Raw genomic sequence first — 72089 nt, 5'->3', positions numbered from 1 at the left:
ATTAGAGCTCTTTTTAGATTTTTAAAATTGTATATATTGAACAATCGCAGAGTGCAACATGAACATCTCTTAATGATGGTATAAAAAATATATATTACATTGTTTGATAGAAAAGTTCAAGATCTAAGCTAGACAAAAAATAATAATATTTAATGAATTGAAAAACAATTATCAATTTGAAAGACTAAATGTTGCTTTGTGCCACAAATTTACCAAGATAAAAACAAAAGCAAAAGGGAAAAATGGAATATCACATTCAACGTTGCCCATAGTAATTAAGACACCACAGACTTGGAATGATAGCAAGTAGGAAAGGAAGAGGAAGATGGTAGCTAGGATAAAAGGATAGTAGGGTAAATTACATGTCAAAGTCAGGAAACTTTTAACTAAATATTTTGAACAAAAAGAAATAGTGCAGATGTAACACCCCAAACCCGGCCCAAACGTTATGACCAAATCTGGCGTGTCACATCAGAAGCATCGTTCAAAAACTAAGTTTGTCGTTAAAAGTTTATTTCTATGTTTAACTAATTTTGCTCGAGTTTAGCAAATCATCTCGTCAAAAACGTTTACTTAGTGTCTGGCATTGACACTTTAGGCTATTCCAATCGCAGAAGCTACTAAAGTTTGAAATGTAAAAACGTCTGTTTTTAAGTTTTTTTGGAAAATAGTTGTTAATTTTGAAAATTCTTGTCTAGTAGTTTTAAATAAGGAAATCTAAAGCCCTTTTATAAAAAATTTAATCCTCAAAGGCCTTATAACAGAATTTAAACCCAAAATATAAAATTCAAATAAAAAGTCTACAGCAGAGCGTCAGCGGTCGTGTGGCCACCTCCGAGTCAGAGTATAGATATGTGGACTTTAAAAATGGTACTTCTATAATTTTGAAAGTGCAGGGAGTCAGATTATAGATTAGGTACCGGTACTTTAGCCCGAATATCGATACTCAGGGTAAGTTTATCGATACCTTGCTAAAGGTACTGATAGTTTTCCATGTTTTAGAAATTAGACGAAAAACAGTATGAAAGATTGGTATCAGTTTTTCATGTGGTATCAATACAAATTAAAGGAAATATTGAACCCCTGAGATAGTATTGATACCTACGTAACTTTTTTTGGAAATTTTACAAATTGTTCCCAAGGCTTGATTTATCTCTATTTTGCGTTTGTTTGTCATATGTTAGCATGATGAATCATTAGTTTGAGTTTGTACGACTTAATATTCACATGAATGCTACGGTAACAAAAGAGAAATAAAGGATGCATGTATGCTATACATGACTATTACAGAGTTTATTTAGTATCCTAAAATACAGAGTTGTTTTATGAGCTTGTGGAAAAAGCCAAGGCTATGGAAGAGACTTTGTTTGAGCCAGTTCGTTCTGTAGTGGTTGAGACTAGTAAGAGGGTTTCTAATGGTGCATCTGGACGCCTTTCCATGATAGGGCATGATAATTACAACTCTGGTAGGGGTGCGAGACATAGGTCTTGACTGAGTCTGTCTAAACAGCAAAGTAATGTTGTGACTAGTGTTGGTGGTTCGACTTGTGGTTTTGGATGGCCGCTTTGTGATTATTGTGATTGTAGGCATCATGGAAAGTGTCATAAGTTGACAGGTGGATGTTATAAGTGTGGTTCTGAAGAACATTTTCTTAGGGACTATCCGAATAGAATAGAGGTATCACAGACTCAAAGTTCGGCACCTACTACTGTGCCTACTAGAGGTCATGGTAGTGGTAGAGGTAATGGGAAACCGATTAGGCAGCAGATTTTTGCTCATACAATAGCCTCACAGGTTGAGTCTGGAGGTCCAACTCAGGTTTATGTTGTTAGAGAACTAGAGGATCAAGATCCGACTGATGTTATTATAGGTACTTTCACTTTGTAATCTATTCTATTGTTTTCTTTGGTTGATTATGGTTCTACACTTTCATATATTCTGAGTGAATTAGCTTGTAAGTTAGGGATTCCTATAGAGACTATTGATTTGGGTATGACTGTAATTAATTCCTGTAGAGATAGTCTTGTTGTGAATAAGGTTTATCGTAGGTGTCTTCTTATGATACAAGGGTACGTTTTCTCTGTTGATCTCATGGAACTACCATTTTATGGATTTGATGTTATTTCAGGCATGGACCAGTTAACTGAGCATAAGGCTAAGGTAGATTTTGAGACTAAATGAATTATTTTGAGAAGTAGTGATGGGTTGGAAATTGTTGTTGTTGGCAATATACTGGGTTTTATGTCTAATATGGTTTCGGCTATGAAGGCTGAAAAGTTGATGGGTAAATGTTGTGAAACTTATTTGGCTTATGTGATGAATTCGGTTAGTAAGGAGTTGAGAGTTCAGGATATTTGAACCATTAGGGATTTTCCTGACATGTTTCCTAAAGAGTTGTCTGGCTTGTCTCTGGAAAGAGAAGTGCATTTTGGAATTGAGCTTTATCCTGGTACTGTATTGGTGTCCATTGCACCCTATCGCATGGCACCAAAAGAGCTCAATGAATTAATGATGCAGTTGTAAGAGTTGTTGGATAGAGAGTTTATTCGATCGAGTGTATCTCCGTGGGGTGCAGCGATTATATTTGTTAAAATAAAGGATGGTAAGATACGGATTTGTATTGACTATAGACAGTTGAATAAGTTGACTATTAAGAATAAGTATCCTATTAAGAATAAGAGAAAATCCTTCTAAAAGGATTGCTATGGATTTTGTTTCAGGTTTGCCGTTGACGCCATCGAAGAAGGATTTGGTTTGGGTTATACTAGATCAATTTTTGAAGAGTGTGCATTTCTTAGCGGAGCGTACTAATGATTTGTTGCAGAAGTTGATTGAGTTATACATTATGGAGATCGTACATCTTCATGGTGTTCTGATTTCTATTATCTCTGATAGAGATCTTGCTTTACTTCTAGATTTTCAAAGAGTTTGCAAGAGGCTTTGGGGTCGAAAATTACTTTTAGTATGGCTTATTACCCCCAAAAAGATGGTCAATCTGATAGGGTTATTCAAGTGTTAGAAGATATGTTGTGAAGTTGTGTGATTGAGTTCAATGGTAGTTGGGAGCGATATGTACCTTTAGCAAAGTTTGCTTACAACAATAGTTTCCAAGTGGTAGGAAGTGTAGAACTCTTTTTTGTTGGACAAAGTTGGATGAAAAGCGTGCTGTTGGACCAGAATTAGTTTGTGAGACAAAAAATAAAGTAAAATTGATATGTGAAAGCCTGAAAGCAGCAACAGATACGCAGAAAACTTATGCAGATTTGAGGCGTCGAGATATTGAGCTTCAAGTTGGCGATAAGGTGTTTTTGAAGGTTTCCCCATTGAAAAAGGTTTTAAGATTTGGAAGAAAGGATAAATTAAGTCTAAGTTATGTTGGACCTTAATAAGTTGTTGAGAGGATTAGACCGATAGCTTATCGATTCAAGTTGTCGCTAGAAGTTGAGTGAATTCATGATGTTTTCCATGTATCTATGCTACGAAAGTATTGCTCGAATATGTTGCATGTTGTGTTAGTTGAGGAGATTGAGGTTCGACCTGTTCTTACTTTTTGGGAAGAACCAACTGAGATTCTAGCTAGTGAAGAGAAGGTTTTGCAAAACAAGGAAATTCTGTTAGTTAAAGTTTTGTAACGCAACCACAAAACAAAATAGGCTACTTGGGAAACCAAGGAAGCGATGAGGCGTTGATATCCTTGTTTAGCTTAGGTAAATTTCGAGGACGAAATTATTTTTGGAGGGGGAGAATTGTAACACCCCAAAATAGGGCCAAGGAGTTTTAAGGGTATTTTAGAAATTTTAGCTTATATGTGCTCAAAATTTCTTAAGTTTGGTATTCAATCATTTTTTCAACAATGGATATTAGGGAATTAAATCAATTTTTAGAAATGAGTTTTAAATACCTTTAATTTTAAGAAAAGGACTTATTTGTAAAATAGTTAAAAATGAAAGTCTTTATGAAGCAATTAGACCAAATTTTTAAAATGAACCTAATAAACCCCCATTCTCCAGTTTCTTTCACGATAGCCAATTCCTTTTCTTGCTTGTGTTGTTCCTTTCCCTCTCCCATCTCTCCCAATCGATTTTCACTTTCAATCCCTGATTTTTTTTAATTCCAACATCCCTTGCACTATAAATCTAAAATGAAACCAAGAAAACACCCAAAAACTTCATTAATTTCATCATCATCATCTTCTTCTTCTTCAAGAGTGGATTTTTTGGGTTTCTCAAAAATCTTCAGTTTTTCTTGCATTAAATGTAACCAATCATCTTCCTAATAGTTTAAAATGTTATCTTGACTTTTAAACCGAATTTCTAGCCATTAAAAAGCATATTTTAGATAAAAGTCAAAATTTTAGTCATTAATGGTGAATTTCGGGTTTGTGGATTAAAACTTGGCTTTAAAGTGTTTTTCAACTCTTTTTAACTTGATTTGAAGGTTTATAAAGTTACTTTAAAGTTTCGTTAAGAAATTCTCGAGTTTTAATGAATTTTCGTTGTTATGGCTAAAACTTGTCGAAAAATTTTGATACCTTGAAACATGTAGTTTTATGCAGTTTAAACATTGAGAATTTTTGTAGATGAATATGAAAATGAATGAAACTCGTTTTGTAGGAAAAGATAAAGTGTAGATCAAGTTATTCTAAAGGGTTTGTAGTTTGTCATGCTAAAGGGTTTAGTTACATGAGATTGTAGTTTAGGCTTGTATTTCAGTTGGTTTAAGTGAGTTTTTGGTTGTTACTTGATTGTGTTTTTCGTGTGATTGTTGTGTGTGAAGTCTTGGATTCATTACAGCCTACTATGAGTTAAAGGAAGAGCTAGTTCAAGCTCTCAATTTTCGGCAAAAGTTGATAATCAATGTGTGTTTTGGAATCCTACTCGTAGCTGATTCATTGTGTAATTGGGAATTTAGAGGTAGCCTAAACCCCTACAATAAATTTCGAGAGTAAGTGTCTCATGTCTGTGATATATGTATGCTTGTAAAATTGTGAAATTGTGAAATTATGAACATATATGAGATGCTATGACATATGCTATAAGCTTATGATGACTGATGTGAAAGTAAATATGTGGGTATGTTATTCATGCCATGTGATAGTGTTTGTAATGTGCTAATGATGTGAATATATGCGAAAAGTCAGTTTAACCTTTGCAGAGTATTCACGTTCCTAGTGTGAGCGGTGTGGCCTTCGAGGAAGTGATCCAAGCCATTCTTTTAGTTGCTATAGTAGGTTTATTCAGTTTATTTGTTATATGGGACTTTAAGGCAATATGGTAGATTTTATATTCGTGTGTTGGAGAGTGTTAGTTATATGCTTTACTTTTGGGACATGTTTGACTCTTTGAGTCATTATAGTGTGTTGGAGATCCGCGTATCCAATGTGTGGTGATAAAGTCCACTTTATGTTTCATAATCTCAAGAGCCAAATTATCATAAAAAGTGACTGAATGTGTTTAAATGTTATTTATATATGGCTGGAATATATGCTTAAGTACTCATGTGACTACTGTGTGAATGAAGTCTATTAAGATGATTAATGTGTAAAATATGTCATAAGAGTAAAATATGATATAAGTATGATGTATGTATGCATGTTTCATGATGCATGATGGCTTATTTACGTAGTGGTTATTTTGAGCATTCACTAAGCTTGTTAAGCTCACTCACTTCGTCTTTGTAGAGTAGTCGTGTTCCCGGTGTAAGCGGTGTGGCCTTCGAGGAAGTGATCCAAACCATTCTTTTAGTTGCTATAGTAGGTGTATTCAATTTATTTGTTATATGGGACTTTAAGGCAATGTGGTATATTTTATATCAATTTTCTTAGTTATTTTTGGAACTATTTGTATTCCATTTATGTTTGGAGGTTTATGGACCTGAATGTGATGTTTGGACTTCTATTTTGGATACTTTGATGTTTATTCATCTTGGTAAATGAAGCATGTTACTTAGGATTGAATCTAAATGGTTTTATTGCTGTTATATGCTGAAATTCGGTAGTCTAGAGCAGAGGTGTTGATATGTGGACTTTAAAAACGATACCTCTGTAATTTCGAAAGTGCAGGAAGTCATATTATAGATTAGGTATCGGTACTTTGGCCCAAGTATCGATACTCATGGTAAGTTTATCGATACCTTGTGAAAGGTACCAAAAATTTTCTATGTTTTGGAAATTGGACGAGAAACAGAATGCAAGATTGGTATCGATTTTCCATGTGGTATCGATACCACTTAAAGGAAATATCGATACCCTTGACACAGTATTGATACCTACGTAACATTTTTGGGAAATTTTTCTAAGTGGTCTAAGGCTTGATTTATGTCCATTTTGTGTTTTTTTGTCATATGTTAGCATGATGAATCGTTAGTTTGAGTTTGTACGACTTAATATTCGCATGAATGCTATGGTATCAAAAGAGAAATAAATGATGCATATATGCTATACACAACTATTACGATGAAATCAATGTGAGACGGTGGTGTAGCATATTAGAACTCGGGCTCGGCGACTGGGCCGAGTGTAGGGTGTTACAAAAAATCTAAGAGAAACTATCCTAAAACTTGTGTCTAAGTGGTTCTCTCTCTCCAACCAATATCTTGGCCTTTTGTAGCTAGCATCAGCCCAATTTTCTTGACCAAATTTCCCTTAAGCGTGTGTCTTTTATTAGGGTACATTTTGGGGAAGGACTACCCTTCTGATAATTTTTTGTCTCCTTTCGGCTGTGATATCATGATACCCAAGGCTTGGTATCACGATATCCTTGGCAATCTTGAAATGGGGGAGTCCTTTGGAGCTAGATATTGCGATACTTAGAGATGGTATCACGATATCACTAAGGAAGACCTTGATCCCCTTCAATTCAGCACCGTCAGGGGTATCACGACTTCCAATTTTTCATATCGCGATACCTCTCTTTCTAGGTGATGGTTTCACTCACGTTTGGGCCTCCAATGACCCCCTACGACACTAAATCAACCATTAGGTCAATAATGGCATGATTGGCCATTTCAGGTCTCAAAAGTGATAAAAGTGTGCTGATACACTTATTAAAGATAATAACAAAAATTAAGTAAAAACATAACAAAAAAGCCTAATTTGCTCGGCAATAAACTGGTTAAGTGTCATGGGGGTCCTAATTTGACATATGAAATTATGACAGATCATGACTACAAGTGTACAGGTCAAAATTGTAATAATATTTTTATTCCAATGAAAAACTGGAAGTATTCCAAGGATCGTACCCAAGGGAGGTTTGTTTAAACTAGATTGTTAACTTGAGTTACACACTAACAGGTCTAAATATTACTAGCATCAAGTCATAGTACGGTAGAGTAGAAATAAGTGGATTGAACAATAAAATAGCATAAACAAAATACCAAAATCATAAATCAATTAAGCAAGTAGAAGGGTGAATCATGTAACACCCCTAACCCAAATCTGTCGCCGAAACAGGGTTACGGAGTATTACCAAAGTTTACGATTTAAACGGAAAGAAATACAAACCTTTCATAACATATAGCATTCATGTCAGAAACCAATCATAATCATGCATATTGTCCCTAATACGAGCCCTCGAGGCCTAAAATACACATTAGAAACAATTCAGGACTAAATCAAAAATTCAGAGAATTTTTTAGAAACTTATAAAATTTTAAAAAATGCAGGGGTCACACGACCATGTGGCCAGGTTCTGTGACACACACGGCCAAGAGAAACGCTCGTGTCTTAGGCCGTGTGGGTATTCGAAATAGGGACACACGGCCGTGTCCTAGCCCATGTCCGTGCCTATGTAACTCACTTACTTGGGTCACACGGCCGAGCCACACGCCCGTGTGCCAGGCTGTATGAGCATACTGAGTTGCATTCTTTAAAAGATACAAGGGACACACGACCGTGTCACCTGGCCATGTGTCACACACAGCTGAGACACACGTCCGTGTCTCTACCCGTGTGGACGAAAATAGGCCATTTTCCAAGCCACATTTCTCACCCAATTTGGTACCAACCTAAACACAACAATTTGCATATAACCAAGTCAAAAATAGGCATTCAAAACCAGCCAAAATCAACCTTAAAATATGTAATATCATCACATACAACCAATGTGCCCTTAGGCACCTCAAATGACAACTTATAATATGAATATTCATGTATTCAATATATCCAAGTATAACTCACTTATATGCATATTTGCATCCAAAGTTTATTAAGCAAATTTACATATTTTCTTACCAAATTACTTACCTTCCAAAACATATCATTTGATGCCAAAATTTATTTCACATACTAACATATTTAACTTATATACCTTACATATCTAGACACCAATTCATGATCAATTCTCACATTCCAAAACACATATATGAAATGCACATTAGCCTACCTTTTTACCACTCTTCATTCAATCATGAACCAAACCACACATCAATCATAATAAGCAAAATATGCACATATCCAAAATTCCATAACACAAACCGAACAAATGGCTAATCTCAACAAAACACATAAAAGCCAACATTTTCCAAATTAACATATACATGCCATTATAAGCGAAATTGAACAACCGAATGTACCAAAAGAGCCAATGGATAGTATGATATAGCTCCGACAAGCTTCCAACCCAAACGAGCTTTTGAATCACTAAAAAAATAAAAAAAATAACACAGGGTAAGCATTTAAGCTTAGAAAGTTCGTATAACATAGAATTTAACTTACCATTTAATTACATTTAAGGTAAGCATACAAAGCATATCCAAACTCAATTTGGACAAAAGCCTAAACACATATCCTCATCAACCATGTTAGTCATGTAATTCATATAAATATCAAGAAACATTTATGAACTCAACAATAATCAAACTTCCACGTGCATATAATTTCCACATCATGTATCTACAAATCATTTTCATAAATCTCATGTAAATACCTGTAGTAGTTCGTATTGAACTCATGTAATCTCGTAACAGAATAGTGTCCGTTGAACCATTTAGAATATTGTTGGATACGTGAGTAGTACACACGAGGTGTACTAAACTGTAACCTATCAATTCATGTACATGTATTCTCATACGAGCTTTAAACGGTAAGCTCCTCCGAGCTGAAATCGGTAACCCTAATGACATGTCATTTGTATCTTACGAATTTCTAAGGTTCAAATGGAGCTCGGTAATCATCGTATGCTGTCAGATATGCAATCAATATTCATATATGATGATAATGAAAATAACATACATCTGATTCAATCAAAGCATATATTTACACAATTTAATTACATGAACTTACCTCAACGAGTGTACATAGATACGAAGGCGACTAAGCCGATATTTTTCCTTTGCCCCTATCTAACTCCGTACGAGGTCTAACCGGATCTATACGAATAAATTTAACTCAATTCAATATAATTCATATTCAATTTTGTCCAACACAGATTTTTGGCAAAATTATCATTTTCCCCTATCTTTTAATTCTTTGTAATTTAGTCCCTAGGCTCAGAAAATGAAATTCATTCAATTTTATCCCTACCCAAGCCTAGTAGAATTATAAACATATTTATAGCATCCCACATATTTCACAAATTCATAATTTTACCACACAATTTATCACATTTTTCAATTTAATCCCTAATTGATAATTTCATCAAAAATTCTTTTACAAAAGTTGTTTATCTAACAACAACCATTTATTTTCTACCATCAAACTTCAAAACCCTAACATTTTCATCAATGGTAAAACTCAAATACTTTAACAGATTCACAAATTAGTCCCCGGGCTAGCTAGATTAAGCTACAACGATCTTAAAAACATAGAAATTATCAACAACAAGATAAAACACATACCTAATTGAAGGAAACAAGCTTGCCGAACCCTAAAGAGAAAAAATGGCTTCTTTTTCTTGGCTATTGGGTTCAAGAAAGAACATAAAAGATGATACTTGGATTTATTTTAGTAAATTTTGTCTTTATTTACTCAATTACTTTTTTAACCTTTAACATTATTTCAATTTACAAGTTTACCAAGCCATGAAATTCCACTAACACATTTATGGGTTATTTAACTTTACTTTAAAGTTCTATATCTATATAATACCTTTAGCTATTAAAACTCAACTTTTGCACTTTACGCGATTTAGTCCTTTTTATCAAATTGAACATGTAAACGGTAAAATTTCTTAACGAAATTTTTATACGGTAATACTATCATGATATAGACCTTAAAATAATAATAAAATAAATTTCTTGACTTCGGATTTGATGTCCCAAAACCACTGTTCTGATTTCACTGAAAACAGACTGTTACAACTCTCCCCCTAAAGAGATTTTCATCACCGAAATTCTTATTAGAAAAAGGTTTGAATATTGCTTTCTCATAGCTTCCTCGGGTTCCCAAGTAACTTCTTCTATTCTATGTCACTGCCAGAGAACTTTTACTAAAGCTATGTTTTTATTTCTTATCTTTCACCTCTCGTGCCAGAATTATGATCGGTTCTTCACTGTTTGTCATATTAGCCTAAATCTCTACATTCGTCGGGAAGATAACATGTGAAGGGTCAGATCAATACCGTCGTAACATAGCATCTTTCTTTCTCAGAGATAGGGGTAAATCCGATACGAAATCCATAATAGCTTTATCCTATTTCCATTCTGGTATCATCATTGCTTGTAACAGTCCTAAAGGTACCTGATGATCAACTTTAACTTGCTGACATATCAAACATCTAGATACAAAATCAGAAATCTCACTTTTCATTCCTGGCCACCAATACATTTGTCTCAAATCGTTGTACATTTTATTGCTCCCCGGATGAAAAGGCAAGCTACCACTGTGAGCTTTGTATAAGATTTTTTGTATAAGCTCTGAATTCTTCGGTGCACAAACTCTATCTCTGAATAACAAACAATCATGGTCCCTATTCGAAAATCTGAATCAGACGTCGACTCACACTGAACTCATTTAGCTCGCAACTCATTATGACATTTCTAAGCTTCGTAGATGTGCTGTAGAAACATCGGTTTAGCTTTTAACTCAGCTAAGATCGAGCCATCATCAGATAATGTCAATTGTGTATTCATCACTTGCAAAGCAAATAAAGACTTTTTGTTCAGAGCATCTGCAACTACGTTTGCTTTTCCCGGATGATAATCAATAACTAACTCATAATCTTTCAATAGTTCGAGCCATCTACGTTGTTTCAGGTTCAGATCATTCTGCAACACCAAATACTTTAAACTCTTATGATCGGTAAATATGTGACATTTTTCATCGAACAAATGGTGTCGTCGAATTCTCAATGCAAACACAATAGCTGCCAACTCTAAGTCATGTGTCGGATAGTTTTTCTTGTGTGGCTTTAACTGTCTGGAGGCATAAGCTATTACTTTTCCTTCCTGCATCAAAACACAGCCTAAACCGTTCAATGATGCATTGCTGAAAATCACAAATTCTTTACCCGATTCAGGCTAAACCAGAATTGGTGCTTCGATCAACAGTGTTTTTAACTGGTTAAAACTTTACTGACATTTATCAGACCATTCAAACTTCACATCTTTCTGCAATAGACATGTCATTAGTGTAGCTATCATCGAGAAACCTTTTATAAATTTCTAGTAATAACCAGGTAATCCCAGAAAACTTCTGACTTCAGATATGTTTCTTGGTGGTTTCCAATCAAGAACCGTTGAAATTTTACTCGGATCAACTCTGATTCCTTCAACCGATACTATGTGTCCTTGAAAACCAACTTCTCAGAGCCAAAACTCACATTTGCTAAATTTAGTAAATAGTTGTTTATATCGCAAAGTTTGCAAAACAATTCTCAGATCCATAAATATTGTAGGCGCGTTAGTTAAACCAAACGGCATCACAAGAAATTCATAGTGTCTGTCTCTGGTTCTAAATGCAGTTTTTGGTACATCTGAATCTTTCACTCGTAGCTGATAATAGCCAAAATGAAGATCAGTCTTCGAGAACACTGTGGCACCTTTCAACTGGTCAAACAAATCGTCAATGCTAGGTAATGGATATTTGTTCTTGATTGTAACTTTGTTGAGCTGACGGTAGTCATTGCATAATCTCATTGATCCATCTTTTTTCTTAACGAGTAGAACTGGTGCACCTTAAGGTGAAAAATTGGGTTGAACAAAACCTCTGTCTGTCAATTCATGCAACTGCTTTCAACTCTTTTAACTCTGTAGGAGCCATTTTTTAAGGTGCTATCAATATCGGTGATGTTCCTGGTACAAGTTCTATAGCAAACTTGACCTCTCTGATTGGTGGTAATCCAAGTAACTCCTCTAGAAACACATAGGGATACTCACAAACCACTAGTACTGATTCAAGCTTCGACTCAGACACTTTAGTTTCCAATACATAAACAAGGTAAACATTACAACCTTTTCTCACATATTTCTATGTTGACATAGTTGATATCACAATGGGCAACCCGCTCGAATTATCAAATTCAATACGAAGCATCTCACCATTTTGACATTTCAATACTATAAGCTTTCGTCTACAATTTACCACAGCATCATGCAGAGTTAGCCAATCTATGCCTAAATTCACATCGAATTCATCAAACGGTAATAGCATCAAATCAACCGAAAAGCTATAACCCTGAGTCATCAAAAGACAGTTCTTGCAAACCTTATCAACTAGCACATACTGGCCTAGCTTCAAATTCAGTGTGTCTTTTCTCTTTGCTCAACTATTCAGCTTTACGTGCCTGATCAACTAGTACAAAAAACTCTTTCAACTTAAAGATACCGACTAAAAGCTTTATATCCTCATTTAATCCATCTTCAAACTACTTACACATTGTAGTCTCAGTTGGAATACACTCTTGACCATATTTTCTCAATCGAACTAATTCCCATTCATATTCAGACACTATCATATGACCCTGTTTCAGCTCTAGAAATTCTTTACGTTTCTAATCGAGAAACCTCTGACTAATATATTTCTTTCAAAATTCAGTTTGAAAGAATGCTCAAGTTACCCAATCTCTCGACACAACAGAAATCAACGTATTCCACCACTGATAAGCCAAATCTTTTAATAGAGCTACTGCACACTTAAGCATTCAACCGGTGAACAAGATAATTCATCAAGAACTTTGATTGTATTCTCTAACCAGAACTCATCTCTCTCGAGATCATCCTCAGCTGTAGCTCAGAATTCTTTAGCCCTGTACATACGGATCTTATCAACAGGAGGCTTTTTAACTCGGATAGGTTCCATACCTTGAGGAAAAACGGGAACGAATTGGGGAACAGGAGGGGTGGAGGTTGTCGAGCGGCCACATTCGTTCGTACGAACTCGGTGAACCAATCATTCATCATCTGGGAGAAGGCTTCCTTAGCCTCTCCTCTTCAGCCCTCAGAAACGGGCCTCGTCCCTCTTGAAGCTACTCCGTGAGCGGAGGCTTGAGCGTTACTCCCTACTTCATCAGAATAAGCTCGGTTGGATGTCATTGCTATATGAAAATATGTTTTAAAACGGTCAGGATATATCACACTATCACAGGTTATATAATGGCATGTATGGCTAGACTCATAAACGCTATGTTAGTCCGAGAATCGCTTAAACCATAGCTCTAATACCAATAAATGTAACACCCCTAACAAGAATCTGTCATTAAAACAGGGTTACAGAGTATTACCAAAGATTACAATTTAAATGGACAGAAGATTCAAACCTTTCATAACATATAGCATTCATGTTAGAAACCAATCATAATCATGCATATTGTCCCTAATACGAGCCCCCAAAGCCCAAAATACACCTTAAAAACATTTCAGGACTAAATCAAAAATTCAGAGAATTTTTTAGAAGATTATAAAATTTTCAAAATTGTAGGGGTCACACGGCCGCGTGGCTAGTCATACGGCCAAGATACACGCCCATGTCTTAGGCCGTATGGGTATTCAAAATAGAGACACACGGCCGTGTGCCAGCCCATGTCTGTGCCCGTGTAACTCACTGACTTGGGTCACACGGCCAAGCCACACGCCTGTGTGCCAGGTCGTGTGAGCACACAAACTTGCATTCTTTCAAAGATACAGGAGACACACGGCCGTGTCACCTAGCTGTGTGTCACACACGACTAAGCCACACACCCGTGTCTCTGCCCATGTGGACGAAATATGCCATTTCCAAGCCACATTTCTCACCCAATTTGGTACCAACCTAAACAAAACAATTTGCATATAACCAAGTCATAAATAGGCATTCAAAACCAGCCAAAATCAACCTTAAAATATGTAATATCATCACATACAAACAATATGCCCTTAGGCACCTTAAATGACAACTTATAATATGAATATTCATGTATTCAATATATCCAAATGAATAAGTCACTTATATGCATATTTGCATCCAAATTTTATTAAGCAAATTTACATCTTTTCTTACCAAATTACTTACCTTCCAAAGCATATCATTTGATGCCAAAATTTATTTCACATACTAACATATTTAACTTATATACCTTACATATCCAAACACCAATTCATGATCAATTCTTCACATTCCAAAACACATATATGAAATGCACATTAGCCTACCTTTTTACCACTCTTCATTCAATCATGAACCAAACCACACATCAACCATAATAAGCAAAATATGCACATATCCAAAATTCAATAACACAAACCAAACAAATTGCTAATCTCAACAAAACACATATAAGCCAACATTGGCCAAATTAACCTATACATGTCACTATAGCAGAAATTAAACAATCGAATGTACCAAAAGAGTCGATAGATAGTGTGATATAGCTTTGAAAGCTTCCAACCCAAACGATCTTTTGAATCACTAAAAAACAAAAAAATTAAGACAGAGTAATCATTTAAGCTTAGAAAGTTCGTATAATATAGAATTCGACTTACCATTTAGTTACTTTTAAGGTAAGTATACAAAGCATATCCAAACTCAATTTGGAAAAAAAGCCTAAACACATATCCTCATCAACCATGTTAGTCATGTAATTCATATAAATATCAAGAAACATGTATGAGCTCAACAATAATCAAACTTCCATGTTCATATAATTTCCACATCATGTACCTATATATCATGTACAAATCATTTTCATATATCTTATGTAAATACCTGTAGTAGTTCATATTGAACTCATGTAATCTCGTAATAGAACAGTGCTCGTTGAACCATTTAGAATATCGTTGGATACGCGTGTAGTACACACGAGATGTACTAAACTATATTCTGTCAATTCATGCACATGAATGCCCATACAAGCTTTAAACGATGAGCTCCTCCGAGCTGAATAATAGTAAGCTCATACAAGCTGAGTCTCGTTAGACTCATAATAGCTGAAATTAGTAACCCTAATGACTTGTCAATTGTATCCTACGAATTCTTAAGGTTCAAACACGTCTTGGTAATTGTTGTATGTCGTCGGATATATGATCAGTATTCATATATGATGATAATGCAAATAGCATACACATCTAATTCAATAAAATCATATAATTATACAATTTAATTACACGAACTTACCTCAACGAGTGTACGTAGATACGAATGCGACTAATCTGATATTTTTCCTTTGCCCCTATCTAACTCCGTACGAGGTCTAACCGGATCTATATGAATGAATTTAACACAATTCAATATAATTAATATTCAATTTAGTCCAACACATATTTTGGAAAAATTACCATTTTGCCCCTATACTTCTAATTCTTTGTAATTTAGTCCCTAAGCTCAAAAAATGAAAGTCATTCAATTTCATCCTTACCAAGCCTATAAGAATTATAAACATATTTATAGCAGCCCATATATTTCACAAATTCACAATTTATCACATTTTTCAATTTAATCCCTAATTGATAATTTCATCAAAAATTCCTTTACAAAAGTTGTTTATATAACAACAATCATTTATTTTCTACCATTAAAATTCAAAACCCTAACATTTTCGTCAATAGAAAAACTCAAATACTTTAATAGTTTCACAGATTAGCCCCCGAGATACCTAGATTAAGCTACAATGATCCCGGAAACATAGAAATTATCAAAAATGGGACAAAACACATACCTAATTGATGGAAAAAGATTTTTGAACCCTAAAGAGCAAAAATGGATTCTTTTTCTTGGTTGTTCGATTGAAGAAAGAACATAAAAGATGATACTTGGCTTTATTTTACTAAATTTTGTCTTTATTTACTTAATTACTTATTTAACCTTTAACATTATTTCAATTTACAAGTTTACCAAGCCATGACATTCCACTAACACATTTATGGGTTATTTACCTCTACTTTAAATTTCTATAGCTATTTGATACCTTTAGCTATTAGAACTCAACTTTTGCACTTTACGCGATTTAGTTATTTTTATCAAATTGACATGTAAACGAAAAAATTTATTAACGAATTTTTTATAAGATAATACTATCATGTTTTAGACCATAAAATAAAAATAAAATAAATTTCTCGTCTTCAAATTTGTGGTCTCAAAACCACTGTTCTGATTTCACTGAAAACGGGTTGTTACAAATCACTTTCATGTTCATGATTAACCTGAGTCGAGGGTTTTCATTAATTAGATAACAGTTAACCTAATTAATACGTTTTGGCCTATAACTAGATTAATTGATCGACTTATTCTACTTATCTTTCGACCTAATAAACTAAATTAGGTTAGATTAAGTTGATTCCCAGTAGTCTATCCTTTTGGCCTTATCTACCTAAGTAACTTCCTAGAGTCGTCAATTTTAGGGTTTATTCCACTTAATGTATTCCAACTAACAAAATGAAAAACCCTAATTCCTAAGTTAACCAATCCCACTTCAGTTCATTATCCCTTCCTAGGGTTTTAGTTACGACTCATTCTAAATGCAAGGTTCCCTAAAAGTTTCTCAAACATTAAGAAAATATAAAATAAAGAGTAGAAAAGAGATTATTAGAATTTGCAAATGTTGTCGTGTTCTTGATTCTTTAAACCCTTGAATGATTTGCCGATTGATGAAATTGGCAAAGTAAAGATTGATAAAAATGAAGTAGAAAAGAAAGTAAAACTGATACTAAAATTGAAATTAAAATTGAATAAGTATTTACAACCGAACAGAAATTAAGAACAAGATCTAAACCCAAAGAATAAAAAAATAAAATTAAACCCAAAACCTAAAATCTAACTTCCCAAATTAAGTCCAAAGAGCTAACATTCATAGTGTTTAGGTTAGATGACAAAATTAGGTCAATTACAAGGTGCTAAACATGTTAATTATCATTCTGCAGATGAAAAACATCGTTGGCTGATAAATGGGCATCGTCGGACCGATGTCGCAACATCCTATGGCTGTTGTCGCAACACCCTTGGTTCAAAGTTGGATATTGTTACATTGATTGGTTGCTGACACGATGTTGACGGTTGAATGTTCCCCTTTTAGGTTCGAAGTTGGGTGTTGGGACACTACCTCTAAATGTTACGACATCTGGGGCAATCCACTGACTCATAGGCCTAAAATGTTGCCCTGCACACTTAATCAACATGATAGTTTCCTTCTTAGGCTCAAATTGGTCGAACAGGTCATAAAACACACTAAAAAGTTCATTTTATTGAATTCAAATGCAAAACTACTAAGGCTATAAACTAAATAAAAATATATCAAATTGCTCAAATACAAGCTCATTAAGTGTTGGAAAGAGCTTCATACTAATGGTTAGTTTAGAAACATAAAAATTAGGAAGGCTTGCTAAAACATGCAATTTTAACATGATATATAAAATATTTACAATTTTTAATTTCAGACATGAGAATTCTTTAAATTACAAAGTTAATAGTTACAAAGATAACTAACAATATGATCCCATCAAAATAAACTACACAGTTATGGCATTTATGTCAGAAGAACATAAATAATCAATATTTCATACTTAACCTGACTTTCATCCATAAATAGAGTTACCTAAGTCACATAGGGCATTTTGGCTTGTAACGTTTTAAGGCTTAAGGTCGGTTTGGAATTCAAGAACTGGGAGCTTTAAAATGGTTCAAGCACGAAAGTAGGTTGGCACATATGGAACTGCAGAATTATACGACAACCATGGAGGTACATTTAAAGTTAATGGTCAACGTCTCAAGCACCATTGGGATGCTGAAGTTGAGCTAATTAAAGCCTCGTTCAAATTATTAGACCCTTAAATTTTCATTGTTTTACTTTTTAATAAAAATTTAGAAATCATTTTCTTAAATTAGTACATTTTATTAATTCTGTCTAAGGAGATTGGAACTTAAGCGGGACCATTGTAACCCTTCCAACCTTTCCTGGGAATTAATTTAATGTAACCTTTTGAAAAGAAATTTTCTAATTAATATTGAAATTTTTATTTTTGTTCTTAATTTTAGTTTTAATTGTTTATGTTTAGTAAGGGGGTCAAATTGGCCCAAGTACTCATCAATTTATTTTCTTTTAAGTAGTTTAATTTGTAAATATAGTTTGGGCTCAAGGCCTGAAACAACAAAAAGGAGAAAATTAACCCATATTGTCGTCCATAGGGTTCCCTAAAAACTCTAATTTTGCCATCACTTTTTCCCTTCATCTATACTTGCCGCCCAAGTCACTTAAGTAGCTAAAATTTTTCTACAAGATTGCCCTAATTCACCACTATATATGCCCCTCTCTACCACCATAATCCTCACAACCCTTCAAGCAATTAAAACCCTAACCACTCACTCTTTTTCCTTTCAACCATCTGCCTAAAACCCAAAAATTCTCCCCAAATTTCTTTCTTTGTTGCAAAACCCTAGCTTACTACTGTCGCAAGTCTTTTACCGAATCAACCATATCGTCGTCACATTCCTATCGCCGCCAAACCATATCGCTGTCACACGCCTATCATCGCTGCAAATTAAATGTTGTCGCAAGCCTATCGCCGTCGCAAACTCTTTGTCCCATCCATTGTCGACTTCTTCTTCCCTTCTTTTACGGAAATTTTACCTATTTTTGGGAAAAATCACCATGTCTTGCAAAAGAACTAGATCTTCTAAGACCTCTGTCGAAAATCTCATTGTGATTCGAGACGAGGAAGTGAAAGAAAGGTTTGATTCCATCTTCAAAAATTAAACTATGATTCCAGAAAAATGCTTCAACTTGGAAAGCAATAATAAGATGGTTGTGCCTTTGTCAATTCGAAAGACGATTGATGCCCTCAATTGGAATTATTTTTGCGATGCACGATCATTACGCGATAAGGAGTTACTTCGAGTGTTCTATACCAATTTGACTAAGCCAGATGCTACTGAAGTTCTTGTTCGCAAGAAGAAGGTACCCCTAACTTCTAAGTCCATTAATGATTTGTTTAACCTACCTGATGTTAAAAAAGATGAGTACTTTGCCATGATCACAAACATAAATTGCGATTTTCTTAAACAAGTGCTTAATGTTGTGAAAAATCTGGGATCCCAATAGATTATAAGAAAGTATGGTAGTCATTCTTGTTGAAGGGAACATCTAAAATTATTGGCTAAGGTATGGTTCTACTTTGTTCGATATAGTTTCATGCTTATCTCACACAATTCCACCATCTTGATAGAGTGAAAACTTTTGTTGTATGCAATTATGACAGAAAGCTCTATCAATTTTGAAAAGATTATCCTCAAAGAAATCCATGATTATGCTAGAAAGAAGATCGAAAGTGCTTACTTTCCATCATTGATAACTTCACTTTGCTTAAGGGCTCAAGTTAAAACAAAAGTAAACTTGAAGGGCCCGTATGTTCAAGGTTGCATCACAGCTAATGATCTTGAAAGGTTAGTTAACTGAACCGACTAAACCAAGTGAACTGGCAGAACCAGAAATTGATGAGTCATCAAACAAATCCAAAACTGAGGCTAACTTAGTTATTGAGACAAAAGAAGCAGAATTTGAAGAAGAACTGAACAATTAAGAACTGATAACGGAACCAAAAATATCTGACCCAATAGAAGAGGCAAATGCTAATGAGCCAGTTGAACCAAGTGTTCATCCTGAATTGACTATTCCTATGCCCACTTCTTCAAACACTATGAAAAAATCAGAATTGTCAATTATGATGGATATGATGAAATTTATGCATAACCAACAACAAGCTTATTGGAAATATGTAAAGATTAGAGATGATTCTATAAGAAATACCTTTAAAAATATCTCTAACAATTTTTTTCCTGAGTTCCCAGATTATATCTTTGAGTCATGGAAGGAAGATGAAAATATAAGCGAGGATAAAACATCAAAGGAGGAAGGCGAGGAGGATAATTCAAATAAATAAAAGGGGGAATTTCTTGTCTTTATTTTTTATTTCTTTTTATCTATTTATTTTTATTTCCTAGTTAGAATTTTTGCTTTCGCATAATAAAATAGCAAGCATGAATAAATAAGCTCAATACCTCTTCAATAGGAAAAGCGAAGTGATGTGGTAATAGGAATGAACATGTCTAGGATTGGATTGTTGAGAAGGACTTGGTACTTAAGTAGTCTCTATGACTCACCTCTCTTTTCTTGCAATCCTACCTTGTGTTCAGTTTTCATTCATTACTTTTTTTCGCAATAAGAACATTTCTTCATTTGAAAGGGCGTAAGGCATTTCGCATGATTTTTAAAGTATGTTTCAATCTTTTTACTTAAGTATGCTGAAATAAATTAATGTTCAGAGAGAATTTTTGTTCATAAGTGTGTTCAAAAGTAAGCATGATTTCTGATTTTATCTAAGTTATTCTTATGTTATCTTGAGTGATGGAATGCTTGTATGTTCTTTAGACTTACGTAGTATTTTCCATGAAATTTTGATTTCTTTAAAAATAAACATGCATGAAGGATTAAGTCTTTAGAATTGAGTTAGTAACTTTCTTAAGGTGAAACCCAAGGAGGTAAAAGAATCTAATATGATATAGGCACATTTTCTTTCGATCGTTTGGGCCTTTCAAGCCTACCTTATTAATTTAACCCTTGAAACTTAATTTTTGAGCTTAATGGCCTATTTATTGCAAATTACCTACATCATAAGCCGTATTATTATCTTTTTTAATTTTATCATGTTCTTTTCCACCTATCTTAACTGAATTTGTCTTGGTGATCAAAGTTTGAGGAAAAATACAAAAGATGTACATGCTCTTCACATAATATATAAAAAAAAAGAATGAAAGAACAAAGGTAAGTTTGTTCAAAAGAATAAAAAGCAAAGAAAAGTTTGCCCAAAGTCTAAAAAGTAAAGGTTGAGCATGAGCTCGAAATAAGTTTGGGGGTGTTCCAAAGACCCAATTGTATGAAGTTGTGACATAGAAGGATCGAATACAAGTTAGGGTTAAAATGATTGAACCTAAAAATTCACTTCTCTTTATCCCTACCCTTAGCCTAGCCCCATTACAACTTAGTAAAATACCTATTGATTGGATGATTATATCGACTACATTAGTGGAGAGGAATTACTAAGATCAACTTATGAAGACCACTAATGAAACATTGGGATTGTTATGTTTAGTTGATAAGGAAAGCATATTGATTGGTGAATGTTATGTGTGACTTCGAAAATGCATGCAAACTATGATTTATATTGACGTTATGATGTAGTTAGTATAAAGTTTGGAAATAATATTTTCATTTGAGCTACTTATCAATAAAAAGTATTTTTGAGCATGATTTTGTTAATGCATGATTATGTGCGAAGATTGATGCTGCTTTATCATTTTGTAAAATTGCCTTAGCGAAGTTGTGTTGTACATAAACATTACTCGGGACGAGCAATTTTTTAAGTTTGGGGGTGTGTAAACTCGAAATTGTATAGGGTTCTTATATATATTTTTACCAGCTTTTTACTTAATAAATATGTTAATCTTCAGTAATTGTTATTAAAATAAGTTAATTTTACTTAATTAGTAATATTGGGCATGAATTTATAAATTATGTGAAATTGAACTTAATTACATGATTTTTGTACATATTTTATATTATTTCATGTTAATTTATTACTATGTGATTTTTCACTATGTAGGAAGACCATTGAAGATGTGATTAATATGAATGAAATATGGACTTGCACAAATCAATTCATGTGGACAGAAAGACCATGCAAATTGGGTCATGAGGTTGATAATTTGACCCAGTAAAAGACGTGCTAAATGATAGACATGTCTGCTAAATTATTGGACTGAGAAATCATCCAACAAAGGAGAATTAAAGCCCAGTTTCGGCACAAGTTGGTGGCTGCCTAAAAGCAAGCTTTGCGGTATTTAATTGAAGGTCCTTATAGTTGGAAAATAATCAAAAATCAACCCAACAACTTTGCTGTTGAAACTGTCCACCCTGTGGCTATTAATAGCCTTCGTTTGAATTCAAAATGAGGAGAGTAAGTCATCCCCTTTCCATGAATTGTGGCCAGCCATGTGTGATAGAAAAGGAAGGAATTTAAATTCTATTTTTAGCAAACTCTATCCCTTACCTTCACCTATAAATACCACACACCTTTCCACTTCTCAAATCATCTCTCATAACTCATTTCTCTTTTCTCATTAGCATTTTCTCTACATTCTATTTCCCTTTTCCTTCCTCTTTCATAGCCGCCCATTTCCTTTCCCATCATTTAGCCAACATAAGCTTTGTTAAAAGTATTCTTTGGCCGGCCACTTTAGGAAACTCTTAGCAAAGAAGCATCGATCAGAACAGAGGAGCGCATCAGTCAAAATAAATCCAAAAGGTTGTTGAACTGAGTAGAGTTTACTCATTCCTCATGTTATTTATTTTAATTATGTTTTCCTTGAGTTTATTATTTTTTACATCAACTATGTTATTTTAAATCCTATTTGCTAGGATTATTATTTTAATTCAATAAGATTTATTTTCTTCATGTTTAATATGTTTGGGGCTCAGTCGATCATGTTTTCAATTAATATCATAATGCATTTTATTTATACATGATTGGGTGCACTCAGATTAGCTGAGCAATCCTAACCAGATGACGGCTAGCAGACACATAATTGAAAACTGCAATGCTTAATTTATGTCAGTAAACCTGACTAAGTTGAGGTTCATAATATCTTTAGTTAGGTTTATTATCTTCCAAAGTTTTTAGGTTTATGCGATTAAACTGTTGTAAACGTAAATGTCCTTTTGACATCGCATAAATACTAAGAAACCCTTAGTTAATATGATCAGTAAAATGCATATTTAACTAAGTAAAAGACTCTGAAAGGACTTAATTTGGTTTGGAAACTCATGAAAGATCGAGTTGCCATGGAAGTATTTTCGAACATTGTTAAGCATGAAAAAGTAAATTGAATTGATTAATATAATTATCCTAGCCCATTTAATGTTGATTGTTTTTCTTGCTAAAGTCATTCATTCATACATTAAGGTAAATTGCATCTAGATTAAAATTGCATTAGGGATCACTCTTTGCATTTATTTAATTTAATCATCACTATCCAAAATTATTGAGTTTTTACATCAAATTGTTATTTATAATTTTGTAATTAATCAGTTAAGCTTATACAATCCCTGTGGAGATGATAACTCATTCTTACTTACTTATTACTTGATTGACTGTGTACACTTGCGCATAAACCATGTTACAATTATCACTGGTTTGCAAGGTTGATCGAGGACTTTAAAGAGGGACCAAGCCAGACGATGTCGAGATCAGGAATCCCAGGCAGTTGGAGTCATGCGCATAGAAAAAGGGGTACCATTGGAGGCTTCACCTCAGGATCAATAACAATGAAGCCAAATAACCTCCCTAGAATCTAGATTTTTAGGATATATAGTCCTTAGTAAGTTTTAAGAGTTGTATTTAAAACAAATAGATTCATTAGAGATAGGAATCCGTGAAATTAAGTATCCAGTGGCTTAAGGCCTTAGTTGTAAGAATTATTATATCATTATAGGATAGCTTTATCTGCAGACTATTTACTGAGAGCTAAGTTAGTAAGGGGTTAATTAAGTATAGGTCCATTTGCGATGCTCCATACCTAGACCCGGCAGACAGGTCAGGCATGGGGTGTTACAGGAATTTTAAAGAAAATATAAAATATCGGCATAAACATATTGTAAATATTACCATATCTAAAGGCTGGAGACTAACTCATTTTAGTGTTTAAGTTAACTCCTATTTTGGGTTTTATCCAATCAGCTAGTCATTAACATAGCAGGGCCTCTCGGCCTTCCACTAACCTAATAAGTCAACAAGCACTACTTATCTCTCGATGTCATAGGTCAGACCGAGTCAGGGTAAGGTTTTCATGGTAGACCATACCGAGTTCAGGTTTATATCTTCTTATATAACTTCCTAGGTTCGTCAAGCCTAAGGTTTAAGTTCTTCCTTTCCCAACCAACTGATCTACTAAGAAACCCTACATAGTCTTCAATTAATCCCACATCTACTTGTTAATCTTCCTAAAGGATTAGTTACTCATGGATCTAACAAACATCATAGATTTTAATTGAAACATAATCATTCGCAAAATCAAATAAAGAGATTAGAAATATCCTAAATATATATTGAAACTTGTAGCGCAATCCTTGATAAAGTCTGATGAATCCACAATCTGAATCTCTCGAAGAACAAAGCAAGAACAAAAATAAAAACTAAAACCTAAAACTAAGAATGAAAGTCAAAATAAAATGGAGGCAAAAGTCCTTTAAACAGTTTTGAACAATAGTATTTATAGGCCTAGGTCAACAGCCTCTTGTTGACCTAAAACGGCTGACAAACCTTCATTAAAGTATGTTGTATGGACGAAAACACTCTTGCTTCATTAAGTTTCCATGTCGCGTTAGTATCGCAACACCCTCAAGTTTATGTCGCAACACTTATGGCAAATTGCTTCTTTAGGCGTGTCTTCAAGGTTGTGTCGTGACACCCAATGGTCTATGTCGCGAAATCCTTGGAAGATTGCTCTTTGTGTATTTGGTTTGTTTTGTTGTGACATTCTAGCTCCGTGTTGCAATATTGGGAGTACTCCACTCTCTTTCTGCCCTAAAGTGATGTCTTGCACACTCACCTAACATGTTAGTCTACCTTTAGGCCTACTTCGACCCACAAGGTCACATAAAATACCTAAATTGCTCATTTTATTACTTAAGTGTTAAAAATGAAAATTAAGTAAAAACATAACTAAATTGCTTTCTAACAAGCTCATTGAGTACAAAAAGAGGTTTAATCTACTGCAATGTATTGCAGTAGATCAAATAGAAAACAAGTATTGGGTTGGATTAAATTATAAAGAGTTGGGTCAAAAGCCCATGAAGCGCATATAATTGAACTCAATATATGAGAGGCCCAATCTACCTCACATAGCATGTGAGGGATGGTAACCCTAAAGAAAATTAAGAGGGTGTGTTACCTCCTCTCTCTTAATTAGACTAGATGAGTGTTTTTTGTATTAACAATATTATTTTACAATGACTTGTCTAACGTGGTTTGTGCCAGTATACACAGTCGTTCAAGTAATAAGTAAGTAAAATGAGTTATCGTCCCTGCAGGGACTGTGTATGTTAATCGATTATTTGTAAAATTATAAATCTATAATTTGATATAAAAACACAATAATTTGAATGGTGGTGATTAAATTAACTAGATACAAAAAGTGATCCCTAATGCAATTTTAAACTAAGTATGCAAATTATCTAAATGTATGAATGAATGGTTTTAGCAACAAAAACAATCAACATAAAATAAGCTAGGATAATCATTTTAATCAACTCAATTCATTTTCATCATGCTTAATATTTTTGGAAAATATTTCATGGCAACTAGATCTTTCACGAGTTTAGAAACCAAATTAAGTCCACCGAAATCTTTTACTTAGTGAAATATGCATTTTACTGATCATATTAAACTAAGGTTTTCTTAGTATTTATGCAAGGTCATAGGGACATTTACATTTGCAATAGTTTAATCATATAAACTTAAAAACTATACAAGATAATAGAGCTAAATAAATATATTATAAACCTCTAATTTAGTCGAGTTTAATGATCTAAATTGAGCATTTCATTTTTCAATTATGTGTCTACTAGTCGTCGTCTAGGTAGGATTGCTCAGCTAATCTGAATGCATCGAATCACGTATGAATAGAATACATCTTGATTTTAATTGAAAACATGATCGATCGAGGCACAAACATTTTAAACATGAATCAAATAAATATTATTGAATTAACATAATCATCCTAGAAAATAAGATTTAAACTATCACCGTTGATGTCAAACAATAATAAACACATAGCAAACATAAGTAAATTAAATAACAAGAGGAAAGAGTAAACTATAAATAAGATCACTAGCCTTTTAGATATTTTCTGACTGATGTGTTCTTCCGTTCTGCTTGATGCTCATTTTGCTAAGGGTTTCCTAAGTTGGTCGGCTAAAGGAAGGTCTTGACAAAGCCTTTGTTGGCAAAAGAATGGAAGGGAAATGGAACAACTATGCAAGGGGAGAAGAGAGCTAGAGAGGAAATGAGAGAATGATAAATGAATGAATGGATTAAGGGATATAAGGGATGATTTGAGAAGTGGAAAGGTATGTGGTATTTATGGGTGAAGGTAAGGGTAGATTTTACTAAAAATAGAATTCAAAATCCCTCTCTTTTAGCTATCCACAAATTGTGGAAAAGAAGATGACTTGGTTGCTTGTTTTTTAATTGAAAACAATGCTATTAATAACCATAATGTGGATGGTTTTAAAAGGTAAACTTGTGTGCTGATTTCTGACATCTTTCCAACTGTAGGGACCTTTAAGAAAATATCCCAAAGCTTATTCTTGGGCAGCCATTTGCTTGTGCCGAAATTGGGCTTTAATTCCTCATTGTTTGACAGTTTCCTAGACCAATAATTAGTCAAACATGTTCATCTTTTAGCACATCTTTTACTGGGTCAAATTAACACCTTTATGATCCAGTTTTGCATGGTCTTGCTTTCCAAATGAAATGGATATGTGCATGTCCATGCATCATTTATGTTAATCACATCTTCCTTGTTCTTTCTACATAGTGAAAATTCACATATTAATATTTAACATGAAAAAAATATAAATTATGTACAAAATTCATATAATGAAGCATAATTTCACATACTTTATAAATTCATTTATGATATTAATAATTAAGTAAAATTAACTTATTTTAACAAAAACTGCTCAAGATTAACATATTCATTAAGTCAAAAGGTGGTAAAAATATATAGAAAAACCTTATATAATTTTGAGTTTACACACCCCTAAACTTAAACCATTGCTTGTCCCGAGTAATGTTCATGCATTGCACAACTTTTGCTAAGGAAATTTTGCAAAATGATAGAGCAGCATTAATCTTTGCACATAATCATGCCTCAACAAAATCAAGCTCAAAAATAATTTTTATTGCTAAGATAGGTGCAAAAGAACAGGATAAAATAAAAAAGATGATAATATGGCTTATGATGTAAGTAATTTGCAATAAACAAGCCATTAAGCTCAAAAATTAAGTTTCAAAGGTTAAATTATAAGGTCGGCTTGAAAGGCTCAACCGATCCAAAGAAAGTGTGCCGATATCATATTAGATTCTTATACCTCCTAGGATTTCGCCTCAAGAAAGTTTCTAAGTCAATTCTAAACAATTAAACCTCCGTGCATGTCTATTTCTAAAGAAATCAAATTTTCATGGCAAATACTACATAAGTCTAAAGAACATACAAGCATTCCATCACTCAAGATAACATAAGAATAACTTAGGTAAAATCAGAAATCAAGCTTGCATTTGAACACAATTATGAATAAAAATTATCTCTGAACATTCATTTATTTCAGCATACTTAAGTAAGAAGATTGAAACATACTTTAAAATTCATGTGAAATGCCTTAACCCCCTTTAAAAAGAAGTAGTGTCCTCATTCGGAAAACAAAGTAATGAATGAAAACTGAACACCAAGTAGGGTTGTAGAAAAGAGAGGTGAGTCATAAAGACCGCTTAAGTACCAAGTCTTTCTCAACAATCCAATCCTAGACATGTTCATTCCGATTGCCGCATTACTTTGCTTTTCCTATTAAAGAGGCATTGAGCTTATTTATTCATGCTTGCTCTTTTATTATGCGAAAGCAAAAATTCTAACTAAAAAATAAAAATAAACACCTAAAAATAAATAAAAATTAAAGACAAGAAATTCCCACTTTTTAATTTATTTGACTTATCCTCCTCGTCTTCGTCCTTTGATGTTTCATCCTCGCTTGTATCATCTTCCTTCCATGACTCGAAGATATAATCTAGGAACTCAGGAACAAAAATTTTAGAAGATATATCCATCATAATTGACAATTCTGATTTCTTCATAGTGTTTGGAGAAATGTGCATAGGAATAGTCAACTCAAGATCAACACTTGGTTCAACTGGCTCATCAGCATTTGGCTCTTCTATTAGTTCAGAGATTTCTGGTTCCTTTATTAGTTCTGCATTGTTCGGTTCTTCTTTAGATTCTTCTTCTTCTATCTCAGTAACTGAGTTAGCCTCAGTTTCAGATTTGTTCGATAACTCATCAGTTTCTGGTTCTGTCAGTTCACTCGGTTCAGTTGGGTTTAGTTCATAGACATTCTCCACTAACCATTCAAGATCATGAGTTGTGATGCAACCTTGAACATACGGACCCTTCAGGTTTGCTTTTATTTTAACGTAGGCCCTTAAGCAAAGTGAAGTTATCAATGATGGAAAGTAAGCACTTGCAGTCTTCTTTGTTGCACAATCATGGATTTCCTTGAGAATGATTTTCCCAACATTGATACACCTTTCCGTCATAATTACATACAACAAAAGTATTCTCTCCATCAAGATGGTGGAATTGTGTAAGATACGCATGAAACTATATTGAACAAAGTAAAATCATACCTTAGCCAACGATTTTACATATTCCCTTTAGCAAGATTGACTACCATACTTTCTTATAATCCATTAGGATCCCAAATTTGTCACAACATTAAGCTCTTGTTGAAGAAAATCCCAATTTATGTTTGTCATCATGCAAAAGTATTCATATTCTTCAACATCAGGTAGATTAAACAAATCATTAATTGACTTAGAAGTTAGGGGTACCTTCTTCTTGCGAACAAGAACTTTAGTAGCATCTGGCTTAGTCAAATTAGCAAAGAACTCTCGAACTAACTGCTCTTCGGGTAATGATCGTGTATCGCAAAAATAATTCCAATTGAGGGCATCAATTGTCTTTCAAAACGGCAAAGGCATAACCATCTTATCATTGCTTTCCAAGTTGAAACATTTTTCCGGCTTCATAGGCTGATTTTTGAAAATAGAATCAAACCTTTCTTTCACTTCCTCGTTCTGAATCACAATGGGATTTTTGGAAAAGGTCTTGGAAGATCTGGTTCTTTTGTGAGACATGGTGATTTTTCCCAAAAAATAGGCAAAATTTGACAATAGATGAAGTAAGGGATTTTTCAACAACAATAGGCTTATGGCAGCAACGGGTTTGCAGTGGCGATAGGTATGCGACAGTGATAGGGTGTGGCAGTGATAAGAATGCGGCAGCGATATGGTTGTTACAGCAAAAGGCTCGCGACAACAATAGGCTAGGGTTTTTGCGACAAGGGAAGGAAATTTGGGGAGATTTTTCGGGATTCAAGGCTGACGGTTAAGAGGAAAAAGAATGACTGGCTAGGGTTTAGGCTATTTGCTTGAAGGGTTGTGAGATTTATGGTTTTAGAGAGGGGTTTATATAGTGGTAAATTAGGGCAATCTTGTAGCAAAATTTTATCTATTTAAATGACTTGGGTGACAAGTATAGATGAATGGTAAAAATGGCGACAAAATTAGGGTTTTGGAGAACCCTATGGATGGAAATATAGGGTGATTTTTCTCCTCTTTATTTTTTTAGGCCTTGAGCCCAAACTATATTTACAAACTAGACTGCTTAAAATAAAATAAACTTATTAGTACTTGGGCCAAATTGACCCCCTTCTTAAACATAACAAATAAAATTAATATTTAAAGCAAAAATGAAAATGAAAATAAAATTTTTGAAGTTAATTAGAAAATGTCTTCTCAAAATATTACATTCAATTAATTCACAGGAAAGGTTGGAGGGATCACAATGGTCTCGCTTAAGTTACAAACTCCTTAGGCAGAATGAATTAAATGTACTAATTTAAGAAAATAATTCTGAACTTTTTATTAAATGTAAAATCATGAAAAATTAATGGTCTAATAATTTGAACAAGGTTTTAACTCGTTCAACTTCACCATCCAATAGTGTTTGAGACGTTGACCATTAAATTTAAATATACCTCCATGGTTGTTGTACAATTTCACAACTCCATGTGGATAAACTTTGTAGATGGCATAAGGTCCTTTTCATCAGGACTTGAGTTTTCTAGGAAGTAACCTTAACCTCGAATTAAACAACACCAATTTTTGACATTCTTTGAATTCATGAGGTTGTATATGACTATCATGTCATCTTTTATATTTCCTTTACGCATCTTTGCATTCTCATATGAAAATAACCTCAACTCTTCCAACTCATCAAGTTGTAACATCCTTCTCTCACCGACTTGTTTAATATCCAAATTTAATTACTTCAAAGCCCACTGAGCTTTATTCTCCAACTTGATCAGCAAATGACATGCCTTTCCAAAAACTAACCAATAGGGAGTCATTCCTAAAGGTGTCTTAAAAGTAGTTCAATAGGCCCATAAAGCATCATCGAGCCTTCGAGACCAATCTTTTCTGTTAGGGTACACCACCCTCTCAAGGATACCTTTGATTTCTTGATTCACCCTTTCAACTTGCCCATTTGACTGTGGGTGATAGGCAGTAGCAATCCTATGTTTCACATCATACTTGTCAAGCAACCACTTAAGCCACCTATTTACAAAGTGATATCATTCATCACTAATTATAGCTCTAGGAGTCCCAAACTGTGTAAATACATGCTCATGTAGGAATTGCATGACTACCTTAGCATCATTTGTTGGGTACGCCTCGGCTTCAACCCACTTGGATACATAGTCCACAGCTACCAAAATATACTTGTTCCCATAAGAAGAAGAAAACGGGCCTAGAAAATCAATGCCCCATACATTGAATAGTTCTACCTCTAAAATATTTGTCAAAGGCATCTCATTCCTCCTTGATATGTTTCCGTTCTTTGGCATCTATCGCAATTTTTCACATATGCATACACATCCTTAAACACTATAAGCCAAAAGAATCATGCTTCGAAAATCTTCACTGTTGTACGGGAACCACCAAAGTATCCCCCACTCAGAGATGAATGGCAGTGGAACAAAATCTTGTTAATCTCACTTCCAGCTACACACTTCCTGATTATGTTATCTGCGCATTGTTTAAACAAAAACTGATCCCCCCAGAAATAATACCGACTATCATGAAAGAATTTCTTTCTTTTTTGGTATTTCATTTCTCGAGGAATTATTCCACATGCTAAATAATTGGCAAAATCAGCAAACCAAGGTGTTTCATAGATTCGACTTACCTCGAAGATATGCTCATCAGGAAAATTCTCATTAATTGGAACAAGTGAAGAAGTTACCCCCTTTTGTTCTAACCTCGATAGATGATCAACTACTTTATTTTCAACACATTTTCTGCCTTGGATCTCAAGGTCATATTCTTGAACTAAAAGTATCCAACAAATTAGCCTTGGTTTAGCATCTTTCTTCATAAGTAAGTACTTAATGGCAGCATGATCGGTAAACACAGTAATTTTGGTACCTATAAGATATGAACGGAACTTGTCAAAAGTAAAAACTCAGCAAAGAGTTCTTTTTTAGTTACCATATAATTGAGCTAGGATCCTATCAAAGTTTTTCTTGCATAGTAGATAGGATAAAACACTTTGTTTCTTCTTTGACCCATCATAGCTCCAATAGCGAAATCGCTTGCATCACACATCAACTCAAAAAGTGAGTTCCAATCAGGTGTTACAATTATTGGGGCTGAGATTAACCAGACTTTTAATTATTTAAAAGCTTCTAAACATGCTCTGTTAAAATCAAAAACAATATCTTTTTTCTAAAAGCATACACAGTGCTTTAGAAATTTTTGAAAAATCTTTGATAAACCTACGATAAAAACCAGCATGGCCTAAGAAACTTCTAACTCCTTTCACATTAACTGGAGGTGGTAATCTTTCAATTACATCCACCTTTGCTTTATCCACTTCAATTCCGTTCTTGGAAATTTTATGTCCTAAGACAATTCCCTCATTAACCATAAAATGACATTTCTCCCAGTTAAGGACAAGATTCATCTCATCACATCTTCTTAGTACCTTAGCCAAATTACTTAAACAAACATCATAAGTATTACCAAAAACAAAAAAAAAATCATCCATGAAAACCTCAACAAAATTTTCAACCATATCAGTGAAAATTGTCATCATACATCGCTAAAATGTGGCAGGTGAATTACATAAGCCGAAAGGCATCCGCCTAAAAGAAAATGTACCATATGGGTAGGTAAAAGTAATTTTATGTTGGTCTTCCAGTGCTACAACTATCTACTTGTATCCCGAATATCCATCTAAAAAAGCAGTAAAATTTGTTACTTGCCAGTCGATCTAACATCTGATCCATAAAAGGCAACGGAAAATGATCCTAATGAGTGGCTTTTTTCAATTTTCTGTAGTCAATATAGATTCTCCAACCCGTGACAGTTCTCATCAAGATTAACTCATTACATTCATTCTTGACAATCATGATTCCACCTTTCTTTGGAACACATTGTACCGGACTTGCCCAAGAACTTTCTGAGATGGGTAGATAATTCCCGTATCTAACTATTTGATCACTTCCTTCCGTACTACCTCTTTCATGATAGGGTTAAGTCTCATTTGCCCATCGATTCTACCTCACTAAGTTCTTTCTTCTTGGACAAAATATCCTTCATAAACTTCACATAATTGGGCATCTGTTCTAAAGCCTCTACCAACGGGATGTTAATGTGAAGTTGCTTTAGAACATGCAAGAACTTCTTGAATTGTACCTCTTGTTTCTGCTTATTCTACTGAAGTCTTTGAGGATATGGAACTCTAGGTTGATATTGACAACTTTTTTGAGGAAATGAATCTACAAAATAAGGTGTTAGCTTTTCAGAATTCACTAGTTTAGGGTTTACCTCATCAGATTTTTCAACATCTAATTTTTTTGGGGGTAGGAACTTCAACTGTTGGTTGACTTTCCTCCTTTTCAGTAGGCTCATCCTCAATCACAACCTCTTTAGGTTCAAAAATCTTACTACTTCAAAATGCAACTATCTTGCAATATTCCTTACCCAAACTCATTGGATTTTTTGTATCGCTCGGCAAGGCTTATTGCATTATAATACGAAGCTCAGTAGCTAATTGACCCATCTGGTTCTCTAGATTTTTTAGTGTTGTTGCTGGACTTTGGATCGAGGCGTCATTTTTTTCCATGTACGCCTTCAACAAGTCCTCTAAACTGTTTGATGACTCAGGTTGAGGTGGTTTTAGAGCTTGTTGACTAAACCCTTGGGATTGATTGGGTCTATGTTGCCTATGAGTGTTCAGTCCATTTCCTTGGTTACTCTAGGAAAAGTTCGGATGATTCCGCCATGATGGATTGTAGAAGTTAGACTGTGGTCCTTGTCAACTTCTATTTTGATATTGGTTCCTTACATAACAAATAAACTCGGGGTTTTAAGGGCAATTCTCAAAAGAATGACCATCCCCACAATATACACAGGAAACAACATCATACTGACTTGGTGATTAAGCTTCAAAATTATTCAAACCATTAGTGGTAAACCATTTTAACATTGAAGAAATAGAAGATACCTAAGCAGAGACTGAAGTCAATGCGTCCGGTTCATGCACTCTAGCTACTTGTCTTTCAAAAACTGCTCAATTTGTTGGTCATTGGTAATTGTTGCTAGCGATCCTTTCAACAATCTCATAAGCCTTATTATAAGACTTAGATAAAATTGCACCATTCGTAGAAGCATCTACCATTAATCTTGTATGTGCATTGAGACAATTATAAAAAGTCTCCAACTGGATACAATGAGGAATCCCATGATGAGGACACTTACGAAGCAATTTTTTGAATATTTCCCATGCCTCGTATAAGGACTCAACATCCAATTGTTGGAAAGTAGTTATCTCATTTTGCAACTTTGCATTCTTGCTCAATGGAAAAGATTTTACCAAAAACCTTTTTGCTAATTCTTTTCAAGTAGATATTGAACTTGGTGGCAATGAATTCAACCATGCTTGTGCTCGATCCCACAACAAGTACGAAAATAGCTTCAACCTTACTGCATCTTCAGTCATACCAACTATCTTAAACGAATCACTCACCTCCATGAATAATCGAAGGTGTAAGTGTGGATCTTCCGTGGGCATACCACTAAACTGGCCCACTATTTGGAGCATTTGAAGCATCACTGGTTTCAATTTGAATTGGAGTACCTCGATATTTGGCCTCCTAATTCTCGGATTTAATTCATTGAAGAGTGGCACAGCGTACTGTCAATGGCACGATCCCTATAATCAACAATAAGGATCGGGTTGTGTGCATGATTAAATCCATTATCTTGTCCATCATTTTGATTTTCAAGGTCCATCTTGAATTGTCTTTGAACAAATCTCGCGTATCTTCTCTATCTAAATGTCTGTTCAATTTCAGGGTCTACAGGTAATAGATCAATGATTTGATCTATGCTCATAAACTCCTGATAAATAAATCATAAATAAAGAAAAAAATTTAGTAATGTTAGAAATGAAATGAAAACCACACTGCAAAATAATTTCACAAAGAATGATTAAGACAACAGTCTCCGGCAACGGCGCGAAAAACTTGTAACATGGTTTTTTACAAGTGTACATAGTCGTTCAAGTAATAAGTAAGTAAAATGAGTTATCATCTCCACAAGGACTATGTACGATTATTTGTAAAATTCTAAATTCACAATTTGATATAAAAACACAATAATTTGAATGGTGATGATTAAATTAACTAGATGCAAAAAGTGATCCCTAATGCAATTTTTAACTAAGTATGCAAATTATCTAAATATATGAATGAATGGCTTTAGCGAGAAAAACAATCAACAGAAAATAAGCTAGGATAATTATATTAATCAACTCAATTTATTTTCGTCATGCTTAATAATGTTCGGAAAACATTCCATGGCAACTAGATCTTTCATGAGTTTAGAAACCAAATTAAGTCCTCTCGGAATCTTTTACTTAGTGAAATATGTATTTTACTGGTCATATTAAACTAAGGGTTTCTTAGTATTTATGCGAGGTCACAGGGACATTTACGTTTGCAATAATTTAATCACATAAACCTAAAAACTATGCAAGATAATAAAGTTAACTAAAGATATTATGAACCTCTAATTTAGTCGGGTTTACTGATCTAAATTGAGCATTGCATTTTTCAATTTGGTGTCTACTATTTACCGTCTGGTTAGGATCGCTCAGCTAATCTGAATACACCCAATCACGTATGAATGGAATACAACTTGATTTTAATTGAAAACATGATCAATTGAGGCACAAACATGTTAAACATGAATCAAATAAATCTTATTGAATTAAAATAATCATCCTAGAAAATAGGATTTAAAATATCATCGTTGATGTCAAAAAACAAAAAACATATAGCAAACATAAGTAAATTAAATAACAAGAGGAAAGAGTAAACTCTAATTTAGCTCAACAGCCTTTTGGATCTTTTTTGACTAATGTGTTCCTCCGTTCTGCTTGATGCTCCTTTTGCTAAGGTTTTCCTAAGGTGGCTAGCCAAAGGAAGGTATTGACAAAGTCTTTGTTGGCTAAACAATGGAAGGGAATTGGAACGGCTATGCAGGCTGAGAAGAGAGCTAGAGAGAAAATGAGAGAATGTTTAATGAATGAATGGATTAAAGGATATGAGAGATAATTTGAGAAGTGGAAAGGTATGTGTTATTTATAGGGGAAGGCAAGGGTAGAGTTTGCTAAAAATAGAATTGAAAATCCCTCTCTTTTCTCTCATACATGGTCGGCCACAAATTGTGGAAAAGGGGATGACTTGGTTGCTTATTTTTGAATTCAAAACAATATTATTAATAGCCATAAGGTGGATGGTTTCAAAGGGTAAACTTGTGTGCCGATTTCTGACATCTTTCCAACTGTAGAGACCTTCAAGAAAATATCCCAAAGCTTATTCTTGGGCAGCCATTTACTTATGCCGAAATTGGGTTTTAATTCCTCCTTGTTGGACAGTTTCTCAGTCCAATAATTAATCAAACATGTCCATCTTTTAGCACATATTTTACAGGGTCAATTAACACCTTTATGATCCAATTTTGCATGGTCCTGTCGAAATGAAGTGGATGTGTGATGTCCATGCATCATTTATGTTAATCACATCTTCCATGGTCCTTCTGCATAATGAAAATTCACATATTAATGTTTACCATGAAAATAATATTATATACAAAAAATCATGTAATTAAGCATAATTTCACATACTTTATAAATTCATGTCAAATATTAATAATTAAGTAAAATTTACTTATTTTAAAAACAACTCCTCAAGATGAACATATTTATTAATTTAAAAGGTGGTAAAATATATAGAATAACCCTATATAATTTCGAGTTTACAACTTGTTCAACCAAGATTCTTGTACCTCTCCTTATAAATAGATGGATTCAGTTAACCTAGCATCAGTTTTTGATACTCCGTTATTATGCCAAAAAATAGTGGAAATTTATTATCTAAGAATAAATTCTATTTTTTTAGGAGTTATGATAATTACCTATTTCTATTAAGAGAAATTATTTTCGTACTGAAAGTAATTACATTGTTTCTTTTTCTATGTTTGGTTCATGTTGTTTGAACCCACACTCGGCACAATTCAGGGTACGAGGATAGCAAAGAAGGTCATTCTGTTGAAAACCAAGACTAACTCGAATTTGTCTCGTACAAAGCACAGATAATTTTCAGTTAGAATTTATTACTATGAATATCACAAATTCACTGTATTTTGAAATTTTTTAATTTTACTTTTAACTAAAATCATTCTTTTAAGTTGTTTTTCCAACCGTGGGGCAGCTTTTGCATGAATTTGTAGGTATAAGAAATTCTGGCTATTGTTGAATTAAATAATGGGTGTTTTTAGATTTTCTTAAACCAATACTTAGAAAACTTTTATAACTTATTTTGAAAATTTTTAAGTTTAATTGAATTTTGAAAATTTTTTATAATTTTTTTAAAAAAAATTATAACTTTTGTACTTTGAAATTTTTTCTAAAATTTGACAAATTTTCTATTTTTTTAAGATATTATATAATCACTCCAGCAAAACAGGTCTTTAGCGGCGTTTTTTTTGCCCTATAAGTGTCGCTAAAACAATTTGCGGCGATTCTATAAGTGCCGCAAAAAATGCCACTATAGATAACGCCGCTAAATTTTGCTGTGTTTATGTAGAAAAATACCGCTATAGAACATGACATTTAGCGGCGCTTCTCACAAAAATGCCACTATAGAACATGACCTTTAGCGGCGTTTTTCCCACAAACGTTGCTAAAGAACATGCCTTTAGCGGCGCTTGTAGGAAAACGCCGCTAACTTTAGCAGATTTTACCAAACCATTTTAATTCATACAAAACCTAAATTTTTAACATAATTTCCTATAACATCAAATCCAACCAAAAACTTTAAATCTAAATGATATTATCACGAAAGAAATATGTATATGATCTAAATTAATAAACGAAATAACAAAATATATTATATTCAAAAGTTATATTGTTACGATATTCTCACAATAAGAAAACAAAAGTCTAAAATGGCGAATTCTACGACTGCTGAAACATTTTCGTCATATTCTGAAGCTGTAGCTGGAGTTCGTCATATTTTCTGTTTGCCTTTGCTTCCCTCGTTGCTACCTCCGCTTTAAGTTGTAGCTGGAGTTCATCATATTTTCTTTGAGTCTCTTCTTCTCTCAATGATGCTTCCACTTTAAGTTGAGCAATTTGCTCAACTGTGCTTGCTTGCATCTGAGTCATCTGGTCTTTTAACCTCTGAACTTCAACTTGAGTCTGATTCCCTAAAGGCTTATATTGTTGCGAGCTGAATCTAAAATATTGAGTTGGGTTAACAAAATATCTTTAAAATCGAACCCGACAATACCTTTCAAGACCAAAACTTTAATAATAATTCGGTTATCAATGTCGTCTAGATTAACAGAACTATCACTTGAAGCGATCGCTTCATACTCCGCCCTTTTATCCTTTAGTTTCTCCAAATAAATCAATCAAAGAGTTATAAACAAAATATATAATAAAAAATGCAACATAACTTGGCATTATTTTCATGACAAACGACGAATTAAACCATTATAATTAAACATGATAAATATTTAAAATAATTCAAATTTTATTAAGTAAATATATAATAATTTCTGCAGCTTCAGTAGCCATAAGAGATCCATCTTTTTTTCGATGTATAATGTCAAAAAGCTGAAGGCGTCCAACTTTTTTACCGGACGACAGTTCCTACAATATAGTAGGAAAAGTATTATTTAGTAGAAAGTACTTAATATTTGACACAATTAATAAATTTAAAATGCCTCGTCATCAGCTACACAAGCAAAACTTTTCGACCCAGCTATGTGCGTGAATTTTTGTTTTTGCCTATTGTAGTTCCAACTCGCTCACGATCCTACATTATGAAATTATTATTACGTATATGGTAAATACTATAAACCAAAATAATTATAAGAGTTTGGAAGTACGTTATACGTCTTCTTTCCTTAAATTCCAAAATCTAACTTCATCTTCCCATTGGTACCTCAGCATTCCTGACGGGATATTTCGCAATTTCTCTTTGAGGCTTATATTTTTCTTAAAATATTCTTTCTTTAAAGTACTTTTATGGTCTCTCCATTTCTTTCCTAATACCTTCTTAACATAATTATCCGAGACCTCTAAATCAAATCTCTCCTGCAAATAACACAAGTTTAGAGAGTAAATATAAATGAAAACTTAAACCAAAGTATCATAAATTACATTCATATTATTACCCTAATATTATTGAGAGCTTGATTTTTGTTACTATCAGGCATATGATGCCATGACTCGTAGTTGATAGGCAACAGATTGGCATTTCGTGCTATAATGCCCAAGTATCCTGCTAAAAGTCGAGCTTTTGATCCAATAGGCTGACCATGACTGTTTCTAGCTACTTTGACACGCTCGACAGAATTTAGCTCATATAAATATTTTAATAACGTAAGTCCTTGAGTTTTGCGCCTCCCACCACTTTTAGCTAAAACAATGGTATATGATAATATAAGAATTTGAAACAAAAATCAATAATAAAATTCAACATGTATGTAAATTAGAGTTAACATTACTTTGAATTTCTGCAGGTTCGTTTGCTATATTCGAAACATTCAAAGATCCAATAGCAGTTTGTTGTTCACTATTTGTTTCTTCCGAATTTGGAAGATTTTGAATAATACTTGGATATCGCAATCTTCTTTTAGGAATTTTATCTGTAATACACATAAGATAGTTGAAATATTAGTAACTAATTAGAACAATAATAGTACATATAAAATAGTTAAAATATTTAGCAAGATCAAGATTTAAATTATAATATTACATATAATTAAAAAAAATTTAAAATCTTACTACATCATGATTCGTAAATATCTTCATCCATATCCTGACAAACCCATTGAAATTGTGTACTAGTACTAGAGATAGTTTCATTAAAGTTTTATTCTGGAAAAGCAAATTTAATGATCTTTCGTCGATGTCATCTCTACTTCCATTACCCATGTCACACAAATCTCTAGGGGTGTTACGGAATACGTGTCAACCGTCATCAATTGGATCTTTCAAGTAAAAAACTTGTTTGACTTGAGAAAAAAATACATATAGCTCGTCTATCAATTATTGTCAAGTGTAAATTAATCGAGAGAAGTTCACCATTGTAAAACCAAATTAATCTTTTTTTAATTACGCGAGCAGTATTAACATCAACCCAATCACATAGAAATAAGACAACCTTCCGTTTGTCATAGTAATCCAACTCAACAATGCCCGTAAGAAGTTCGTAATACTCCACATTTCCCTCAACAGTATTACTGTCTCTAGCACTAGCATAACTTGTAATTGAAGAATTAACAACTATTTCACAATTTTGAGTCCTCAATCTTTCGCGAGATTTTATATGAAACCTAAATCCATTATTGAGGAAGGCAGTATATCTTTTTATTACTCCATTTGGACCTTAGGAAAGCCATTTAACTTCGTCATTGAAGTCCTTTCCACTCCAAACCTATTGAATCAAAAGTAAATTGATTAATTATAAATGTTATATGAAAACATTATTATTTGTCAATGAAAGCTTCAGTTGCATACCGTTTTCCTAACCATTCATCAAAAGATTCTCTAAATAACTTATGAATCTCTCGATGTTGTAATCTTCAGGAGTGTGAACGAGATCTCAAGACTTGTTTGTACTTACTATGTTAAAAAGTGGATTACTTGGTTAGAAGATAAACAAATTAAAAAGATAAATATTTATCAAATTCTAAAACTTACTTACTTAATGGTTCAATTGAATTGCGGTGAAAAAGAACATACCGATGTGCTTCTACCCAAGATCTATCATCTAAGTGTGCAATTTCAACTTTAGCGATTAGTTGTCCATAACTTCGAAATAGATAAGTTTCGGCTAACTTATGATTAGTGAGCCCAACATTTCTACTTAGTCTATTCAGTTTTGTTTCAACATCTTCTACATATCTAGAGCAGAAAGTCATACACTCCTCTGCCAAGTAACCTTCAACAATTGATTTTTCTGGATAACGCTTATTACGACAATAAGACTTCAATTTGCATAGGAACCTAAACACGATATACAACATTATCAAAAGTTGCAACTAAAGGTATATGCATGAATGAATGAAAACTTTAAATATAAATTAGCACCTCTATAGGATACATCCACCGATAAAAAATCGGTCCACCAAATTTTGCTTCATGAAGGAGATGGATTAGCAAGTACACCATAATAGTAAAGAACGAAGGTGGAAAGATCTTTTCCAAGTTACATAAAGTCAAGGCGGTTCGATCTTATACTTTCTCAAGTTCTTCAGCAATCAAAACTTTGTCACAAGTAGCTTTCATTATATTGGATAGTTCAATTATACAAGACGTAACCTTTTTTGACATACAACACCGTAAGGCAACTGGCAGTAAATCTTGCATTAAGATGTAATAATCATGTGATTTTAGGAAATATAGTCTTTGATATTTAAGAATCACACATCGAGATATATTTGATGTATACGCATTTGGGACCTTTATATCCTTCAACACCGCGTAGAACACTTCTTTTTCTTTCTTTGACATTGCAAAAATAGAAGGCGACAACCGAGATTTTTCATTCGGAAGTAATTGGGAATGAAGATCAAGCCAAATTCCCATGTTAACTAGATCAAGTCAACTCTGAAGATTTTCTTTCAATTTTCATCAACATTCAAAATTGTCTCGATGATGTTTTCGCAAACATTCTTTTCAATATGCATGATATCAAGATTGTGTCGCAAAATGTGATGCTGCCAATAAGGTAACTAAAAAAAATACTTCTTTTTTTTCCGCAAATCCGCCTCATTAAGATCATCCTTTTTATCAGATTCATCATCACTCTGCCAGTCAACATCGCCAACATACGCCTCCCTCAGTCTTCTCTTTGTTTGTGTGTTGGGTGGTTGATTCATCTTCCCATAACTAAAATTGATATCTTTTAACATAAACAATATTTCAGATCTAATGGTCTGCTTAGGAGCTTCTCTAAACTCTTTAGTACCATCAAATAGAGTCATCTGAAACCTAAATATATGATTTCCATCTAACCAACAATGATGCCCCATATAAGAGAACTTCCCATTATATAACCACTTCGAAACATGTTTGCGCCGTACAACAAGGACAATCATAACATCCTTTGGTACTCCAACCAGATAAATTGGCATAAGTCAGGAAAACATTAATAGTCCACAACAAAGCTGTATGTAAATAAAAGTTCTCCTTTCTCAAGACATCATATGTTTCAACACTCGCCCATAATTGTTTCAACTCTTCAATAAGTGGCTACATATAAATGTCAATATCATTTTCGAGACCTTTCTTTCCATGGATAATCATATATAATATAAAAGAAGATTTATTCATGCAAATGCACGGAGGCAAACTGTAAAGAACAAGCACTACAGGCCAAGTACTGTACGAAGTACTCATGATTTTAAAAGGATTAAATCCATCAGATGCTAGCCCAAGCTTCACATTCCGAAGATCGCTTGGAAAGCTTGAAAATTTACTGTTAAATGATTTCCAAGCTAAAGAATCCGCAGGATACCTTAATAATCCATCACCGGTTCGTTGATCATGATGCCACCTCATAGACTCGGCTGTCTTTGACGACGTGAAAAACCTTTGAAGCCTTGGTATTAGTGGAAAATACCGCAAAATTTTTACTGGCTTCTTTCTTGACTGTGCCTCACCTTCATCCTCATTCACATCTTCTGCATTCCTATTCATCCAACGAGATTTACCGCAAACATGACAAGACTGTTGATTTTTTCGATCACCTCAATACAACATGCAGTCATTTGGGAAATTATGAATTCTGTCATACCCAATTCCTAAATCTTTTATCAGTTTCTTCATATCTTTGCATGAATGAAGGATTTTTGCAAACGAAAACATCTCTCAAAAACTCTAACAGCGGTGTAAAAGAGTTTCCGGTCCACTCTCCCAAACATTTTAAGTGAAAAAAGACAAATGCAGAAAGACAATTTTGAAAATTTTGGTCCCTCATAAAGTTGTTCATTCATTTCATTAAGTAACTTGTAGAACTTCACCGTTTCTCCATTTGGCTCTTCATCAGGTGCACTTCTTCCCATTTCGGTAAAAGCATTTCCACCAATATCACAATCATCGGATGCAATAATTTCAGGTGCATGACTGTGCATATTAAATGCATCCCACAAAATACCTTCCATATCATCTTCTCTAATAAACTGATGGTAAGCATTATGAGGATAAGCCGGATTAATCGTTGAAGAGGTACTACGAGGTGTACACTCTATAGTAAATCCATTTTTTATACCCCGAATAAAGCCATCAACAATTAGATGTTCGTAGACAACTTCACGAAAATGCCAATTGATGTTGTCACACTTCTTTCATGGGCAAAGAATCATATTCTCTTGGCTTGCATTTTGAAATGAAAAATTTAGAAAAGTTTGTACTCCATTTCGATAGTTGTTGCTTACCTTTGACAAATCCGTCAAAATCTTATCCATTTTGTAGTTTTTAAAGTCTAAAGTTGACAATAAATTACGATTACTTAAGTATTCTAAATAGATTTAAATCATGTCATTGTACTAAAATAGGTAATATATATCAAGTATCTAATTATTTAAAAGATATATATTAGTGACAACATTTTGGGTTTATATAAGTATAATTAGGAGTAGAAAAACAATAGTGTCACCCTAACTTTTGTGATTTTTATATATTTTGATCCAATGTTTTATGTAAGTTATGATATGATATATATTTTTTATATTCTTTAAATGTTAGAAATAGCCTTTTTTTCATATTCTTTAAATGTTTATGTAAGTTTTGATAATCATAAAACTTAAGAGTATGTTTGGTTGGGTGTAATGGCATAGCCATTACATTCCTATTACGTGGGCCCCACCTATTCATATGTTTGGTTGGGTGTAATGCATTATTACGGGCTTATTACATTACGTATGTATTCCTGCTTAATGACCAATTTCTATTCCTTGCCCAAAGTTCAGTTTAGCTTCCGTTTAGCCCTCTCCCGATTTCCATGCCCTGTTTTACCCTCTCATTTTCCCAAGCCGAAAGCCACCTCCAGAACTCTCCCTCTCAACAACAAACAGAAGCTGCCAGCAAAGTCACCTCCACCGCTCCCGTTTCACTTTCATTTTACAGGATCAGTGAGTAGGGCTTCAAATTTTCTCCAAAAAAAAAGGGCAAAACTATTCTTTTCCTGTCCTCCCCCAAAAGCCCTAGTCAAAACCGCATGTTCTTCTTAGCTTTAAGTTTTTTCTTCTAACTTCCATCGGTTTTCTTTCAAAGAACCGATCATTTGTTTATAGATCAATTTAACATTGTTTGTTCATTTTGTTGGTGTTTTTGGATTTGAATTCGGGGTGAACAGAAATGGCGAAGTCAAAGAACTACACTGCCCACAACCAATCTTACAAGGCTCACAAGAATGGCATCAAGAAACCCAAGAGGCACCGCCACACTTCCACCAAAGGGGTATCTTTTTTAAATCTTCTAATCGAATTTTCAGTTAGTCTTCATTTAAAAATAAATAAAAACAATTTTTTCCTTGTGGACATTTATAGATGGATCCCAAGTTCTTGAGGAACCAGAGGTATGCAAGGAAGCACAACAAGAAGAGCGGTGAGTCTGCCACTAAAGAAGAGTAAATTTTTAATGGCAAAAGATCTAGCTTTGATTAGTGTTTTCTAATTGTTGTTTTTCCCCCCGGTGGAATTGAGTGTTCGTTTACTATAATCACCTTAGTTGAAATGTTATTTTGGGATTGTTGAATCTCATTTTCAAAAGAGATTTGAAGCTGTGAGCTTATTAATATTAAGAACATGTTTTGAGCTTAATTTTCTTTTTCTTTTCTCTTTTCTTAATATGTTTAAGTATTAGTTAATTAATTTTTGAGCTGTGGTTGATGATGATACATGGTTTGAGAGATGGTTTTATCATTTTTATTTTTTTAAAATTTGAGAGGTTCATGGTTTGATGCTTCGTATTGGGGTTTGTTAAGTTATGTGATGATTCATTTTTCTTGAATTACTTGTATCTACATTTTCAGACAAGGGTAACTCTTAGAATACCTGAAAAAACTTAAAAAAAAATATTTGAAAATACTCAGTCTCACATGTGTATCAGATGTGCATCGATGTCCAGCTAACATAGTCATTAAGCATTCTTATCTAAGTAAAGTATTTGGAAATGAAGACAAGAATTGTTGATGATTCTGTCTCAAGATTGGGTTTTTAGTGGTAAGGTTTAGGGTAGGCCATGAATCAGGACAGTTCAATGCTCATGGATTCTATAGCTTATTTTGAGAGTAGTCAGAGTTTCATGTTTTTGGCAAAATGAATCAGAATTATTAATCTCATTTATGACTTACTTACTTTCAAGAGTTCGCTTATGTTTCAGTCCTTAGGCAGAATTTGTATGTAGGAACTATTTGTGGGTTGACTTGCCACCTTGATAAGGATCTCTATTGTGGGACTTGGGTGTAGCTAAATGTTTCTAATGGCAGGAAGATGTGTATGAAGAACATGGGTTTAGGTAGTTGTTCTGGTTGCTTAGGGTGTTGTATATTATGAGTTTTGCTATGATTCAACTGATTCCTTGGTGGTAGATTTTGGTCAGGGGATTTTGAAGTTCGGATTGTGGTTTTATCTGTCGATCTCGAACGAGGATCTTTAGCTAATTGTTCCGAATGCTGAGAATAATCTATTGCAGTAGTCTCTCTCTGTAGAGAAATTAGGTTCAGGCAACTACTTGGGGTTGGGGGAGAATATGAAAAGGGGTTGCTCTATCTCTGATTTCCCCATTCGCTGATCTTAAATGAGAACGGTTGTAGAGAAGATGGATTTAGGGGGTACTTGTTCTATTTCGGACTGTGCCTTCCATTCTATGATAAGGGAGCGGAACGGATCATCTTATCCATTCTCATTTTCTTCGTTGTTTCACCTATTTTTTCCCGTTTCCATAGCAGGTTTGGTGGGTCATATATGGTCCCCATTCTTTGAATGTACTTGTGCTGTTAATCTCGAGTTGGAGACAATTTCCAGAGAGTAAAAATTACATTAGAATGAAAGCAACATTTAAGGTCTTTGTTATGGTAAATGCCCAAATAAGGTGCTAACCTTTTAGAGGGGTTGCTAAGGACCAAATCTTTCAAAATATTCAATTGTTCTTTATAAAAAAAATGCTTGTGTCAAAATTTGATGATGTAGCAAGGTGTGATTAAAAACTAATAGGGGAAACAAACATAAATTAAAAGAAATTTTTTTTGTTAATAAATACAGCAATTCCTTTTTCAAAATTAAACTTACAATCTAACTCTTTTACTCAAGAAATTTCATTTACTCATGTTTTGATTGAACTCTTTCCACCAACAAAACAAAATTGAAATCTTGACACAAATTTGTCAAAATTGAAAGAAAATTGTGCTATTTTGAGAAGGTATTTGAGCATTTTATTTTACTTTGTTTGTGTATTTGAATATAAGAATATTTAATACTAAGAATTTTATTAAATTATATTTAATAATTATTATTTTAAATTATATTTTATAGTATTATATATTATGATTTTAGTAAATTCATATAAGAATATTTAATACTAAGAATTTTATTAAATTATATATTTTTGTTAAATTATATTTAATAATAATTATTTTAAATTATATTTTATAGTATTATATATTATGATTTTAGTAAATTCATATAAGAATATTTAATAGTAAGAATTTTATTAAATTATATATTTTGTTAAATCATATTTAATAATTATTATTTTAAATTATATTTTATAGTATTATATATTATGATTTTAGTAAATTCATATATTTTATTAAATTATATATTTTATTAAATTATATTTAATAATAATTATGTTAAAATATGATTAAATTATTTATTATTTATATTAATAATCTTATTAAAATTTAATAACAATAACAATAATCATCTACCTAAAAAAAATTATGCTAATGGTATACTAGTCATTTTAGTTTTGTTTTTCTTATGCTATTACACATCTATTCCATTCAACCAAACACAAGAATACCATTACGCCTCCATGCCATTCCATTCAACCAAACAAAAGAATTACCTATTACGTCTCTATTCCATTACGCATCTATTCCATTACACCTCTATTCCATTACAACGAACCAAACGTGCCCTAAATGTTTATGTAAGTTATGATTATCATCTTTAAATATTGACTCTTTTAATTATACTCTTTTAATTTTAAAATTTTTGTTTTTTATCACCTTATGTTTACTATACTAAACATTAAAATCGATCAATTTAAATTTAGAATTTAAAACAAAAATATTAAAATTAAAATTGTGTTACAAATTTTATCAAAAGATAAATAAATTTTAAATATATAGATAAACAATATTTATCTTTATGATAATTAAATATATTTATTTTTATGATAATAATTATGAAAAATATTAAAATAATTTGAACATTAAGATAAATATTATTTTCCTTTAAAAATTTATTTTAATTAAATAATATTTATTTCTATGATAAATGTTATATTATGTTTTATTTTGAAATTTAAATTTTAAACTATATACTTTTAATGATAAATAAAAATATTATTTAAATTAAATTTTCTATGAAAATTTTAACTTTAAAACTAAATATAAAAATTAATGAATTTAAATTTAGAATTTAAAATAATAAATTAATAACACAATTAAAATACAAAAGTTAGAACTCAAGTTATTTTAAATTTTAAAATAAAATAAAATTTAAAATCAAAACTAAAATAAATAATAAAATTGGATTAAATATAAAGATATCAATAAAATAAGATATTATAATCAAGTTACTTAAATGAAATAAGGACTTAAATCATAACCATGTAAAATATAAGATTTGAATATCCATTCCCATGTGAAATATCGATTATTTAAATTGATTGTTCTGTTTTTTTCATTAAAGATATTAAAGATTTGTTATTTCTTTTGTTTACTCCTTTTCATTTCGTTTATTTTGTCAATACTAAAATTAACCATATAAAAATATTTAAATTGATTGTTTTGTTTTATTTGGACCATTCATTTATTTACGTCGTAATTTGAAATGATAAGTGATAAGTGCAAAACAAATTATAGTGTTTCTGAAATATATATATAAAAAATTAAATAAATAATAGCCTGTAATAAGGGAAAGAATTAAATTCATGGACAAAAAAAAGGATCATCTATACAGAGATGAGCTAAGCAATATCCTTTTTATAATTTACAAGTACAAAATAATAGACTGTAGATGACATAGAGAGGGACTAAGTAAAGACTCTTCTGAAAATGTAAAACTAAAACCATGGTTTTATTTAATACCAAATTTTAATAAATAAAAACTAAACTAACCTTCTAAAACATATTACCGAATAAAAGATTTTACTTAAAATCAAAACTCAATAAATCAAATTAATTTAATCTTCTCAAAACATATAACTTGAATAAACGGTTTTACTTAATATCGAAACTCAATGAGTTGAACTAAAATAGCCTTTTAAAAACACATAATTGAATAAACGGTTCTACTTAATATCAAAATTCAATAAATTGAACTAAATTAACTTTTTAAAACGCATAATTGAACAAGCGGTTTTACTTTGTATAACAGAATAAATGGTGCCACTTAATATCAAAACTCAATAAATAGAACTAAATTAACCTTTTAAAATTCATAATTAAATAAACGATTTTACTTGATAATTAATCGAACTAAACTAACCAAGTTTATTCAATTACACCTTGGTATTAGTGCAACTAATGCTAAACCCTGATTATTGAGTTAAATTAATCATTAAAATGTAAGAATTAATTTGAATGTCACAAAATATGTACAGTAATAAACTTGAACATTTATAGATTGAAATGGAAACAAAAAAACCCTTTCAAATTGATTGCAAAAAAGGAATGAATATTCAACCAAACTTTCCTAATAATAAACACCATGGAACATTATGAAACCTAAACCGATTTAATATCTAAGGAGCAAAAAGAGATCACATAAATACTCCACGAGCATACAGGTTAAACAAATAAAACCCCCACTATAAGTTTACTTGAAATGGTACCCAAAACATTCACGCAAACAGTTTGCAAGTATAGGACAATGAAGGCTTTAAATATAGGACAATGAAGGCTTTAACAGTTTGCAAGTAGCTTATCCAGAGGAAGACAATAGCATGCTCAATGTAAATGCTGTCACTCATCTTCAATTTCATGAAATGGCAAAGCATGCAAAAAGGTTTACAACTAAACAACCTATTGAAATTCAACTCCATTCTCAAAGTATCTACCAGATAAAATGTGGGGTATTTAGCATATCACAATATTTCCAAGCATCAAATATCAAGCAAAGAGAAAGCAGCAGTTTTAAAAATAAAGGTGAAATTCACTACTATTACCTTTACACACTTTGGCCTGCTTAATTCGGTCTGACCCAAAAAGAGAAAGAAATAGAAATTTGGAGCTCAGTAACTGCCCTGCAAAATCGTGCTCTATATCAAGAACTTGTTGATGTAATCACATAACATAACTATATGTAGCTATTTTAATCACATAAGAAACTAAATAAGTGAACTGAAAACCAGTAACACCAAAGCTGTCACCACATATGCTTGTTCCATAAGATAAACCAAAATCAAACATATGATCTTATTCGTACCTGGAAGACAAGAGGTTTATTCAAATCAACGGTGAATTTGTGTGCAACAATCTTCGCAACTGCATTAAAGAAAAAATATGTTTAGCAAAGGATTAATAAATTACTAATTTTTTTTAAAGAATAACAAAAAGAGTGAGGATGACACAATATACTTAACACAATAACACAATGTACTTAGCATCATAAAGCTACCCTAATCCCTAATTCTGAATCCAGAACCAGTACAAAATGTACCATCATCTCCCTACTCATCTCTTCCACTACTCTTTTACGTCTCTAATCAGTGTAATTAGTGTTCAAAATTATGAGAAATTTTTAGCTCCTTAATATCTTTGGTCGAATGAGTAAACTGACATGTCTATCATAGCCAGCTATGACCAAATAAAGCTCTCAAATACAAATAAGTGCACCAATGAAACAATTAAAGTTACAAATTTATCATCATATAGGCTTAATAAACATAAAACATCAAAACTGCTCCAATCCAATGAAAAAAAGAAACACATGAATGTAATTAAATCTCTCATTTTCATGCTTGTATTCCATAAAACTAAAGCAATCCCTATACTCTTCAACCAAATTTATATCTAAGAAAAGACTATCAGTAGGATCGTTCCAATAAGCAGTAGCAAACCCACAGTTTTTCTTAATGTGAAATCGAAACAAAAAAGTTCAATTAAAAAATTAATAAAAAGAGGCAAGATATTTAGGACAGACAATATCCAAAATCCAAAATCCAAAATCGTTCCAATAAGCAGTAGCAAACCCATCAATCTTAATGGCATGTAATTTATTAATCTAAATGCAAAACCTGAATTCCAGGTCAGTTAATGAATAAAGCACATTTGAACTACCCAAATTAAAATTTCTAAAATTTTAACACGATTGAAAACTAAAGGAAGTAAATTTTAACAAACCCAAACAAAAAAACATGAAAAACCTCACATACTTGCTAAGACTCACGGAGGCTGGCGACTGAGTTCGTTGTTGGGTAAAGTGGCTAGGCGTCGGGAAACTGGGTAAACGGTTGCTCGGTTACAGCCTCTGAGGAAAGGGGGCACAATAGGTGTTTAGGGTTTCGAGAATTCAAAGAACTGAGAGGATTTTCTGGTATAAAATAGAAGAACAAATTTTTTTTTATTTTAGTCAAGCAAAGAACCGGCTGAGAAAGAAAAGGGGATCGGGGGAGATGATATCAACGGCTTGTATCAAATAAAAGGGAATTGGGAAAAATGGCACCGTTTGCGGAAGAAAAGGGAATTGGGAAAAACGGCATCGTTTGCGAAAGAAAAGGGAATCAGTTTGTATCAAAGAATAAAAACGGGGCCGTTTCAATCAAAATTAAAAAATTGGCGGCCATTACCTTACCTTTTGCGGCCATTATAGGAAAAGCGCCGCTATTGTCTTACCTTTTGCCGCGTTTATAATAAAAACGCCACTAATAATATATATTTGCAGCATTCAATCCAAACGTCACTAAAAACACTGCTAAAAGCTTAATTTGCTGAAATTTTGTTTAAAGATTTTTATTTTATTTTATTTTTAGGTTTCCTTTTTTATTTTGAATGTTTTATTTTTTATAATTTTAAAATTTTGTATTAATTCTTTAATTTTTTCAGAAAATACTTTATTGAAATTTTTATAAAGGTTAAATTATTAACCAACATAAGATGTAAGAAAATATAATGTCAAATCGGCAAAAATCAACCACATATACTGTCATGGGGACGAAAACTAAAGTCAACATCAGCTAATTATCTCAAGATTTAATGGTGTCATCGTGAATAACAAAGGCCATTAGTAAAAAAACAAATTTGATGAATTTCAGAAATGGTTTAGTGCAATAAAAATTATAAAAACGTGTTTTATATAATTATCTTTTATATAATTTATTTATGTTATACAATTATAATAAAATAATTTGATTCGAAGTTGGATCAAGAATTTGATTTGATAAACTTTCTACATATATTTCTAAATATCCCTTTCTAGGGGACGACACTCTAGACATTCCATTTTTACTATTTTCTTCTTCTTTACTTCATCAAAACAGCTTGTCCTTCTTTCTTTATTTTTATTGATATTGTGTATCAACCATTTATATATTTTTCTTGAAATAATAGTTTAATTATAATAAAAATATATTGATTGGGTTTTAATTCACTATAATGTCTTCTTTTTTCGATTTAAAAGTTTAATGAAATGTATGTAGAAGTAAGTATTATGTAAAAGATATATTTGCCTAAAGAATGTAGAGATCAACCAATTTAGCAATGCCTGCCGACACACATATTGAGAGGAGTCCAAAAGTAGACTATCTATTCTTTACCGACAAAAATAATGAAGGGCCAAATCAACCCAAAAATAAAGGCCCCAATATAGGCCAATAATAATACCATTCCACCACTCTCTCTTCTTCATTTATTTGCAAATAATACCATCGGATCGGATCTGAAACAAATCAACAATGGGATCGCTTCCTCCGTCACTAGACCTCCCATCGCCGCCGCCCAAAAATCCCCAACATGAGCGAGTTTCCGAAACTACCCTTTTCAACCTCTTCAAAGCCCAACAAGGCCACCTCAATTACTTCTTCCAGAACCTCGATTTGTCCCAAGCATTGTCTTTCACTGAAACCCTCCTTAATTCTCGGGGCACCATTTTCTTCTCTGGTGTCGGAAAATCCGGATTCGTCGCCAACAAGATCTCCCAGACCTTAGTTTCTCTCGGCATCCGCTCCGCTTTCCTCTCCCCTCTCGACGCCCTCCACGGCGACATTGGCGCGCTCTCCGCCGCCGACATCCTCGTCCTCTTTTCGAAATCCGGCTCCACTGAAGAACTCCTACGTCTCATCCCCTGTGCTAGAGCCAAGGGGGTTTATCTCATTTCGGTCACCTCCGTCCCCAAAAATGCCTTGGCAAACGCTTGCGATATGAACGTGCATCTTCCGTTGGAGAGGGAATTGTGTCCGTTTGATTTGGCGCCGGTTACTTCGACAGCGATCCAGATGGTTTTCGGAGATACGGTGGCAATAGCGCTTATGGGAGCTAGGAACTTGACTAAGGATCAATATGCGGCCAATCATCCTGCTGGTCGGATTGGGAAAAGCCTTATTTTTAAGGTTTGTTTGATTAATTGCTGACTTTCTGATCAATGTCTTCATAAAATTTAACTGCTTTTGTTTATGAGATGCTGGATCATTAGTGGGTTTTCGCTGATTTTTTTTTCTTTTAAGTTGGCTGCCCATAATTGTTTGAGATCTGGGTTTTAATTGAAAGATCCAAAGCCGGTTCTGTATGTTTGCTGTTGAATGATCGATATAAGAAACAGTAGACATAAGTTTGATGGATTTAAGAGAACTATCTTCACGTTCATGTCATTTGCAATTAAATCGAGATTTGAAGCTGAAATTTTTTTTCTATTTCAGTTAGTTTTGTTTTCAAATTTATTGGACTTGTAGACTGATGGATTGGTGCTTTCATATGTAGGTAAAAGATGTAATGAAGAAGCAAGATGAGCTTCCAGTTTGCAAGGAAGGAGATTTGATAATGGATCAGCTGGTGGAGCTTACTAGGAAAGGATGTGGGTGCTTGCTGGTTATAGATGAGGAATATCACTTGCTTGGCACATTTACAGATGGTGATTTGCGGCGTACGCTTAAGGCTAGCGGAGAAGCCATATTCAAGCTCACAGTCGGTGAAATGTGCAACAGGTAAACCAAATGGCGAATGCCCATAACTATTGTAGTAACTTGTTGAGTTTCTTTCTGATGTTTTCAATCAAAGTGACTTAAAACCCTCATTTGTTTGTATCACTGTATCAGGAAACCAAGAACCATTGGTCCGGATGCGATGGCAGTGGAAGCCATGCAAAAGATGGAATCACCACCATCTGCTGTACAATTTCTGCCTGTAATTGATCGTCAAAATACCTTGATCGGTATTGTCACATTGCATGGATTAGTTTCAGCTGGTCTTTGAAATATACGGTCTTGTATGGTTTTGAATGTTGATACCCTGACATAATTCTTTTGTAAGTTTGGAGTAGAATTTAAATTCAACCTGATGATAGCTTCTTATGTATACAAGATATTTGAATATTATTTATCAATTCATTAATTCAATGTGATTTATTTATTTTGGACGTCAAAGAGGAATTTCTCGCTTGCTTACTGCTCGGTTATCAGAATCCACCCTTATTCTACTATAAGCTGGCATTTGTAATCTATGGTTTCGGTTACCTTCTCGATGGGCTTTTATGGATTTGGACAATGAAGCCTTGACCCAAGTTTGATATGGGTCTGAGAGAGCATTCTAAATCTTGTTACACAGTAAGAAGATGCTTCTGTTGAAGATTACAGGTACACTGCCATGGAAAAAGGGAAGAGAAAATTTTGCAAAAATAGCAAAAGAGCTTAAACTGACTAGACCTTCAAAAAGAAAAGATGGGTACAGATTACCAAAATTTTCTACCATCTGAAGTATATTATTTGAACTCCTTCAAAAAACAATGTCGATAATCTGACTTCCATGTCCTAAAGACTGCAAATCTGACTTACAGTACATGTTTCCCCTTCGTTTTCATTGAATAACAGGTAAAAGTTCTAGAGCAGCAAGATAGGCAACACAGCAAGCAAATAACAGAAAAGGTGAAAAGGCTCTATATCATTTCCTATGACGACTTTGAACTAATGTTGCTCTACGATGTACATTTGAATAGCTGATATATATACCCATGTAGATACTTCAACCATTGTTTTCGAGGCCTACACTAGTTGTAGAGTCAGTTCAGATTTACTTCTTTTTTCGTTTCTTGGAAGCTGGATGGCTCATAGGTAGTCCTTCGGAAGTAGATTTAAAATGTTTCGCTGTACCATGCTCACTGGAATTATCTTTTAGAAGCTCAGATAATGTGACTTTTCTTTTAGGAGGCCTCCTTCGTTGAGATAATGTCACTTCTCTTTCACTTGCAGGCTGACTAGGTGAAGGCCTTGAACTTAAGGTAGATAAGACGCATCCTTTTCCTCCATCATCAAGGTCAAGGTCTGTTGTGTCATCCGATTCTGAGGAAGTTGATGATAAATCTTCTGGCATCACCTCTCTAAGTAACAAGGAAGTATCATCTTGAGTCATCCTTGGAAGGGAAGGAGTTGATACCATCTCCTCTTTTGATTTTCGTTCATGCAGGCACTGTAATTGCTGTATACGGGCCTTTATTTCTGCCTTGATGGAAGAAACAGCACTCAAACCATTGCCATATGACGTTACTGCATCTTGGAGCTTGTGCGCTTTTTTTCCTTCATCTTCTCTGAATGATTTTTCCTTGGGAGTGTAGTGGCGAAGACCCAAATTCAGGTCCTCTCTAGCCCATGCATGCACCGCACTCAATGTTCCTTCCACTGCTTCAACAAGCATATTTAATTCGTTGATTTCGTACTTGTAGAGGAAAATCTTTTCTGTCCATGTGCAAGAACAAAGCCGCTTTGCATGATTTAAACACAAATATCTATCAGAAGAACATGAACAGTGCACTGCTGAGAGGTGCAAATCAAAGTAACATATGCTACATTCCCTTTTGCTAGTAGAATTGAAGTTTTTGTCCTTCCTCTTTGTCTGAAAGGTGCTACAGAGGTATTCCCTTCTCATACCTTCCTGCTTGACACGTGACTGCAAGCACCCATGCGAGAAATAAAGGCCAAAACATAGAGGAAAAAACTCAAATATATAAGCTTAATTTCTTCATTCAATAATAAAATGACAATAATATCTAAACATTCTAAAATTGAACAGAAATGCACACACAATGAGTGCAGAACCCAATCCCTGCTCTCTTTATAGTAAGTGTTCTCTTCTTCTTTCCTGAAGGGGAGGAGTGGGGGAATGGAGTATAGCATGAATAATAAATGTTACAAACCCGACCCCTGATCTCTTTAGAGGAAGAGTTCTCTTCTTTTCTTGAGGGATGGGGTGGCGGAATGGAATACATGAATAATAAATGTTACAATAATAAAATCACGGAAATTCAAGCACATAGACTAAAATCCAGACTACAGAGGATGATCAGAAGTGTACCTTGAGTGTTTCAGTTAAGATCCCATTCTTTCCACAGTAACCTTTCCACCTTAAATTGTCAATAGTATTCTTCTTTAACAGAATGAGTTCCCATTGTGCCTTCACTGCTTCTCTTGCTGCTCCAATCAACAATTTATCAAAGGAAATTGATGTTTTCCTTCCATGTGATTGATAGAGTGCTACAGCATTCTGCCCATGAGGTAACCAATCAAGAGGAGCAAAAGTAACTGCCTCAGCAACATTAAACCCACAATCAAATGTTGAATGATAGGCTCCTGGGAAAACCAGGACAAACTCCCTAGGATATTGGATAATGCGGTAGACAGGTACACCCTTGGACTTGAACACGAACGGAGAAAGTCTTGTTATCTGCATGGGTACTTTTAGCATTAGGACATAAACAAACTCCACAAATAGTTTCATCATTAGCTTCCTGTAACATCCTAGTTTCTAAAATTAAAAACGGTGACATTAAGGAGATGATAAATGATTCATCTGCCAAGGACCCAAATGGTGTTAAAATAAAAATAGCACTCTAGCAAATAAAAATATAGTGCCAGTTTGCCATTGAAATTGTTTAAACAAAGCTCAGAATCATTCACACACAGAACACTTACATCAAGCTCTTTTCTCTTTGCATAAGGTTACGTTCACTATGTCATGTCCTAGAACTAAGAGAATTCCCAGAATCACAAGGTAATCAATTCCAACTAATACTTGCAGATGCACAGATGAGTCATCATAGAGGTATTAAAGCATTCTAGATTAAAAGCTATGCTAAAACTTATATTTCTGTTAAAATACAATTTGCATAGTTGGAATATGTTAGGAGTCAATACAATTTCACACATCAAAGAAAAAATGAGTAGGAAATCACAGCATGATTCTCCACATGCTTATTTTATGCCCCTTGAACAAAGAAAAATAAAACTTTTATTACTCACCACTCCATGAAGCTTAGACGGTTTGCCTAGCAAATCTGGAAAGTACTTCTTCATAAGAGTCTCAAACTTGAAGGAATATCTCTCAGGGACACCATACCAAATTTTTGGAGAACCCACATGCAAGTAACTTATTGAGTATAAATGGTGTTCTTCAATCTTCTGCTTGAGAAAATGATTAAATAAGCCAAAACAAACATGAAAAGCTATATCCAAAAACACAACGTTGTGATTGTTATTTTCATAAGATGGACATACTCATAGTAAACCATATTGAAATTTAGCAGGACTAAAATGCAATCAATAAAGTAATCCTTACCCAGTAAAGTGATGAAAAGCACATTCCTATACGTAGATGAGGCACTGACACACTAGAATTCTTATCACTTTCAAAAGAAAGAAGAGAACCAGGAAGCTTAGGTGCATTATTTAAGTTCCAGCTTGACCGAATGTATTTATTACATGATTCTCCAGTATTTGATGCCATTGGAAACCCACTGCCAAATGTTGCAGTATCTAAATCACCATATAGCACCTATAAAATATGTTATTAGGAGCAGAAGCAAATATAGAGGCGAAGAAAACAATGGGAAAATAACATGATTCTACGATACCTCTAATTTTCCAGAGGGATTTTCAACAATCTTTCTATATTCACCCTCAATGCTCTCTACTGACAGCTCCTCCCGTTTGCAATTAACATGACCCACATCCTTGGAGAAGAAATAGTGCTGAATGAAATCATCTGCATGTTTTTTAAATCTTTTTAGAGTGAATTCTAGACCGGGTTCCTTGCCCATTTCAGACTGAGCTGGAGACCTGTCAAACTGTTGAATCTCGGCAACAAATTTAGAATATTCCCATATGCTCTTTTCTTTGATTAGGCATGGAGGTTGCCATGAAGGAGGAGGAATAATACGACAAAGTCCATATGGCTCAGCTTTAAGACGTATGCTCTCAATGTACTTTAGTGTGTCACAGAATTCCTGTAAATCATATTTAAGCTCTTTGAATATTTGGAACTCTTCCCAGCCAAAAGGTTAACATTAACAAACTTGGAACAAACAAGGTGAAGCAGAAATATCAAAATGCAAAAAAGTAATTAAAAAATTATATTTCAATGAGATAAAAAAAGACCTCTTCAGATGGTCGAAAAACAGGTGCCTCTTCAAGGACATCTCCTTTTGTATCTCCAAGACACTGCCTTGACGTTGTCTGTGTCATGGCTTCAATAATTGGTCATTTTGAACCAAATCATGAGGTAAGAAGCTTGTAGAACAAATCATATGGATCCTAAGACCTTAGTCTAGTTTAGGAAAGGAGATAAATATGACCTTAAAAGGTTGTGCAGACTGATATTCCTTTGTAATTTGATCGGTCTTGTCATTAAGTATCCACGGTCTATTCCCAATAGACTTCTTTAACTTTTCGACATCAAAAACATTAGATGAGGTCTCTACCTGCACATTATTTTGTGTGGAGAAATCCTCCGCGGTTTTGAAGCTCATGTTTTCTTCTTGATGTTCAACCTTCTTCAAAAAGAATGATGAAAGATACGCAAAACCTGGTGGGGCTGAAACTCTTGCTGTGCTATCAGTTTCGTTAGGAGTTTTCCTGTGCTCTGCCCCCATCTCTAAACTAGGAAACAGAAGAGGAAAATAACTACAACATTGACTGATTAAAACCTCAAGGAATACATATCGAAACTTCACTTCACTCAGGCTAGCACTATCTTTGCGCCCTGTAACTAGAGTGCGCATCTTACACACTCGACAACACCGAATTTACACTTTATGTTGGATCATTACACAGTTAACAAAGACTCAAGTGATGTTGTATAAGAAGCTACTTTAAACCTAGTCAAGTTTCCGCAGATCTCATATATCTAAAAAAATACAACCAAAATCATGAAAGAACACCAAGAAAACAAGGATATAAAAGGTTCAGCACATACCCTCAGAGGAAAAGAGCGAGCGGGAATAACCCCAGATGTCAAATGCAATTGAAATTCAAATCGGAACCAACGGATTTGAAGAAACCTCGAAGAACTAAGTCAACCCATTAGAGAAAATTCGAAGTGTAAAAGAGGAAATTATTGGAAAACTAGGATTTGATTTTCTAATGTCATCGTCGGTTTCTGACGGTGTTTAAAATGAGAACGGAACTGCAAGAGACGGATGAGGAAATTCCCACTATACCCTCTTTTATTTTATTTGGCTTAAATGTAAAAAGCCCTCAAATTATTTTTAAAAAAAAACAATTAAGCTTCTCTTTTTTCTTTTGCACTCAATCCAGCATTTAAACTTTCAAAATATATTAAAAAGACTTTCAAAATTTTCCAAAAAAATAATTAAGTCCCTGTTTTTTTCACTCAATTGGGTACTTGAACTTTCAAAATGTAACGAAAAGACCCTTAAAATTTTTCAAAAAAGCAATTAAGCCCTTACTCTTATTAAAATTATAAATAATTATAAATAATAATAAATAATAAATTTTATTAAATTATTAAATTTTAATAAAAATTATTAAAATTTGAATTTTTATAAAAATCGTACAAATAAAAAATTGTAAAATTTTATAAAATCATAAAATAAATTAAAATCCTAATTTTTTTCAATAAAAATCATCACGTGTAACACAGTGTGACATGTGGCGAAAAATGATAAAAAATAAAAAATCAATAAATTTTTGAAAAAAAAATTGACGGTCTTTTTGATGCATTTTGAAAGTTAAGTACCTAATTAAGTGAAAAAAAGAAAGTAGGGGCTTAATTGCTTTTTTTTTTTAAGGTTTGAAGGCCTTTTTAATGCATTTTGAAATTTCAAGTACCCAGATGAGTGCAAAAAAAAAAACAGTAACTTAATTGCTTTTTTTTTAAGTTTGAGGCGTTTTTGCACCCTTAAGCCTATTTTTTTAATATCAAATAGCCCCCTAAAATATATCACTTTTCTTAGTTAGGTAGTTCAATTTTTTTTTTTTGCCTAAATTGATACTTAAGGTTATATCCCATTACCCACTCCAATTCTATCTTTAAAAAACCGGCTAGAATATTTAGCCTATAATAGCTTGACATGTGTAAAATTGACTTACATATTATGCTTACATGGATCCTACATGGAATTAACCTTAAAAAAAGTTTTTAAGCCTTTTATTTTTCTAGTGCTAATATTTTAATTAATAAAAAATATAAAATTTTAAATTATTTATGATACCCTTCACCCTTCATCAATAATGGACTAATAATTTCATCATCTTCTTTACAACTTCGGGTTTGTAGGCAAAATTTCTCGCTTTATTCCGTCATTTGTCAAACCAAATGTTCAACAATGATAAATTTACAATGCCTTGAAATTTTAGTTTCATAAATAGCGTCATATTGAAAATTTAGAAGTTAAATTTCGAGAACAAACATCATGGTAAATGTACCTCAAATATTAATTAAATGAAACACTGAGAAAATACTGAAATTGTACCATAATTTGAACAATTAAATGACTTATGGACTAAATTGTAGGAGATTGAAAATTAATGTGTCAAATTTAAGGAGATGGAATTTGAGTCAAAAGGAAGCTACAAGGGATCAAATGAGAGAATTACTGAAGTCTTAATAGATAATTAGACCAAATAATTAAATGACAGTAGAGGCAACTAATCATATCCATTTTTATGGAACAAACTAGAGAAGCAGAAATTGACAAAGAAAGAGAGAAATTCAAGAAAAGAGAAAAATAGATTCAAGAAGAGAGACAAAATAGCAAGGAGGATAATATAGAAGGGAGAAATGAGACGAAATAAATTCATTTCACCAAATATTCAATATGAATTTCTCAACATACACAACACTTCTTATGTAGCAGAAAAGAAAACTACTAACAACTTGATTAGTTACTACAATTGTTAGTATATAGCTGTCAATGCAAGTAAAACTCACCATTTTTACTTAGCACAATCACTATCCTATTTAAAATAAAGCGCACCATTTCACTTTTATGTTTTATTTTTTTAATTTTAATTTTGTCCCGTAACAAATACTACCTCCCAGAAAAGATCATTTTCCTCAAGGATCAAAATGTGGAAATTGGTGTTGTTGTTATCCCCCGTTTAGGCTTTCCAGTAACACGTGGCCACACTTCCACCTCTTAGCTGTTGAAAACCTGTTCCACCACTTGGACACTTGCATTTCTTTTAAGGATGAGACTATTCGCACGGTATATGGGCATTTCTCCAGAAGTTGCACTATAATATGGGTTCCTTTTTGGTACCTTAGCAACATCCTCAGGGTTTTGTTTTCACCAGTGCATAAGCAAGCCATGTGTCCATTACCTTAGATTTGACTCTTGCTAATAGAGACAATGTTTTAGGATAGTCTTGCATCATATGCTCTACTCGAGTTGAGGACTTAAATGATGTTTTACTAGCACCATTATACTTGGGGTTAACAAATTCCTTAATAGCACCTCATGTTTTGGTGAGCTCCTTAATGTATGGACCAAGCACCAAAATCAATTGGTTTATATTTCCTAGAAAAGGGGAATAATTGGTCTCATAATTAACATCTCCACCTGGATGTCTGTTGGCTCTAAGCAAAAAATTAGGCTAATTATATTCCACGTTGATCACCATCGATCTCCCATCACTATGAGTGAGTTTAGTAATCCCTCCAATAGCTTCTTTTGCTTTCTGCGGAATAGGAAAAGAATTGACAAGGTACTCTTTAGTTGCACTGTCTCCATAATAGTGTTGCAGAAGGTGATCTAAGCTATTTCTTCCAATTTCAAGACCTTTAAGGCCTGTCTAGTGTCAAGGGAATTACACAAGTATATGCTTTCCTTGTTAACCTTCAAAGTTGAATCAACATTTGTAGATTTGGGTATAACCACTCGCAAGCCACTATCCCTTAAAGGATCTAGGTTAGAAACATCAATTGTGGTACAAGGGCACCCAGAAGATACTACAAGTTGCATGCTTGAATCAGCAGCAACAGTATTAAAGCCCTCCGATGGAGGCTGAAAAGATGGCGATCTCAAAGGGATAAAACTTTGGCTTGATGCGGCACATGGTTTACTGAATTTATCATTATTCAGTTGCATATCAATCTTCAAGAATTTGAGGCGTTGCCTCATCACATCATAGAAATCATCATCATCCACAAGGGTAACAACATCCCCATCTTAATTAATATATGTTATAGTAAGTTTAGTATTACTAGGAAAATTGAAAAACCCAGTGATTTTTTACTTCAGCCCAACCATACTAAAACCATGACGTTCAGCATCATCAATACAAGCAATGAAACACCTTAGAGTATCTTTGTACTTAACCTAAGCATGAATCTGGCCTTTTGTGGAAACTTATATGGGTTCTTTAAGTGTGAATCCAAGGAGAGCCTCCCCCAAAATCCCATTGCCTTTAGCTAGGGCTACTGCATTACGAATAGCAAGATTCAAGTGCCCCAAATACTACCCAAACAAAGAATGAAACTCGGATTGTATCTCACTCTTTAACTCCTAGAATCTGGTCTCTTACTTGGCATCCCATTGTGCAATTTCACCCTAGATTTTAGAAACTTCTTGTTACAGTAAACTAACCTCTGCCTGCAGTTGAGTGGTAACTCTGTCGATAGTCATCGGGGATCGTAATAGCTCTGGTACCTTTGTTATGGAACAAACTAGAAAAGAAAAAACTGAAAGAGAAATAAGGAAATAAAGAGAGAAATTAGAGAGAAGATAAGAATGAGACAAGAAACAAAAGAAGATAATCTTGTTTCAGGTTTAGAAATTCTCATAGTAATATGCAAAACTTCTTTTGTGAAAGTTTATTAGTCCATCCATCATTACTCTAATGCGACATGCTTGCACAAAGATCAATATACTGGCTAAGACATTAATTTCAAGGGATAACTCGAATAATAAAAAAATAATTTATTGATAGCAAGCATCTTGAAAAGAAAAAGTATTCAAGAACATCGAAGAAAGAAGTATTTACAAGAAAAAACAAACTCGGTACAAATTATATGAAGACTAGGTGCCTTGGATATCACCGCTTGAACTTCTTCGTGCAAACCAAGAACCATTCTAAATTTAACATATGTTTAGGGGATCTACAGTACTTTGTCGATGCCCTAAGACATCGTATATCCTTTTCTTGTTGACTTAAGTGTAGCAAGATCACCATATGCCCCAATCTGACAGTGTTTGAGCTGTCCTTTTCGGGTTTTCAACTCAAACCCCCTTTGGTCTCAAGGCCCCCTTTTCGGGTTTTCGACTTGGCCTCTCCATTTTTTTAGGGATCAAAGCGCCCTTTGAGGGTTTTCACTTTGATTCCTCTTTTGCCTTCAAGTGAAATATTTCTTAACTGAATCAGAATTTACAGGATTCGGTAAGTTTTTACCATCCATTTCATTCAAAATCAAAGCACCTCTAGAAAAAGCCTTTTTTATAACATAAGGTCCTTCCCGGTTTGGCATCCATTTCCCTCTGAAATCTTTTTGTAAAAGGAGGATCTTTTTCAAAACCAAATCCCCCTCACGAAATTCTCTAGGATGAACCTTCTTATTATAAGCTCGCATCATTCGCTTCTGATACATTTGACCATGACAAATAACTTTTAGTCTTTTTCCTTCTATCAAATTTAACTGATCATAACGAGATTGGATCTATTCGGCCTCATCCAACTTTAGCTCCGCCAATACCCGGAGAGAAGGAATTTCAACCTCAATAGGTAAAATTGCCTCCATTCCATAAACCAAAGAAAAATGTGTTACCCCAGTAGAAGTCCTGACAGATGTTCGGTAAGCCAGAAGAGCGAATGGTAACTTCTCATGCCAATCTTTGTAAGTTTCAACCATTTTTGCCACAATTTTCTTGATATTTTTGTTGGCCGCCTCCACTGCACCATTCATTTTTGGGCGATACAGTGATGAATTATGGTGTCTAATGTTGAACTAACTGTAGACTTCTGCTATTGTGCTATTATTCAGATTCAACGCATTGTCAGATATGATTCTTTCAGGCATTCCATATCGACATATAATCTCTTTCTTCAAAAACTTACTGACGGCAGACTTCGTGACATTAGCATATGAGGCTGCTTCTACCCACTTAGTGAAATAGTCAATAACCACAAAAATGAAACGATGTCCATTAGAAGCCTTCGGTGATGTTGGTCCAATGGCTTCCATACCCCACATGGAGAAAGGCCATGGAGAAGTCATAACATGAAGAGGTGAAGGAGGCGCGTGCATTTTATCCCCGTAAATTTGGCATTTATGGCATTTCTTGGCATGACTGATGCAATCTCTTTCCATGGTGGACCAGTAATATCCAAATCTCATGATCTGTCTAGCAATTGTGAATCCATTGGCATGCGTTCCACAAACACCCTCATGGACTTCTTCTTGAATTTCCTTAGCCTTTACAGTGTCCACGCATCTCAACAGTACTCGATCATTTCCCCTTTTGTATAGGATCTCTCCATCTAGGACATAGTCAATAGCTAATCTCCTCAATGTCCTCTTATCATTCTCCGTTGCCTGATCAGGATATTCGTAATTTTTCACATATAGTAATATATCTTGGTACCAGGGTCGATTATTATTCTCTATTTCTTCAATATTGTAACAGTGGGCCGGGATCTCATAAATACTAATTTTAATGGGCTTCATGTCCTCCAACTGATTCACTTTAATCATGGAAGCTAAAGTAGCAAGAGCGTCAGCCATCTGATTTTCTTCCCGTGGGAGATAACAGAAGGCAATGTTATCAAACTCTTCAATCAATTCCAGAACCAATCTCCGATAACAGATCAACTTAGGGTCTCTTGTCTCCCATTCCCCTCTTAGTTGGTATATTACCAATGCTGAGTCTCCGTACACTTCTAATGTCTTGATTTTCCGCTCTATGGCTGCCCGTATACCCATGATGCAAGCTTCATACTCAGCCATGTTATTAGTGCAATCAAAGTCCAATTTACTGATGAAAGGATGATAATCTCTATTCAAAGACACCAGGACTGCCCCAATCCCATTGCCTAGTGCATTCGATGCTCCGTCAAAGTTTAATCTCCAAGAATGATTTTCTTGGGGACCCTCTTCAGCATTTTCCACATACATCAAATCTTCATTCGGGAAATCAAAGTCCAGAGGTTCATAATCTTCTAGAGCTCTGCTAGCCAAGAAATCTGCTATCGCACTCCCTTTGATGGCTTTCTGGCTTACATATACTATATCAAACTCGGAAAGTAAGATTTTCCATCTAACCATTCGTCAACGCTGTTGATTCTATCATATACTTTAAAGGGTCTAATTTTGAAATTAACCAAGTCATGTAATAGAGTAAGTATTGCCTCAACCTCTTGGTTGTCCAAATCAAGACGCAACATAGTTTTTCAATAGGCGAATATCTCATTTCACAATCAGTGAATTTCTTACTGAGATAATATATCACCTTTTCCTTCTTTCCAGTCACGTCATGTTGACCCAGCATGCATCCCATGGAGTTATCGAACACCGTCAAATACAAAATCAATGGTCTATCTGGGCTAGGTGGTGACAGCACTGGAGTATTGGATAAGTATTGCTTTATCTTTTCAAAGGCTTTCTGGCATTCTTCATTCTAGACATCAGGATTATGTTTCTTCAAAAGGTGAAATATGGGATCACATTTCTCGGTCAACTGTGAAATGAACCGAGCAATGTAATTTAGCCTTCCTAAGAAACCTTGAACTTCTTTCTAAGTACGTGGTGATGGTAAATCTCGTATTGCCTTGACTTTGTCTGGGTCAATCTCGATTCCTCTTTCACTGACTATGAAGCCCAACAACTTTCCTAACCTGGTTCCAAAAGTGCATTTTTTTGAATTGAGCTTGAGCTGAAACTTCCTTAGTCTTAAGCACTATTTTCTTAGGACCTGTACATGCTTCTCCTCTGTTCTGGATTTGGCGATCATATCATCAACATACACCTCAATTTCTTTGTGCATCATATCATGAAAGAAGACTACCATGGCTCTCTAATATGTTGCTCCCGTATTCTTTAATCCGAATGGCATTACTTTATAGCAAAATGTTCCCCACAAAGTAATGAATGTAGTCTTTCCCATATCCTCCGGATGCATCTTTATCTGATTATATCCTAAGAACCCATCCATGAAAGAAAACAGCGAATATCCTGTCGTATTATCGACCAGAGTATCAATATGTGGCAGTGGGAAATTGTCCTTTGGGCTTGCTTTGTTCAAATCTCTGTAATCCACACACATTCGTACTTTTCCATCTTTCTTGGGAACTGGAACGATGTTGGCTACCCATTCAAAATATTTGACCTCTTATAAAAACCCAGCATCAAACTGCTTCTTGACCTCCTATTTTATTTTAAGCACAACATCAGGCCTCATACTTCTGAGCTTCTGTTGAACTGGCCTGCAATCCTCCCTTATAGGTAAGCGATGCACTACAATGTCAGTACTCAATCCGGGCATATCCTGGTATGACCACACGAATACATCTTTGAATTCTTGGAGTAATTCAATGAGGCCTTGTCTTGTTCTTGCGGAAATCTCAGTTCCAATTGTCACCTCTTTTCCTTTTTCCAAGCTCACAATTTCTACTGACTCTTTGTGAGGTAGGATTTGTTTTTCTTCTTGTTCTACCATCCTCAACAACTCCAGAGATAAACCACAATTTTTATCACCTTCAAAGTTGTGCGATCCCTTTAAACACATGTTTCGTTCAAAATGACACTCTGAGTTCGTAGCGGCGTCATTCACGTCATTGATATACAGGGACCTAATATGGTTACAAAAGAATGTATGAATTTATGTACAATTACTTGTGCAATGATTATAAATGAAAGAATATATTTACTTGTATGGAAAAATGAAAGAATATTTGCTCGAAACAATTGCAAAGATGTTTTATTAAAATAATGATATTCAAACATAAGCCTTTTTCACAAAAGAGTTCTTGTTATTTCTAGGGTAAAACAACAAGTTTGTTCTGAATATTACTCTGAGACAGTTCTAAAGACTTTAGGTATTTCTTCCGCAGTCCAATTGTCTAGAACATTCCCAGGCTCATAAGGACGAATATCTAACCAGCTCCTCTCCTCATTCACATGCTTATGAATGTCATTGATGTACATATTTCCCAACGTCTCTTCAATGCTTTCCTCAACCGGTATCTTTCTCTCAGCATGAATAACTCCTCCAGATACAAAGGTTTTGGATACGTGCGGAATTATCATTGGCTCCCATTTGGCTTCCTCCCCACTTAGACGCGCCCTTCTTCTTTCCTGTCTTTTTTCTAGCTTATTCTTTCTCTGTCCTCTGTCTGGCTTGTATCCTAAGCCAAAGTGATCTTACTTTCCTTTCAGTACTGGTACCTCAATCCTCCCTTGAAGATATCTCTCCAGCCCTTTTCCAGGTAAAGCTCATTTTCCTACCAACAACTGTAAACCCATCTCTCTAGTTTTGGATAATTTAGGCACCAAAATTTTGCTTCCTTCAGGAACAAACGCCGTGTTTACAAACTCCAAAGATTGAAATGAGCATTCTACTGACTTATCATTAGTCTCCAAGTACGGCATCTCATTGGATACAGCTGCTATTATATCCTCTTCGGCGTTTATTGTCACTAGCCAACCTTCTGATACTAACTTCATCTTCTGATGTAATAATGACGGTATCGCCCCCACCGAATGTATCCATGGTCTTCTTAATAAACAATTGTAGGAAGGTTTGATATCCATCACAATAAAATCTACCTCATAAACAGTTAGGCCAATCAGTAGGGGTATCTCAATTCTTCCCATGACCTTTCTTTCTGTACTGTTAAATGCCTTCACCATATTTTGGCATGTTTTCATGTGCGAACTGTCTATGGGAAGCCTGTTGAGTGTGAATAATGGCAACACGTTCAAAGCTGATCCATTGTCAATCAATACTCCTGGCAAAATATGCCCCTTGCATCGTGCCGTGATATGCAAAGCCTTAGTAGATCCCACGCCCCCAGGAGGTATTTCATTATCATTGAAGAATATGAAATTATCAGCACTGATATTATTGACCAACCAATCTAACTTGCTGACAGAAATATCATCGGCCACATAGGTCTCATTTAACATCCTCATCAACGCACTTCGGTGTACTTCTGAATTCAAGAGCAAGGTTAGTACGGATATGCGAGCCGATTGTTTATGCAACTGTTTGACAACATTATACTTGCTGTGCTTCAAGAATTTAAGGAATTCCACGACTTCTTCCTCCTTCACTGGCTCGTTGATAGACAACACAGGCTTAGCTATTTTCCCCTCTTATTCCACTATTATGGCCCTTCCTTTCACATGTTCTGGATCGGTACTCACATCCTGGTCCTTTGTAGTCTCCATTCCAGGGACAACTGTATTGCACTCATAGTTCCACGGAACCTTCCTACTATCTTGGTAAGAAAAGGTTGCAGGTTTCTTTATTATGATTCTTGGCATTACTGGCGCCCTCACTTCATCATTTCTTGGTCGCGAGATGATGACCACAGGCTGAGTTACTCTTGGAACCTTTGTGGATTCAGATGTGCAAATACTCCCCTCCTCCTTAGCTTCTTTATAAAACTCAATTTCCTTGTTATCCATCAGGCCTTGAACCAAGGCTCTGAATTCTATGCATTCTTAAATCTCATGTCCCTTCTCCTGATGGAACTCACAGTAGTTTCCCCCCTCTTCAAAGCTTCTTTCTGAATCTAATACCAGCAACCCTCTTTCTACCATCTTCTTCCAGATCCATCTCAAAGAAATCTTTACTTCTGCGATATCTTCTTTGATTTTCCTACCCATCTTACCTCCTATCATGTTCACTCCATTTTTATTATGATTAGGTAACGGATTCTCTGTACTGGGCGAATCATCCACTTTAACAACACCCATGCTTATGAGTCTTTCTACCAGCTTCTTGAACGCTGTACAATATTCTATAGAATACCCCACGATTCCTGCATGATAATCGCATTGTGCATTTGCATCATACCACTTGGGGTACGGAGGCTACAGAGGTTTCAAGTGGTAAGAGGAAACCACGTGTGCATTGAATAGATTCTGATATAATTCCCTATACGACATCGGAATCAGCGTAAATTGAAGCTTCTCCGTATTTTGCCTGGTGTCGGATCCTCGTTTTGATAATCCTTGTTGGTTAACAGCCACTTTTCCCGGTTGATTCACCGTAATCGTCTTTGAATATGAACTTGTATTGTTGACCTCATTTTCCTTCTTCTTCGAGGCTGACCTTCTACTACTTTCTACCGCATCTATCTTCTCGCTTCTGATAGCATTTTCTATCATTTCGCCATTCATAACCATGTCAGAAAAGCTTTTAGTAGCAGTTCCTAACATATGTGTAATAAATGTGGCCTTCAATGTGTTAACGAAAAGCATCATCATCTCTCTTTCTAGAAGAGATGGCTGAACTTGTTCAGCAACCTCCCTCCATCTCTATGCGTATTGCCTAAAACTTTCGCCTGGTTTCTTTTCTATATTATGCAGAGTGATCCTATCAGGTACCATGTCACCACATGGTCAGATCGCTTTATGAACGCCTGTGCCAGATCTCTCAATGAATTAATCTGGGTACGGTTCAATCGATTGTACCACTTGGATGCTGCCCCTGTGAGGCTCTCCTAGAAGCAATGTTTCAAGAGTTGGTCATTACTGACATAACCAGTCATTCGTCTGCAGAACATGGTAATATGAGCTTCGGGGCTACTAGTTCCATTGTACTTCTCAAACTCTGGCATTTTGAACTTGTAAGGGAGTACTAAATCCAGGACCAGGCTAAATTCTTTAGCATCCATCCCATAGTAGCTCTTCACACATTCCATCGCTCTAAATTTCTCTTCCAGCCATTTGTACTTCTCCTCTAACTATTTTGGCAACTCATTATTCATTTTCTCCTTTCCAGTCGTCTCATCGAAATCAGGGATAGCAGGATTAACAAGGTTGGCTCCGGGGTTAAAGCCTGATCTTGCCTGAAGATTCATTAGCGTTGCAGCGTCGCCTTGAAATTGCTGAGGATTAATGGTAACAGAGGACCTACGTGGGTATATCTCAACTTGCTGGGAGGTAAAGTTTGGAGGATAGACAGGTCCCTCATTGTCTCCTTCTTCAACATTGAGCACAGAGGCTTTTCCTTTATCAGTTCCCTTGTTGAACCATTGAGTTAACTGAGCCATCATACTCCCTTGAGATTCCATCATTTTGTCTATCATTTTTTACTGCTCATTCATTTGCTTTTGAAGCTGCTCCTGAATTTCCTTTTGGGACTGTTCTAGCCTTTCCATCCTTTGATCCATATCCTTAGTTTTTGATCGAGTACCGTAGCGGTGTTTAGTAGGCTGGTTGATTTCCATATTAACTGAGGAGTAATTTAAATTAATTAGAATCTTTTGATATTTTTAAATGCATATGAAGTAATGTAATGCATGAATGCAAAAAAGGCGTCATTTTTGATTCAATTCCATTTAAGAAAACTTTACTAGAAAGCAAATTTCTTTACATAAAGTGAATTACAAATAAAGCTTTGCCCTATTGCTCAGCATTCTAATCTTCCTAAGTAACACAGCTAACTCTTGCCCACGATCTGATTCTAATTCATACTTCACACTCAGCATGTCTGCTTGTACTGTCAGAGCTTGTACATGATCAGCTACTTCTCGGATCTGGACCACAGCTTCCTCCATAATATGATATCTGCTCCTAACTTTGTTCTGAAAGTAGTGTAGCTGTTCCTTATTACGATTTTCATTTGCTTCTAAGTGCTTGATCCGGTTTTCACAATTTTGCAACTTCGTTTCTGGCTCTTCGATTCTTTGCTTCATTTCCTCGATCTTGCTCAAGCTTGCTTTCAACTCTATTGCGGAATTTCGATTTCGATACTGACGAAGAGATTCTTCCAACACGATCACCCTATCCTTTAACTCACCCTTTTCCTTTTGGCTTTCTAACAAACTCTTTTCTAAAGCCTCGTTTCGCCTCTGCATTTCTTGGAATTTCTGTTCCCATCTATCGGCTTTATCCTTTTCTTCTCGAATTTCTGCTCGCCACTATTTTGACGTTTTTCCCAGCCCGACAGTTCTCATTGACAGACGCAACTTTTTATAATCCGTCTTCAGACTACCCAGCTCCTCCTCAGCCTTGTTTTTCTCTTTCCTTAATTTCTCAGTTTCAAGCTTCTGAACGTCTATGTCCAATCTCAAGTTCGTATTTTCTTCCTCCATTTGCTTTATCTTCTTTTCTAAATTCACATTTCTTCTCTCAAAATCTTGTCTTATGATTTCCAACTCAGAAGGAATAACTCACAAATTCTCCTCTATTGGCTGACGACCTTCTTGATTTACCTTGGGTATATTGTCGTTGATTCTCCTACCCCACCATTCATTATACTCAGGAGTTGTCATTGGACCCATAGCTAACCCCTTCATTCGGTGAGTCTATTTCCACGCGCTAGACATCTCTTGAATCTTCTTTCTATAACCATCATCTTTGTACGAAAATTCACAATCAGCTATCCCTTGGGTCGCAGATATAAATTGTCTTGACCTATACTGTCTCAGCACCAACAACGGGGCATATCCACTAGCTCCCCAAATCCCAAGTAGTGGAACCCAATCGAAATTACCACACCTATACAGGATCTCATCTGGAAGTAACCAAGGAGCTTTACACTCAACATCTTCCTCCTAAAGACTTTGAAGAATCGCCATCCACTACTCCTCTGAAATGTCGTCCCTCCTCGGCGTAGCTACTATCTCCTTTAGTGGTGAATAATTTTCAGAGAAAACCCGATACAAAACCTTATCCACCCTCCAAAAGTGACTGTGAAACCATACAAGTAGAATCTGTGCACATCCAATAAATCTGCCTTCACCTGTTTTCGGCATGCACTCAATGACCTGAAGGTTTCTGCCAAAATTGCCAGAATCGGTGTAACCTTCTTATCAAGTCGGTCAAATAAATCGGTGACTGCTTCATCCACATGCCCCAAGACCTTGGGGATGACAACCAAGCCATATATACTTAAAGCAAAGACATCTAACCTCTTTCTCACATCTGGATGTGTTAGAATTGCATCTTTCAAACTTCTCCAAGAAACGCATTTACTATCCCCCTTTTGCTTAATCCGTGCAGCAACCCACTTCTCACTCATCCCTGTTATACCTATCAGCTTATTTGAAAATGTTGGCACATTTACCACTCTCGAGTAGACCCTGTCCACTTGAAACTTTGAACATCGGAGTAAAGCCACATATTTTTCTATCGTAGGCACCAAATCAACATTCCCAAACGTGAAGCAACTGTAAGCAGGATTCCAAAACTGGGCGAGGGCTCGAAACAAATGCTTGTCTACCTTCACATCAAGCAAATAAGGTAAATCCCCATAATTTTCATAAAATAACTGTTTAACCTCATTATTCTACTGATCCCAGATTTCCTTCAACTCCTGCAAATTGTTTTGAGTTACACTGATGCGAGTAAAATCCCATAATTCTGATACATACCCA

General features: G+C 34.3%; 5 protein-coding genes and 1 non-coding gene across 8 annotated transcripts; 3 read left to right on the top strand and 3 right to left on the bottom strand.

Annotated features, from left to right (window-relative positions):
- Positions 1-30660: 30660 nt before the first annotated feature.
- Positions 30661-32216, bottom strand: LOC105762949 (uncharacterized). The gene is made up of 4 exons (XM_012580942.1): positions 32078-32216; positions 31476-31714; positions 30959-31134; positions 30661-30844 (listed from the first exon to the last, which is right to left on the bottom strand). Exons 1-4 carry the CDS (start codon positions 32214-32216, stop codon positions 30661-30663), a joined length of 738 nt encoding a protein of 245 aa, XP_012436396.1.
- Positions 32217-34029: 1813 nt separating this feature from the next.
- LOC128042623 (small nucleolar RNA R71) lies at positions 34030-34135 on the top strand. Its single transcript, XR_008198138.1, has one exon. It is a non-coding gene; the product is annotated as a small nucleolar RNA R71 (small nucleolar RNA).
- Positions 34136-38630: 4495 nt separating this feature from the next.
- LOC128042532 (uncharacterized) lies at positions 38631-50915 on the bottom strand. The gene is made up of 7 exons (XM_052633898.1): positions 50903-50915; positions 50484-50492; positions 49535-49593; positions 49275-49347; positions 39374-39514; positions 39041-39285; positions 38631-38960 (listed from the first exon to the last, which is right to left on the bottom strand). The coding sequence occupies exons 1-7, from the start codon at positions 50913-50915 to the stop codon at positions 38754-38756; spliced, it is 747 nt and encodes a 248-aa protein (XP_052489858.1). The 3' UTR covers positions 38631-38753.
- LOC105798079 (60S ribosomal protein L29-1) lies at positions 44208-44695 on the top strand. The gene is made up of 2 exons (XM_012627979.2): positions 44208-44333; positions 44423-44695. Exons 1-2 carry the CDS (start codon positions 44232-44234, stop codon positions 44504-44506), a joined length of 186 nt encoding a protein of 61 aa, XP_012483433.1. The 5' UTR covers positions 44208-44231; the 3' UTR covers positions 44507-44695.
- Positions 50916-51888: 973 nt separating the features above from the next.
- Positions 51889-53684, top strand: LOC105798069 (probable arabinose 5-phosphate isomerase). The gene is made up of 3 exons (XM_012627971.2): positions 51889-52655; positions 53023-53246; positions 53358-53684. The coding sequence occupies exons 1-3, from the start codon at positions 52002-52004 to the stop codon at positions 53512-53514; spliced, it is 1035 nt and encodes a 344-aa protein (XP_012483425.1). The 5' UTR covers positions 51889-52001; the 3' UTR covers positions 53515-53684.
- A 305-nt stretch (positions 53685-53989) lies between these two features.
- On the bottom strand, positions 53990-58675 carry LOC105798060 (putative lysine-specific demethylase JMJ16). 3 transcript variants are annotated; one of them, XM_012627953.2, is made up of 8 exons: positions 58501-58675; positions 57881-58184; positions 57684-57761; positions 57161-57532; positions 56866-57081; positions 56550-56708; positions 55606-55974; positions 53990-55200 (listed from the first exon to the last, which is right to left on the bottom strand). In XM_012627953.2, the coding sequence occupies exons 2-8, from the start codon at positions 58175-58177 to the stop codon at positions 54328-54330; spliced, it is 2364 nt and encodes a 787-aa protein (XP_012483407.1). In that variant the 5' UTR covers positions 58178-58184; positions 58501-58675; the 3' UTR covers positions 53990-54327. The 3 variants fall into 3 exon arrangements, with proteins under 3 accessions (XP_012483407.1, XP_012483416.1, XP_052489233.1); XM_012627962.2 differs by having other exon boundaries at positions 57881-58179; XM_052633273.1 differs by lacking the exon at positions 58501-58675 and having other exon boundaries at positions 57684-57772; positions 57881-58017.
- Between the last annotated feature and the right edge of the window lie 13414 nt (positions 58676-72089).

Source organism: Gossypium raimondii, chromosome 7, assembly GCF_025698545.1.
Source record: "Gossypium raimondii isolate GPD5lz chromosome 7, ASM2569854v1, whole genome shotgun sequence".
NCBI classification, from domain to species: Eukaryota; Viridiplantae; Streptophyta; class Magnoliopsida; order Malvales; family Malvaceae; genus Gossypium; species Gossypium raimondii.
This window is presented reverse-complemented; position numbering and strand designations above follow the sequence as displayed.

Excerpts from the sequence above, each read along its gene's own strand:
- LOC105762949 (XM_012580942.1), bottom strand. The coding sequence starts at position 32,216 with ATGGTTAATGAGGGAATTGTCTTAGGACATAAAATTTCCAAGAACGGA. Across the intron at positions 31,135-31,475 it reads CTGATGAGCATATCTTCGAG|ATGCCAAAGAACGGAAACAT; the intron begins GTAAGTCGAATC and ends AAATTGCGATAG. Across the intron at positions 30,845-30,958 it reads AAGTGGGTTGAAGCCGAGGC|GTGGCTTAAGTGGTTGCTTG; the intron begins GTACCCAACAAA and ends CTTTGTAAATAG.
- LOC105798079 (XM_012627979.2), top strand. The coding sequence starts at position 44,232 with ATGGCGAAGTCAAAGAACTACACTGCCCACAACCAATCTTACAAGGCT. Across the intron at positions 44,334-44,422 it reads GCCACACTTCCACCAAAGGG|ATGGATCCCAAGTTCTTGAG; the intron begins GTATCTTTTTTA and ends GGACATTTATAG.
- LOC128042532 (XM_052633898.1), bottom strand. Across the intron at positions 39,515-49,274 it reads GCAGGCCAAAGTGTGTAAAG|ATAAAATTCCTAAAAGAAGA; the intron begins GTAATAGTAGTG and ends TGTGTATTACAG. Across the intron at positions 39,286-39,373 it reads CGAACCTGCAGAAATTCAAA|CTAAAAGTGGTGGGAGGCGC; the intron begins GTAATGTTAACT and ends CCATTGTTTTAG.
- LOC105798069 (XM_012627971.2), top strand. The coding sequence starts at position 52,002 with ATGGGATCGCTTCCTCCGTCACTAGACCTCCCATCGCCGCCGCCCAAA. Across the intron at positions 52,656-53,022 it reads GGAAAAGCCTTATTTTTAAG|GTAAAAGATGTAATGAAGAA; the intron begins GTTTGTTTGATT and ends TTTCATATGTAG. Across the intron at positions 53,247-53,357 it reads GTCGGTGAAATGTGCAACAG|GAAACCAAGAACCATTGGTC; the intron begins GTAAACCAAATG and ends TCACTGTATCAG.
- LOC105798060 (XM_012627953.2), bottom strand. The coding sequence starts at position 58,177 with ATGGGGGCAGAGCACAGGAAAACTCCTAACGAAACTGATAGCACAGCA. Across the intron at positions 55,975-56,549 it reads CGTCTAAGCTTCATGGAGTG|ATAACAAGACTTTCTCCGTT; the intron begins GTGAGTAATAAA and ends GTACCCATGCAG. Across the intron at positions 55,201-55,605 it reads TCTTAACTGAAACACTCAAG|TCACGTGTCAAGCAGGAAGG; the intron begins GTACACTTCTGA and ends GGGTGCTTGCAG.